Source organism: Erinaceus europaeus, chromosome 9 (assembly GCF_950295315.1).
Source record: "Erinaceus europaeus chromosome 9, mEriEur2.1, whole genome shotgun sequence".
NCBI classification, from domain to species: domain Eukaryota; kingdom Metazoa; phylum Chordata; class Mammalia; order Eulipotyphla; family Erinaceidae; genus Erinaceus; species Erinaceus europaeus.
The window spans coordinates 117,487,644-117,559,732 of NC_080170.1; the positions used below are offsets into that span (position 1 = coordinate 117,487,644).

The 72,089-nt window shown below is 38.9% G+C and overlaps 4 protein-coding genes and 1 long non-coding RNA gene across 6 annotated transcripts in view; 1 reads left to right on the forward strand and 4 right to left on the reverse strand.

Moving 5' to 3' along the window:
- Nucleotides 1–4,065: 4,065 nt before the first annotated feature.
- On the reverse strand, nucleotides 4,066–4,500 carry LOC132540321 (keratin-associated protein 19-1-like). The gene has a single exon (XM_060197122.1). It carries the CDS (start codon nucleotides 4,498–4,500, stop codon nucleotides 4,066–4,068), a length of 435 nt encoding a protein of 144 aa, XP_060053105.1.
- Nucleotides 4,501–20,483: 15,983 nt separating this feature from the next.
- LOC132540260 (uncharacterized) lies at nucleotides 20,484–22,495 on the reverse strand. 2 transcript variants are annotated; one of them, XR_009551467.1, is made up of 3 exons: nucleotides 22,381–22,495; nucleotides 21,375–21,585; nucleotides 20,484–20,558 (listed from the first exon to the last, which is right to left on the reverse strand). It is a non-coding gene; the product is annotated as an uncharacterized LOC132540260 (long non-coding RNA). The 2 variants fall into 2 exon arrangements; XR_009551468.1 differs by having other exon boundaries at nucleotides 22,395–22,490.
- A 22,940-nt stretch (nucleotides 22,496–45,435) lies between these two features.
- Nucleotides 45,436–45,822, forward strand: LOC103122992 (NHP2-like protein 1). Its single transcript, XM_060197032.1, has one exon. It carries the CDS (start codon nucleotides 45,436–45,438, stop codon nucleotides 45,820–45,822), a length of 387 nt encoding a protein of 128 aa, XP_060053015.1.
- A 4,777-nt stretch (nucleotides 45,823–50,599) lies between these two features.
- On the reverse strand, nucleotides 50,600–51,167 carry LOC103122993 (keratin-associated protein 19-5-like). Its single transcript, XM_007533607.2, has one exon. It carries the CDS (start codon nucleotides 51,111–51,113, stop codon nucleotides 50,880–50,882), a length of 234 nt encoding a protein of 77 aa, XP_007533669.1. The 5' UTR covers nucleotides 51,114–51,167; the 3' UTR covers nucleotides 50,600–50,879.
- Nucleotides 51,168–71,557: 20,390 nt separating this feature from the next.
- The window catches only part of LOC103122994 (keratin-associated protein 19-3-like), a 577-nt gene continuing 45 nt past the window's right edge, over nucleotides 71,558–72,089 (reverse strand). The window contains exon 1 of the mRNA XM_007533608.2: nucleotides 71,558–72,089. This exon is cut by the window's right edge and continues 45 nt beyond it. Within this exon, the coding sequence (XP_007533670.1) occupies nucleotides 71,823–72,068 (246 nt within the window). The 5' untranslated portion in view covers nucleotides 72,069–72,089 and the 3' untranslated portion in view covers nucleotides 71,558–71,822.

A 72,089-nucleotide genomic window follows, 5' to 3' on the forward strand; every position in this document is an offset into this window, starting at 1 on the left:
TTGAAAAGAAGGTGTATTCCAGTTTTTTGGGGTGAAGGAATCTGAAAATGTCCAAGAGGTCTAGTCTGTCAATCTCTTCATTCAATTCTCTTGTATCTTTGTTGGTTCTCTCCATTGTTGATCTGTCTAAGTGTGAGAGTAGGGTATTGTAGTCTCCCACTATTATTGTATTACTATTGATGTATTTTTGAAATTCTTTCAGTAAGTGCTTGATGTATTTAGATGGTTCCTCATTGGGTGCATAGATGTTAATAATTGTTAAGTCTTCTTGGCTGATTGATCCTCTAATAATTATGTAATGTCCTTGCCTATCTTTTATTACTTTATTTAATTTAAAATCTATCGTGTCTGAGATGAGAATGGCTGTTCCTGCCCTTTTTTGTGGTCTGTGAGCCTGTATGATAGTTTTCCATCCTTTCACTTTAAGTTTGTGTTTATCTTGTTGTGACAGATGGGATTCTGGCAAGCAGCATGTGGTTGGGTTGTGTTTTCTGATCCATCCCCCCACTCTGTGCCTTTTGAGGTGTGAGTTTAATCCATTGACATTTATTGATATTATGGTTTTAGTGTATTGTAGTGCCATTGTTCAAAATAAATTTTTGTTTGCTATGATATATTGCAAGTATTATAGTGATGTTCTTGTTTATAAGAGGTCTTTTAGAACCTCTTTCAGGGCAGGTTTGGTGATGGTTGCTTCCTTTAACTATTGTTTGTCTAAGAAAGTTTTGATCCCACCATCTAGTTTGAATGCAAGCCTAGCAGGATATATTATCCTTGGTTGAAACCGTTTTTCATTCAGGGCTCAATAGATATCTTGCCATTCCCTTCTGGCTTTTACAGTTTGAGTGGAGAAGTCGGCAGATAATCTTATGGATTTTCCCCTGTATGTGACTTTTAATTTCTCTCTTGCAGCCTTTAGGATCCTTTCTTTATCCTTACTCCTTCTCATTGTGACTATGATGTGTCTTGATATCTTCAGGTCTGGGTTGATTCTGTTTAGAACTCTCTGGGCCTCTTGAATCTTGATGTCCTTTCTGTTATTCAGGTCTGGGAAGTTTTCTTCTATTATTTCCTCTAGAATGTTTCCTTCCCCTTCCTCTCTTTCTTCCTCTGGCAGGCCAATTATACGAATATTATTTCTTTTGAGATCATCCTATATGTCTCTGTTGTTGTTTTCAGTGTCTCTCAATCTCTTTTTGAGCTCTTTCACCTCTTTCTTAGTTTTCTAACTCATCCTCTATCTGACTAATTCTGTTTTCTGCTTCTGTTAGTTTGCTTTCCCTTGCCTCAGCTTCTTTCTTCATTACAGTTATTTCAGCTTTCAGTTCTCTAATTGCTTCAAGATAATCAGTATTTTCCTTGGGGGTCTCAACTGTTGTTTCCCTAATACTGCCATTCCTTTCCTCCAATGTTGTTTTCATTTCTGTGATTAATAAGTTTATTATTGCTTGCATACTTTTCTTATCTATGGTTACTTCTGGTTGATTTGTGGTTTATTCTGGGCTCTTCATTGGAGTAGCAGTTTTATTTGTTTTTGATCTACCCATTTTTTTGATTTATGTGTTTCTTATTTTTATGCTCTGTTGTTCCTCAGTTGTTTTGTCTTGAGTACAAGTAACACTATACTAAATACCTTTATGACAATTGCACTCACCAACCTCAGGAATTACAGTAGCAACTGAAGCAAGCATTGAAGCATTTTAATCACTACCAGTTAGCCAAACAATGTCTCCATTCCGTGAAAAAATAGCAACCAAGTCCAAGTGAAGAAGAAAGAGTAAAGAAAGAAGGGATAGCAAGAATTGGCAGTTATGCAAATCTACTATCCACTGTAAATTCTAGGGGTAACAAGAGGAGAAAGGGAAGTAGAGCAGAGATACACACATAGAGAGTCCACTCTGAGTCAGATTTCTTCCCCAAAATAATTCACAAACTCAGAAAGGCAAAGAAGAAGGAAGGAAGAAGTGTATGACAAGACAAAAAAAGAGATAGAGAGAGAGAGAGAAAAGATAAAAGATAAGAAAAAGAGCTTTAATTAAAGAGCAGTGAAAGTAAAGTTTTTTTTAATTGATTACTTTATTTTTTATTTTATTTATTTATTTTTTTATTTTTTATTAGCTAGGAGGAGAAAGAAGGGGAGAGTCTGTAGAGGGAGTAGGAGTAATGAGACAAGTTCCTTTCACAATAGATAAGATGCCCACTACCCTAGCAATGAAAGATACCCTAAGAGTTCATTCTGATCAACCTAAAGGCGGGGAAGGTATATCCCTTTATATAATATTAATAATAAAATAGAGCAGGGTAAAACACCCTGTCCCAGATTGCCTCAAGCCTCCTGAGCAGAGGCAGCTGATTATTAATAAAGAACAAAAAAGGAAAAAAACACCCTCAGGACTAGACAAGGATAGCAGGAATAGACAGTTATGCAAATTTACTATCCACTGTATATTCTAGGGGTAGCTAAAGGAGGAAGGGAAGTTGAGCAGAGATACTCACAGAGAGAGTCCACTCTGAGTCAGATTTCTTCCTCTAAATAATTCCCAAACGTGTATCAGTGAATTCAGAAAGCTGTAGGATTAAGGAAGAAAGGATGACAAGAGTGAGAAAAAAAAAAGAAAGAAAAAAAAAAGAAAGAGAGCGAGAGACAAAAAAAGATAAGAAAAAGAACAGTAATAAAAAAGAGTGAAAGGAAAGAGTTTTTTATTTATTTATTTTTTATTATTGAATTAGCTATGGGGGGGAGGGTGGGGAGCTGCTGTGCAGAGGCAGCTGGTTGGCTACTTAGAAAGAAAAAAGGCCAGAGGTTTCAGAAGGGAATAGACTTAGAATGAATGATACTCCTGGGAGGGACAGGATTCTTGGTAAAGAAAGAAGTTCAGCAGGGGTTATTTCAATCTGTCCTGGACCCTTGCATCTCAGGTCTCTAGTCCACTAAGAGGAGAAGGAAAAAGACTGATGGTATGGATCAACCTGTCAGTGCCCCTGTCCAGTAGAGAATCAATTACAGAAGCCAAAACTCATACTTTCAGCACTCCCAAAACAACCTTGATCCATACTCCCAGGGAGGGAGAAGTGATAGGATCAAGATAAGAGGACTCTGCACTCCAGCTCCATCAGCATCCAGAGAGAGAGAAGGAAGAGGAGAGGGACAAACGGAGGTAGTTATAATCTTGGAAGTGGCTGGAGAAGAAGAGAGGACCTAATCAGGAAAAAAAGGGGACAATTACTTATAAATGTGGACAGATAGCTGTAGAGATGATGGTTATTTCATGTCTACAATCTTAAGGGGGGAACTGTGGTGTATTGCAGTGGGGAGCCTGAACTCAGAACACTGGTGGTGGGAGTGTGTGGACTTAAACCCGTAATGATAAGTAATTTTGTAAAATAAAATAAATAAATAAAAAGAAGAAAGTGAGAGAATAAGAGAGATCATAGCACAGACGTTCTCTCCAGTGCTGTCAGTTTCCCACTTTACAAGTTAGGGAGCCCAGATCTGGGTCAGACTTATCCATGACAAAACAGATCTCCTCCAAAGTGTGTTATCTCACTGGCCTCAGTCTTACTATTTTGATAGCATCTGAATTTTTGTTTCCTTTTTGATTTTTTTCTTAATATCAAGATAAAGAAAGAACTTTCAAGATTTCAGTTTAAAAATAGTAGTACCTTATAAAAGAGCGTGATTACTGTAAACACTTAACTAAGACTTATAAACTCTACTTTGGTCGTTGATGTGGTAGAGACGTTTAAGTCAATTTCTTGACTCTTTCTTTGGAAGGTTACAAGAAAATTAATAAAAACTGAAAGGACGGATCACAATTTAAAAAAGAATGAATCAAAAATCAAACCACAGATATTAGTTCACATTAATTTATTGTGGAGAGAACAGTAAGATTTCCCAGGTAGAGGAATGCAAATAGGGGCTATGAAACAGATAAATATGAGAGCTAGACATGAAATGCTTGATATTTAGAGCTTAACTTAGATCCAAGTGTTGTGGTTTATTTAAAATTATGCTGTTTGTTGAATCAGCTCATGGTCTTGGATGTGGAGAACCATGGCAGGATTTTAGTAGAAGTGAGAGAATCCAAATCTTCCATAGCAAGATGGACGACAGCAGCCATATCTGTAGGCTCCAAAGCCTGCACCATAGCCTCCATGACCAGAGCCATTGCCGAAGCCTCCATGACCAGATCCATAGCTGTATCCTACATGACCAGAGCCAGAGCCGTAGCCTTCATGACCAGAGCCAATGCCATAGCCTCTATGACCAGAGCCATACCCGAAGCCTCCGTGACCAGAGTCAGAGCCATAGCCTCCATGACCAGATCCATAACTGTAGCCTCTATGAACAGAGCCATAGCCGAACCCTCCAAAGCCACTGCCACAGCCCAGTCTGCTGAAATGGCCAAAGCCACCGCTGTAGCCAAAGCCCAGGCCTCCGAAGCTGCCAGAGCCCGAGCCCGAGCCCAGGCCTCCATAGTAGCTGCCGTAGTAGCTCATGGTGTGAGTAGTGGAGATTGGTCGTTCAAGTGAAGAACTTGCGTTTGAGTTACAGCCTATGTTGAGAGGTGCTTATATACCCCGGGCACAGCATGTGGTAAGTCCTATATACCTTCCTTTCATGCCATTTGAATTACGCCTTCACATAACTCATTCAGTCTTTGTCCAATGACACCAGCAGAGGATTTTACACTCATAAAATGGTTCAGATAGCAATGTTGTCTCATTAGGGTGGACTTCACAAGTTATTGAATCACTTTACCAAGTTACTATGCAACAAGCTTTGAAAAATGAGCAATTTTCTTTGCAATTACACCCCAATAAATCAGACAGAATTTGTAGTTTTTCTATAACTTTAAAGGAGAAATGCAGCTTCTTCAAGTATATATATATAATTATAATCAGCAAGTCCCATGGATGAGTAGGGTACATTTCCACACAGTTCTTACCACCAGTTTTGTATCCAATCCCCCCCATTGGTGGGTTTATACCCATGGATGCATAGACCAAAGACCTTTATGAGGTACATAAGGTGGAAGTTCTGGCTTCTGCAATTGTTTCTACCCTGGACATGGATGCTGGGAAAAACAGAAACAGGCTGGGAATATGGATTCACCTGCCAAGTATAGATTTTTGTATTCAAGCTTACCAAGCAATTGTGACAGTTGTGTTATATATTTCTCTGGGCTTCAGTATCCCTGGAGTCAAATTGCTCATAAATGAGATCACGAATCAGTAATCAAACTTTTATTCCTGTAGAGAGCCATTTCCCAATCTGAGAAGTTATTATTGTTAGCTTTGCAATAACCCTGCCAGCTCCGTATTCTTAGGCTATTGACTTAGATTTCTCAACTTTGGTTACTCCAAGTGAAAAAAGACATAATTTTGTTTCACCAAACTAAATAAAACTATTCTCATGGAAAAACAGTATTTCATTATTGGTTTACACATGGTAGTGCTCATTTGAAGTGCCACCAAAATACGATTTACATTTGGGGGGGAATTATAGTTATACTAAGTTCAGCAATATAAGGCATTGGCTAGGATATATAGTTTCAAGTCATGTATTCATAAACAATCAGAACCTCTACAGTAAGTTATTTGCTGGTAGAGACAATAATTCTTAAATTACCCTGGTGAGTTGTAGAAAGTACCCATGAGATTATAATATTAAAGAATAATATAACACAAAGCAGAACTTAGACTCGCTTTGATATATTTCACCAAAATAAAAGACTCTAGGGTGGGAGAGAGGTTTCAATTCCTGGAACATGATGGCAGAGGAGGACCTAGAGAGGGTTGAATTATTACATGGAAAACTGAGAAATATTATACACGTACAAACCTCTGTATTTTACTGTTGACTGCAAAGTACTAATCCCCCAATAAAGAAAAAAATATTTTAAAAAATAGAAGAGTACAATGTCAATACCATGGAACCTGTGAGGAACACATGGCACAGATTCACAAGAAAATACTCCTTAGATAATATTTAGAGAGGTATTTTAGCTTATTACTGTTTTTATCACTAAAAGAACTAAATAAGCACTGTTTGGAGTCAAGTAGAAAATTACTTATTCTTCAACTGATTTCAGGTTAGATATGACAATATATAATGTAGATATTTGGTTGAAAATGTAAGCACCAATACTGTCAAACTAAAAACACTGAATAATGTTGGGTCTAGTGTTCAGTGGAAAAATGATTAATTCCATCTATAATATAGTCTGCATGTATCATGAACCTGTCTAGCCATATACATACATATATATATATATGTGCATATGTATAAGATATAATATACGTATTTATGTTCTATTATATTAGTGCTTCCTGGAGGAAGGTTTTTTGTTGTTGTCTTTGGCCTCTAAGATTATCTCGGGGTATCTACACTACAAAGTCATGGCTCCTGGCAGCCATTTTTTTTTTTGGTCTATTTTGTTCGATAAAGCAGAGAGAAATTAAAAGACAAGGGAAAGATAGAGAGAGGGAAAGACACCTGAAAACCTGCTTAAATGCTTATGAAGAGTCTTCACTGCAGGTGAGAAGCTGGGGGCTTGAACCTGGATCCTTGTGTGAGTCTTTCTCCTTAGTACCATGTGGCTTAACTGAGTGTACCACTACACGGCCTGAAGAGTTTATTTCTTCCATTGTCAGTAGAATAAAATCACAAATATTCACTCAGTGGTAACTGAAAGTTATGGTAACTGAAAGTAATCACAAGCACTGTTTTAACTTAAGATGCTTTATTGAATAAAACAAATAAAAAACATAATTCCCATGTAATGAAGACACAAATCAAGGCACCAGGAGACATGGGGCAGAAAGCAGACAGACCAGAAAGTGAACTTCTGTAAAATCATGGTATTAAATGTTTAGCTTCTGGCTTAGTCATGGGTGAACTTGTTTAGTTCAAATGTTGGCTACTTTGGTTAATTAACTCATGTCATCAGGTGCTGGAAACCCAGGGTAGTATTTTAGTAGAAGTTAGAGAATGATGGATGACAACAGCCATATCTGTAGCCTCTGTAGCCTGAGCCATAACCATGACCTCCATAACCAGAGCCAAAGCCGTAGCCTCCAAAGCCATTGCCACAGCCCATTCTGCTGAAGCTGCCACAGCCACAACCATAGCCTGAGCCCAGGCCTCTGAAGCCACCAGAGCCAGAGCCCTGACTTCCATAGTAGTTTCCGTAGTAGCTCATGGTGTTTTAGAGTGTGGTGTTAGTTTACAGTTCAAGCAAAGCACTTGAGTTTGAAAATCCGTCTATGTGGAGGAACGCTTACATACCCTGGACACAGCATGTGATAAATATCTTTTTGTATCATTCACTATGTCATTCACTATCACAGCATGTGATAAATATCTTTTTGTATCATTCACTATGTCACCTTCAAAGTTATAAGCCTTCTTCTGTCTTCTGACCCAGAGATGCCCTCTTACTCATTAAAATACTTAGGCTTATTTAGCTTCAAATGTAGGGCGTTTTTGAACCTATTGCTTTGTTTTTTATGAGAAGAAATGGCTGACTGTTCAAAAAGTGTATATAGCAAACCCCAAGTTGCTTTGTTTATTAGCAGGCATCTTGCATCACTTGTACTTGAAGACACTGATTGGCATAGTTAGTCCTCTGGTCTATCATTTGCCCAGTGGTTAATTCCATTTCCAGAAAAATGCACATGTACTTGTTTTACTTACAAAAGATATTAAATCTATATATTTTTTCCAAAGTCAAACTTACCGAATTGAGCAAAAAGTAACTCTGTTCAGAAGATATAAATATCTGAAATACTGAAAAGAAGGAACAATTGACTTTTAGCAAATCACTAACTTTTGTAATATTTTAGCTGTACACATTAGAATCATAATGTTCTATTGAACAAAAGAGAACAATTAATTTTAGAAACAGAGGGCACAAAATCCATCTCATAAGCACATTTGCCACAGTATTGTAATTTTCATTTTAAATTCTAAGGCTCACCTTCAAACCTGGTTTTGTTCAAGTACCACTGAAATTGCCAACCGTATCAACCTGTTTTTCCATATGTTTGCCCATTTCATTTTTTAAACCTTTCTTCTACTTGTCACTTATACAAGTTACTTATACTTGACCTCTACTTCCATCCTCATCTAAGATTCATTTTTCTTTATCTCAATTCTAAAACCAAAAAGATTTTAAAGTTGACAATATTTTCCTCAACCCCAGATTCTCTTTGCTTATCCTAATAGATCCTTTTTAGTTTCTGTATTCTCTTCATATTCATCGTACTATCATCCTCTTTACTTACGAGGTCCATTCTGTACCGTTTTATTCCCAGAAACTTCCTCACTATTATCTACTAGTAGGTTACTGGCTCAATAGTGTCTCATTTTTAAAAGCATGCAGAAACTTCTAAGAGCTTTTAAAAATAAAAAGTTTTCTCACCTTTGTTGTTACCATTCTAAGCAAACTTTTTCAAACATGGAGAAATAGAGATAGAAGTATAGAGAATGAGGAAAAGATACCACAGCACTGAAGTTTCTTCTTGTGCTATTGAGGGCAGGGTAGAATGTGAGTCAGGAAAGACAAAGCATATGATTGATCCAGGTGAACTATTTTTCTTGTAATATATATATATATATGTATTTAAATTGAGAATATCTTCAATGCTTTTAACGGAAAGCACAATAAAATAGCAGAGATGCAGGAAAGATACTTGCTCGGGTTTCATGGAATTCCTCAGCTAACTGTCCAGCTGGTTAACTAGGTTCAAGTCTGACTGCATACTTGATAGATTTCCATCTAGTACCTGTCTCTTGAAATTACTTAATTTACATGACTTTGAATATGCATGTGCATTTTTGTAAGAGCTCCACTTGTTTTATCAAAGATTAAATATCTCAAGTGAATGTTTTGAATTTTCAGCTGCCATGTAGGAAATTAAAAACTGTTTATAAAACTAATGGACACATTATGTGAGAAAGGACTATAGAAAGTCTGGCTTCAAGGTTGGTGCAAATGCTAGGTTACATTTTAGCCAGATCACATTTTTTAAATCAAAATATGGTTTAATTTTCCATGACCCAACGAGCTGCTCTGCCTCTTTTTTATTAGTTGTGTTTTCTTATCCTAAGAGAGAAATAGTTGATCAACTGAGTTTTTTTTTTTTAATTCTCAGTGAGCTTTATTGAAGACTGGATAATATTGCAAAGTAATTTAAGTATATTGCATTTTTCCTTATTTTATTTTTATTATTACAATAGAGACAGATAAAAATGGGTATGAGAAAGAGAGAGAGAGAACTGCTACACTACTTCATCCCTGATGATGCTTTGCAGGTGGGCACCAGGGGTTCAAACCCATGTCCTCACACATGGTAATTTGTGGACTTTACTGGCTGCCCCATTGCCTGGTACTCTGAGTTTAAATTGATGTTATTATTTTATTTTTATTTTATCAAAACACTGTTCAGCTGTGGCTTATGGTGGCATGGCAGTGCCAGGGGTTGGCCTAGGCCTTGAAAGGCTTTCTGATCTTGAGAAGTGAAATTTTAACGATATTCATTCTTCATTTGCCTTGAGGTATAAGGGAATTAGAAACAGATAAGTTGGATATTGTGTACATTAAAGAGAAATGACAACAAACTTGTAAAAGAAAGCATAACATGTAGTTACCGTTTATAACAGAGACAACAAATTCCCATAGATGTGTCTATGAAATCTTAGCTGCTTTTGGAAATATAAAGTACACTTTCCAGTTGATATTCACAATTGCAAATAAACAATGAAAGAAAATCAATATAGTGGAGGAAACCAAGAGTCCTACCTGACTGTTTTCTGATCTTGATCTGACAAATTATGTATAAGTCTAGTAAGCATCTACTACTTGAAGCTTCCTTTTCTATTTAGAGAAGTGCCTACCATACACTTTCTGTGGCGTGAGTTAAACTCTTCTTTTTGTTATTGACTTTTTTACTATTAAACTACACAAACTCTAACAATAACATTAAAAAAATCATCTAACTGTATTGCCTGACTACAACATTAAATTTTAAAAGATGATCCATAGTGTTAAATCTTTTATATTATATTATTATATTTATATATATTCTATATATAGATATATAGTGAAATATGTTATATATTTATATAAAATATATATAATATATTTATAATATACATATTGTGAAATATCAACAAGAAGATGCTTACTATTTTAGAGAATGGTTATTGACTAAAATAAAAATTAAATTAATATTTTGGGTATACAAGATATCTCACTCAATAGAGTGCACATTTAAGGTGTAAAAGGACCAAGTTCAAGTTTCAGGCACCAGACACAAGAGAAAGGTTTAGGAGTACAGTGGCTCTGTTGCATTTCTCTCTCTCTCTCTCTCTCTCTCTCTCTCTCTTTCTCTCTTTCTATACATCAGTCTGAATGAAAAGAGGAGAAGTCCACCTAGAGATGTGGGATCACCTATTTAGGAAGCCCTGACAAAATATCACTGGAAATACACAAACAAGCTCTTTCAGATGAACAGTTTTCATGATATAAAGCTGCAGTGATCTACTTATTGCTCACATTTAGGCCTTTTCACTTGCAAAAGACATTGCTTTTTCACAGAAGAAGAGTGCAATGCATTCCATGGAGGGATGTTAACTTAATGTGGGATATGTTTACTATGGGGATCATTAATGGCTCTTATCTCTTAATTCTTATTGTCCTAAACACATTGAATTATTTTCTTTCCCTCTCACCAACATGTCTTTCTTCATTTCCAGGGCAAAGAACTTCATGATTTTATAATTTCATTGATCTCTGGCTGACTTTTATTCATTCAGATAGATGAAGAAAGAGGAACGGTCAACAGACTGGCAGAGTTTCACCAAGTTCCATGGTATTTTAAAATGGTGCCAGGGCTCTAATCTGAGCCTTTTTCTTTTTTAAATTTTTATTTAAAAATGGAAATATTGACAAGACTATAGGATAAGAGGGGTACAATTTCACACAGTTCCCATCCCCGGAACTACCTATCCAATCCTTTCCCTAGAAAGCTTTCCTATTCTTTATCCCTCTGGAAGTATGGAACTAGGATCATTATGGGGTGCAGAAGATGGAAGGTCTGGCTTTTGTAATTGCATCCCCACTGAACATGGTCATTGACAGGTTGATCCATACTTCAGCCTGTCTCTCTCTTTCCCTAGTTGGGACAGTGGCCTGGAGAGGCAGGGCTCCAGGACACATTGGTGGCATCCTCTGCCCAGGGAAGTCAGGTTGGCATCATGGTAGCATCTGGAACATAGTGGCTAAAAAGAATTAAGCTATAAAGCAGAAAAAAAATGTTGACTGATCATGAACCTAAAGGCAATAATATTGCAGTTGAAGATTTGGGGTCTCGTTTTAGAAAAAGCTAGTAGGTCTGTTTTAGGTATGCTCCAAGGGGCCCATGACTTTACTAGTTTTTGCAGGAGCCTGAAATCTAATATGCAGGTGGACCCAGGTTATTTTCTGGGGAAATGGTGAACCTATTTAATGACTTCCCTAAGCTGTAAAGAGACTGATTATCGTGTGAATAGATATGAGTTCAGTTCATCTGCACCAGTTTAAATCCTTTTAATGGAGCATGGAATAAACAGATTACATGCACTGTATACATTGTGAAAAAGAAAATATGCAAGGGTAAGAACTGACTGAGTTAAGTTTATGCCATTCTCATGTTGTAGAAACAAATTCTTTCTCACCACTAAAGAGTTATGATCTTGAAAATTGAGTTTTTTACGCTGTTTATTCTTCATTTGCCTAAAGGTACAGGAAATTAGTAATTGAGAAGTAAGAAATGATAGACAGTAAACTGAAATGACAAAAAAGTGTAAAAGAATGTGTAACATTCAGTAGTTGATACAAAAGAGAAAACTAATCCTCATAAATGCAGCTATACAATTATCACTGTTGATGCAAATATGATGTACGGTTTTCAGTTGGTAGTCACACTTGCAAAGAGACAATAGCAGAGAATCATTGTCATAGGTAATGATGATTAACAAGATTAACAGGATTACAATTCCTTCATACAATTCATACAATTCCTTCCACCAGAGTTCTATATCCCATACTACCCATTGGAAGTTTTCCTATTCTTTATCCCTCTGGGAGTACGGGAAAAAATTCTTTATGGAGTACAGCAAGTGAAAGGTCTGGTTTCTGTAATTGCTTTCCACAGGACATGGGCATTGGCAGGTCGATCCATACCCCCAGCCTATTTCTATCTTTCCCTAGTGGAGTAGGGCTTTGGAAGGTGAGGTTTCAGGGTATATTAGTGATGTCTTCTACCTAGGGAAGTGAGGATGGTGTCATGGTAGTATCTGCAGTTTAGTGGCTGAAAGGCAGTAAAATACAAAGCAAGACAAATTGTTAAATAAGCAGGAGCCTAAAGGAAAGAATAAAGAAGATGGAAGTTACTAAGGGTCTCTCTGTGGGAAAAATGCTAGAAAGTCGATTCCTTTCCTATATGATATTTTGAGGTACCTAATATATTATTGCTAGCACTGGTCCAGCTTTCCCCTGTGCTTTTGTCTCTTTATTAGCAGACTTCACCAGTTCCAGCAAAAGATCTTCATATGGTAGCACTGCCCATTTTTTAAAAATTCTAAATGATGATTTATTTTTATTAATTTTTTAATCAAGACTAGTATGTTGAACTATCAAAAATGTAGTATTTTGGTAAGTAGTTATTGGTTAAAATTACAGTTAAGTTAAGCCTTGGGGTATGAAATCTATCTGAACCAGCACATAAACATTTTATAGGTCACAAGGACCCAGGTACAAGTCTCTAGCATCATAATCAAAGCAAGTTTTATGAGCAGTGCTTTGTTTCCATAACGCTCACCTAAATCTTTTTCTCCCAGTGTCTTTCTGTCTTGGATTGAAGAGTCCACCTCCAAGTAGTGGGTTTACATATTCCTACTGCCCCAGCAAAGACCTACTGGCAATAAATAATCTCTTTCAGATCAATAGTTCTCATTCAGTAAAGTTTTAGAGTGGTCTACTTATTGTTGATATCTAACCAGTTCCTTTCACTTGCACTTGTAAAAGACACTGGTTTTCCAAAAAAGAAGAGTACACTGAGTAACAGAGGAATATCAGCCTAGTGTACTTATGCACTGCCTTAGACTATGAGGAAGGGCACACAGCTCTCCTATTACAACTCTTTTCCCTCATCTTACAACTCATATTGGCAGGGAATAATTGAATTACTTCCCCCATTCTTCCTCCCTCCTGTCCTTCCTTCCTTTTGCCTACTTGCCTACCTGTCTCCCTTCTTCCCTCCTTTCCTTCCTTCCTTCCATTCTTTCCAAGGAAAATAACTTGTATAATTTCACTGCATGGCATGGCAAGACACATGTCCTGCACTATGAGATATTTCTCTGGCCCAAATTGAATTATTAAGACTATGTGTTACTTTTCTCATTAACCAAAACCTATAATGTTTGTAGTATATGTAGTTATGTAAATGTTGAAATACTGTTACTTCCTACCAAAACAAGAATTTCAATGTTAAAAAAAAAGAACAAAGCTGATTAACAATTTTATGCTGCAAATAGTTTGATTACATAACTGGATTATCCCAGGCCAGTTATAAAATTACAATTTTTATGAGATTATCAAATTGAAATGCCAAAACTAGGGGCCAGGTGGTGGCACACCTGGTTAAGCACACATAGTACAGTGCTCAAGGAACCGGGTTCTAGCCCCTGGTCCACACCTGCAGGGGAAAGCTTCATGAGAGGTGAAGCAGAGCTGCTGGTGTCTCCCTGTCTCTTTCCCTCTCTGTATCCTCCTTTCTCAATTTCTCTTTGTCTCTATCCAATAATAAATAAATAGAATTGAACAAAAAAAGAATGAAAGATCATGAGCCACCAGAGAGTTTACCTGGACAACAAGTCTACTTATTTTAAAAAAGATTTTATTTATTTATTCATAAGAAATAATAGGAGGAGAAAGAACCAGACATCACTCATGTCACTTTGCTGCCAGGGATTGAACTCAGAACCTCATGCTTGAGAGTCCAGTGCTTTATCCACCATGCCATCTCCTGGACCACAGGAGTCTACTTTTTAATTTGAGTCCTTCTGTCTCTGTCACTATCTGAAAAAGCCAGCTCAGGAGAGATTTAAAAAAAAAGCACGGTGCCAAAGAGAAAAAGAGAGAAGAGAGAGAGAGAGAGAGAATGGAAAATCAAGCATAGCCCAGAAATTCCTTATGTTTTCTTTCCTTAGATTGTGTGTGTGTGTGTGTTTTGTTTGTTTGTTTTTGAGTCTCTTTGCATAACTATTGTGCTATCTACCCTTTTGTCTTAAAAATTTAAAGGAACAGTTTGGTAAACCATTGTTTTTGCCTTGCCACCTATGGGTTAAATAAGGATACATTTTGAAGGAATAAGTTGCTTGAATATCTTTGGACCCCATTTGGCCATGGAATTGATATTGTATTGATAAGCAGAGTCACATAAGATGTAAAACATGTCAATCTTGATACTAACTACTATGAGGATGCAGTTCAACATTCTTAGAAATGAATGTTTTATATTGTGCTGTGGAATCTAAACATTGGTTAGCAACTATATATACATTGGAATGCATGATGAAATGAAATCTGGATGTACTGCTTCAAATTGGAACAATTTACTGAAGAAATTGAGTCCATATGAAAACATTTGTGTAATTATAAATTTTCTACAAGTTCTTAGTATTTGTAACATTTAAATAAGTATGCCCAGTAGAGTCTTGGTTGGCTAAAATGTTCAAGTTATATTTGTCAAGTCTACTTATGGAACATTATAGTAGGCTTAAAGGAATAGGTTTTAACCTAAGCTAGAGAATACTTATAACTCACAATAATTTAAAAAAATGAAAAGGAACAAAATGTTATCTTTTAAGTCATTTATTAGACAAAGACACACATTTTCTTATATGAATGACAGAGACATATGTCATCATTACCATGATGGCTGAAAAAGTGAGTCATTATGAGGTGATCAACATAGAATGCTTAGGGAGTAGGCGGTAGCGCAGCAGGTTAAGAGCAGGTGGTGCCAAGGGCAAGGATCAGTGTAAGGATCCCAGTTCTAGCCTCCGGCTTCCTACCTGCAAGGGTGTCGCTTCATAGGTGGTGAAGCAGGTCTGCAGGTGCCTATCTTCTTCTTTCCTCTCTGTCTTCCACACCTCTTTCCATTGCTCTCTGTCCTATCTAACAACAGCACAAATAACAACAACAATAAAACAAGGGCAACAAAAGAGAAAATAAATAAATATTAAAAAATAGAATGCTTAGACCTATTGAATATGTATTTTGGTTATGGTCTTTAGAGATAAAAACAAATTCACATAAGCAGCTGAATAATCAATAGAAAACTATTGCTTCATATTTATGGCTACTGACTTTATTGCTTTAATTTTCTTAAAATAATTTTCTTTCATATTATAGAGACAGCAAATCTTAAGTAGAAGCCTTTATTACCAGTCACTTATCACTAGTGTTATCTCATTACATACTTTCTTAAATCTCATTGTATTAATATATTTTCATCAAAGGGCTTTTAAAGAATTGTTGCATTAAATTGATATATGGCCCTGAATAGAATAGACATTTTTATTATTTTAATTATTCCAATCCAGAAACATGGTATATATTTTTATTTCTTTGTATCTGTTTCTATTTCCTTGAATAGTGATTCATCATTTTCAGTACACAAGTCTTTTACTTATCTTATTAGGTTTATTCCTAGATTTCCTTTTATTGTTTTGGCTGCTATAGTGAATGAGACTGACTTCTGGATTTCTTCTTCTTCTGACTCAGTGTTTGCATTCAGGAATGCCACCTACTTTTGTTTATTAATTTTGTAGTCTGCTTGATAATTCCCAGGAGCTTCCTGCTGGATTCTTTAGGTCTTTATATGTATAATGTTATATCATATTCAAATAGTGATATTATATATATATATATATATATATGTATAGTTATATTCAAATAGTTTAGCTTTTTCTCTTCCAATCTCTATCCCTTTAATTCATTTTTTTCTTGTCTAATTACTATTGCAAGAACTTCCAGCACTATAGTGATGCTTGAAGAAATTGTTTTCAGTGAGATAAGCCAAAAAGACAAGGATGAACATGGGATTAGATCACTCATGGACAGAAGTGGAGAAATAAGAACATAAAGGGGGAAAGTAAAAGTCGAACTTAAACTGGCATTGGTGTACTACACTAAAGTACAGGGATCTGGTTGTGTGTGGGATGGGGGCAATTTCAGATCCAGGTGCATGATCATGATAGTGGAGAAGTACTTAATTTGCTCATAGAATATAATTAAAAATCCGCTTCCCCAGAGACCCACCCTACTAGGGAAAGAGAGAGGCAGACTGGGAGTATGGATTGACCAGTCAATGCCCATGTTCAGCAGGGAAGCAATTACAGAAGCCAGACCTTCCACCTTCTGCGACCCACAATGACCCTGGGTCCATGCTCCCAGAGGGATAGAGAATGGGAAAGTGTTGGATAGTATGCCAGCTCCCCCTGGCTTCTGCTTAACCATATGCCTATATAGGGATAGATTTAATCCCATTCTACCTGTTTGTTACTGTTTTCCTGCAACTGTCTAGAGCACTCATCGCGGAAGTATGCCTTAAACTGTAGGTAGAGGGGGTCTGGGAGTGCAGCACGAGCCAGATCTTTCCAATCTTGGGGCGTGTTAAGATGGTGGTCAAAAGTCCTTAAAATGACTTGGTCCATGGAGCGTACATTCCGTCAACCCTGACTGCTTGTCTGAGTGTTTTGAGGTCTTTAGTGGAGTATGGCTGCCACGGCTGAGGGTTTTGTTTAGACAGGGCCACGTTTACCAGGAAGGTGTGGATTTGGTTCGATGACACTTGGGAGAGATCTACGGAAGTGGAAGGTGCCGTGGAAACTGCTGTAGTGGCCACAGGGGAAACTGAACACGTATCTACGGGGATGGAGCTCTTGGGGTGGACTGCAAATGGTTTAAGGTCCTTAAATGCTGAAAAAATATCCTTTAACTCTCGTATCTCAGCCACAAGGTCTCTTAATGAGGACGTATCAGCGGGGGGTGGGGTCAGAGAAGCAGAAGCCTCAGGGGAAGCCAAAACCAGGGCAGTAGGAGGAGGGGCTAGAGAACCAGAAGCCTCAGGGGAAACAGGGGGCGGGGCCAGAGAAGCAGAAGGAACTGAATACGTGTCTGCGGGTGAAGGGGTCATGGAAGCCGCAGAAGGGACTGAGCACATGTCTGCAGGGACAGAAGTTTGGGTGCTGACTGCAAATCGCTTAGGGCGTTTAGGTTGTAAGCACATATCTCTTAACTCTTGTATCTCAGGAGAACTGAACCCTGGGCGGCAGGGGGCGGGGTCGGAGGAGGAGCTTCCGAACACAGGTACGTGTCTGTGGGAACGGAAATTCTGGGTCTATCTGCTGATCGCTGAGGGCGTCTTAAGCACATGTGCTTTAACTCTCATATCTCAGCCTCAAGGTCACTTATCCTCATGGCAGACCACGTTGTACATATCTTGTAAGTGGCGACCACAGTTATAAAAATCCAAGGGATAGCGAAAATTGAACCATCTGTGACAGCGTGAATCTGTCCCAGGGCAGAAGGAGATAATAACTGGGACACCTCCTCATAAAACGAAAAAATTCCCATGATGGAGGGAGACACGGGGCCACAGAGGCGGGCGGATGCCACTTACCTGTGTCTGGGCGGCTTTTCTGGACCTCAGGCTGGGCGTGAGTGCGGGACACATTGGGCGCCAGATGTTGTAGTGCGCGGGCTGCAGAGAAGAGAAAGAGAGGGTCCGGAGCGAAGAGGAAACACAAATCTTTATTCGCGCTGGCACCTCAGAGTTGGGTGTTAGAGAAGCAGTTTGGGCCACGTGGAGGTAGAGAAAATGGCCGCCTCACGCAGTAACCTTTCCTGCATCTGAACACCAGAGTGGAGCGCCGGCAAGAGAGCAAGGTGCGGAAGAAGAAAGGCTTTTATAGGAGTAGCTTTCATGAGAATGGGAGGGGGGAGGAGTAATCAAAGCACTCTGGATATTGCGGGGATATAGACAATGCCCTGAGGGCATAACATGGCGGAACAGGCACTCCGAGAATTTCCCAACTCTCACGGGAACTAGCAGTAGCCTGAGGGGACAACATGACAGATGTGACTGCATTGGCACAATTTCCCAGCATCTCCCCCTTTCCTTTTATCTAATGCCCAGGGCAACAGTGTATAAAGTCTATGAACTACTCAGGGTCAGTCTATGAAAAGCCAGCAACGTGAAGGGAAGGAAGCTGCTGTAAAATTGTCTAAAGTGTCCAAAGTGTATACCAGCAAGTCCAATAGAAGTCTCAGTCCAAAGTAGGCGACTAGGGGGAGAAATGGCAGGGGATGAAATGCTGCATGAGGAAGGTCAGCCTCTGGAATTCTGCTTTTCTGTAGATTGTGAGCTGGAACCGCCAAAACGTGACAGGTCAGAGCAAAAGCAGGAAAGGCAGACAGGCAGTAAAAAGGTTCTGTCCTTGGAGTCTGCGAATCAGATTCTTCAGATTGCGTCAGGTGACATCTAGTGTTTCGGGGGGGGGGGTGCCACTGTAGTCGTGCCATCTAGTGGGTGATGTCAGGGTGTGCAGGGGCCCAGATGTTTTTTTTCTGGGATTCCTGTGGAAGAAACATAAACAATCTGCTTCTCGTGGTTAGCAGGGCATCTGATTTGAATGCTTTGTAGAAAAAGAGGTTTGGTGCCTTGACCAACTGAGTATTGGGGGATGTATCTTCCCTATTCATTTATGATTATATTTTATATAATCCCTGACCGGGAACTTTGGTTTCTTATGACCAGGATCATAGAGCTTGGGAGATGCATGGATATTTCTCCTTGGACTTTCTGGATTCCCTCTCTCATGTTTCCTAAGGAAAAGGACTACATTTTGCTCCGGGCCACAGTTTGGTTCTTTATGACCGTGATGATAGACCTTGGGATATGCATGGGGATTTCCCCTGGGATTTTCTGGACTTCTTCTAGAATGTTTCCCATGGAGAAGGACTACTCTAGTTTGAGGAGCATTCTCCAGTACCCTGGCAGTTCCCAAGTATGGAGACACATGGTTAGTTCTACTCTCCTGATTGGATTCTTTCTTCGATGGGAAGACACTTTTAAAAATGGGTGCCTGAAGCAATCTAGCAGGAACAGTCAGAAGCACCCTAAATGGAATTTCGAGGAGCTTTTTGGCCTAGGACGCCCTCCAGGGACTCTTAATCCTACATGGTAAGATCTTGATAATCTGGTTCAAGTTGCGTTTCATAAGAGAATGATTTGAATGACTAAATTTTTGATTGACATTGACTTAAAAAAAAATGCTGGACGCAGCCATGATTTCTAGAGACATCCAGAAACAATCCAAAAAATTGTTTTTTCCTCCTTTGATTTCTTTTTTTACGTCTTGGCATAAATCTGAAATGTTTAATCCTCAAAACGGTATGAGTTATGGGTGGGGCAGATAGTGCAATGATTATGTTAATTATTCTCATGCCTGAGACTTTTAACCGTGGTTCTTCTGTTTACCTTTCCACATTTTATTGAGTTTAAACTGTTTAAACAACCTTAAAATCATACTAGAAAGGACTTCCAATTATAATGGAGTTATCAATTATAGTAAACTTGTACACTGCTACAAGTTTTTTTTGACAAGTAAGTGAATTTCAGCTGTCAAGTCTTCACATGAAAAAGCATCTACTCAAATGGAATTCCTGGAAATCCATTTGGATCCTGTTCTCTGACATCACCCACAAGATGGAATGACTACAACACACCCCTGGAAACCAATGAGGTGACCTGGCACGACTTGAAGAAACAGATTCACAGACTCCAAAGCTCACTCTCTACAGAAAAGCAGAATTCTGGTGGCCAACATTCCCCATCGAGACAGACTACTACCACTACCACTTCCACTACCACTTCCACTACCACTCTCACTCCCACTACCACTTCCACTTCCTCTACCACTACCACTTCCTCTACCACTACCACTACCACTTCCACTTCCACTACCACTCTCACTCCCACTACCACTACCACTTCCTCTACCACTACCACTACCACTACCACTACCACTTCCACTACCACTTCCACTTACACTGCCACTCTCACTCCCACTACCACTTCCACTTCCTTTACCATTTCCTTTTCTTCTCCTCTTCTCCCTCTTCCTCACCCTCCTCTTTCTCCTTCTTTTTCTCCTCTTCTTCCTCATAGTAAATAATACAATACTTATTTATTAACCAATACAAAGCCTTTACATAAGCAAATTTTTGCATTATTTCAAGTGTATCTTTTACTTTTAATTGTTATCTTTCAAAACCGATAAAGAAGTTATTTCAATTATATGTACTTTATTTTTTAATTTTTATTTATAAAATGGAAAAATGAACAAGACCATAAGATAAGAGGGGTACAATTTCACACAATACCCACCTCCAGAACTATATATCCCATCCCCTCCCTTGGTAGCTTTCCTACTTTTTATCCTTCTGGAAAGGTTTGCCAAAGCCTCTACTGTTTAATTATGAGACAGTTACTCTGTCTATAACATTTTACTCTGGGCCACATTTCGGTTCCCTTTTCATAAGTAGAAGAGAAGACCATAGTGCATATGTAGGCAAAGTCTTCACTTATCTGGGAGTTGTGCAGGTCCAGTCCATGTTGTAGCGCCATATGTTGTTTTTGATGGGTTATGTTGTTTTCACCGGGCTGGCTTCACAGGCAGGTAACAGACGACCGGGGACTCATGGTTGAGCTGTAGGCAGTATCTCTTTATTCATGCAGGATGCAGCACAATCTAAGATGAGCTAAGCTAAACTCAAGGTACCGTAAAACTCACAATGCTGTCTTTATATATACTTGCCAAGTAGGGTGGAAAAAGGATGTGACATAGAGAGGGTGGAGAGAAAAGTGACTGGTGAAAGTCAGAGTGTGACAAGGAGGGGGCAGAGCAGGCGAGAATCCTATCACTGAACCACAAATGCCCTGGAGTGCTTTGTGTAAATGTAAAAGTGATTTATGTAAATAAACCAAAGCTTTGAATGGGATTAAATCTATCCCTATATAGGCATATGGTTAAGCAGAAGCCAGGGGGAGCTGGCATACTATCCAACATCTCCCCCTTTCTTTTTAACTATTTGTCATAGTATCAGGATTGTGGGGTGAACAGAAACCTATATCGTACAGGCATTTTCAAAAGAACTGGCATAAGACATGGGAAACAAAATAGGCGAGCAGCAATAACCAGTGTGATGCCAAGGGGAATGTTTCTTGCCTCATAATTGCCCTCCGGAAGCATGGACCCAGGATCATTAAGGGGTGTAGAAGGTAGAAGGTCTGGCTTCTGCAATTGCTTCCTCACTAAACATAGGATCTGATGGGTCAATCCATACTGCCACCCTGTCTCTCTTTTTCCCTAGTGGGACATAGCTCTGGGAAAATGGAGCTCCAGGAAACATTGGTGGGATCGTCTGCCCTGAAAAGTCAGGTTGGCATCATGGTAGCATCTGGAACCTAGTGGTTGAAAATAGAGTTAAGATATAAAGCAGAACAAATTGTTGAATAATCATGAACCTAAAGGCTAGAATATTTCATATGGATATTTGGGGTCTCTGTTTTAAAGAGAGCTGGTAGGCCTATTGTAGTTATATTCCAGTAAAAAAAAAAAAGTGAAAGGAGAGTTGTTCTTTTTTTTTTTTTAATTGGCTTGGAGGTGGGAGAAGGGTGAGAGTGGATAGAGGAGGTAAGAAAAGTGAGACAAGTTTCTCTCACAGTGAGTGATAATTCTTGTCACCTAGCAATGGAAAGTATACTGAGTTAATTTTGGCCAACCTGAGGGGATATGTAAAGGGATATGCATGTATATATAATAGTATTAGAAACAGAACAGAGTAAAAAGCCCAAGCAGTGGGTCTGCAGCTTGGGCAGCTCCCAGTTAGCATATGCACATTGAGTCTAGACAACTGATTGAGAAAGAAAACACAAAACAAAACAAAAGAAAAAAAACAACTTTCAAGCAGTCTTTCCCAGGCTAGGTGAGGCTTGCTTGATTAGCTAATTGTCACTCCAAATGGGTCTAAGTCCCTTAGGCAGAGGAGAAACAAAAATAGCCTAGAAATTTGGAAGCAGGGTTGGAATGGCACCCCAGTGGGCCCAGAATCTTGGTAAAGAAAGGAGCTCAGGGGAGCCTGCTAGCAGCATCTCACTACCCCCAGTGTCTGGTTATGGGGAGAGAGGGGCTGAGAGAAACAATCAAGAAATTTCCTTTCTTTTTGCTCTAATTTTTAACCCAAATTGAATAATAGTCACCTCCTTGGTCTCACATTTAGGATGCCTCCTTCCTTGTCCTGCTGAAGGCCAGGATTTCTAAGACTTTCTAGCAGTTGTTGTCAGAGCTCAATGGTGCAGCTACTTTCTAGTTGTCATCTTGGCTCCACCCCCTTCTCTGTAGTTATATTCCAAAGGGCCTATGACTATACTAGTTTTTTCCTGAGCCTGACCTCTGACATGCAGGTGAACCCAAATTATTGTCTGGGGAGATGATGTCATGGCTGGTAAAAGGGCTAGAGAGCTGGATCAGGGAAGAGAATAGCTCCTAAATATGGGAAAGGTTTATAAATATTGTTGACTATAAATTCCATCGATTTGATCTGGGGCCCATATTAAGCTTAGGGGCCTCTGTGACCTCTGCTTCCCTATAAGTCTGAGCTCACATTCTGTGGTCACGGATAGGAACATTCCAGGCTGCATCAATTTCAGGACCCATCATCCTTGGGTGATAGATAGAGTATGTTACCCAACTTCTTTTCAGGGAATGGAACACTCTCCACCCTTGTTGAAACACATTGAGGGCAAGGTCCCACAGAGGGGCCCATTATGCTGTTCCTGACTGAGAAGACCAGTGACAGTGGTGAGAGGGATTTGTTAGAGATCTGGGCCCATCATGTCTGTATGGGAAGCCCAGGACTCCCTGACTAGGGCCCCAGGTGATTGTGGGGCCTGGTTATGACTAAAGAGTCATCATTAAAGTATGCCAGTTTCTTGCCCTTATTCATCTTTTGTAGTCCTTACTTTGTCTGACAAGATTAGCTTTGGATTAATTGAGGGATGTGCAATAGGAAACAGGTGACAAGGGCATCTAGGTCTAAGTAGAGACTATTTGATTAGGTACTTTGTGGTGTCTTTTTAGGTCTTTCTGCTTGCTTGCTACATTTGTCAACTCATTGCCAGCTACTGTGCACTTTTGTTTTAAATGTTTTCCCCCAACTTCTGGATACATGTGCATATGCCCTGTCTCATGGGCTCTGGTCTATATCTAGCTTTTGAGGTTTGTTAAGAAGTGTACCACCTGAACTAGAATTAAGGAGTCCTGTGAGCTAGAATAATGAAGTAATGAAGCTTCAGAGTAATGAAGCTCGTGGGTTGACATTCCATGCCTGACGTCTCTGGATACAGTCCAAAGTGAAACATACTGAGGTGGTACTGCTTGCATTGATTGGGTTGGGGTCAGCAGATGCAGTATCAGTTGGTATGAATCAGAGAAGCATGCAGGAAAGTGAGCCCACCCTAGAGGTTTCAGGACTGGGAGAAATATGGGTTTTATAGATAAAGGGGAAGGTTCCTGCTGTCTTGGGATTTAAGAAGGCAACAGATAGATAGTTATTGCAATATCCAAATTATTTGGCAATTGAGTTAAGTTTGAAAATCCCATTGTTAGAATTTGCTGTATCACCTCACCACAATTTATGTCTTTTTATGCTATTTATGCTATGTACATAAAACTATATCTTAAATCTTTCCCCAGAATTTGCTATCAGGTTTGTTTTTTTTAATTACAGTATGGTTGGTTTGAAAGGCAGTATATGTTTAAAATTATCCATTCCACCTCTCTTCAAAAACTGCATGGCCAGGAACCATAAAATACAAATGAGGAAATATAGGTAAGACACAGATTCACAGATATCTTTGGGATTCAAGTTCAACTTCAATAGCAAAAGAATTTTTTAGAAGAGGCGTCACATCCAACTGAAAAACATTTAAACATGTGGATCCAAGTTATTGTCTGTGAAGATGATGTCATGGCTGGAAAAAGGACCAGAAAGCTGGATCAGGGAAGAGTAGTTCTCTAATATGGGAAAAGGGTATAAAGATTATTGACTTTTGATGTGATCTGGGGCCCATATTCAGCTTAGGAGCCTCTGTTACCTCTGCATCCCTTTAGATCTGAGCTCACATTCTGTGGTCATGAGTAGGAAATTCCAGGCTGCCCCAATATCAGGACCCATCTTCCCCAGATGTAGCATACAGTATGTTGTCCAGCCTCTCTTTAGTCATGTCTTCCATATACAATCATTGATAAGGAATACAATTCAAGAGAAAATAATGTTCATTGCAAAAATTGTCAACTTGAATAAGCACTTATAACTGAAATTAAATTTGCTATACCAGTACACTAATTTTATTGGAAGCATGAATAAATGCATTCTCCATGAAATAACTATTTTAGAGCAATATAATTTGATGATGTCTAAAGTCCCACTTATTTGGTGACATTCTAAGTCAGTCTTATTTCAGTTTGGTCTTGAGTGTGTAGTATGATTGCTTTGTTTGTGGTTCAAGGTAGGTTATAAGGAGTGCAGTAAAATACAGAGATTAAGAGGACATGATTCTAATAAAATTTTCTAAAGAAATAAGTGATGAAAGAGATGAAAATAATTAACATCCAGAAACTGTAAGGAAAAGAATGTTTGAAGTGGAAAAGTTCTACTTGTATAAATGAAAATGAATATTTACATGTATATCAATTATCCACTTACATTTGAATGTGAAGGGTCTCATATTTATTTATTATTTATTTATTTATGTATTTATTTATTTCTGAAAGGTCAATGCTTTACCATGCAGTAATTGACATATGCATACCATTTCACTATGTACTAGCTCCCCCAATATTTGCTTCCTCTCTTCCCTCCCCCTCCCAGAGTCCTTTGCTTTGGTGCACTACACTTTGTCCAGCCCATGTTTCACTTTGTGCTCTCCTTCCCTGGTCCCTATGACATTAAGTCTGTTTTTGAATTATGTAGTTCAACATACTGTCCTCAAGTCTCATCCAAGAGGATGTAAAGGAGGCAACCTCATCATTTTCAGCAGCTAAATAGTATTCCATAATGTATACCATGATTGTTTTTCATTTGATGTTGAGCCTCTGGGTTGCTTCAAGGTTCTGGTTATTAGAAATTGTGCTTCTATGAACATGGGTATACACAGATCTTTTTTGATAGGTGTTTCTGTTTCCTTTGGGTAAATACCAAGGACAGAAATTGCTGATTATAGGGTAGGTTCATTCCTAGTGTTCCAATGAGTCTTCCATTTTAAAAGGATTGGTTTGGAAAAATAAGAGTGGAAAGCAAAGAACCAGTTCTTTCATAGAAAGACTGTATCTGGTGCTCATAGCCTAAACCATTCACTAAGTTGTTTTAAATTTTTTATTATCTTTATTTATTCACTGGATAGAGACAGACAACTTCCATGGCCTCCCAGCTATTTCTCTCTAATATAATAGCTTTGTGAGTTGCAAAAATATCTGAAGTGTTTTTTGCTCTTTGGTTAGAGAGCATCACTGCCAGTCAATAGATGGGAATTATTATTCTCTTTGCAGGAATGTGGAAGTTATTTTAGGAAATTCAGGCTGACACATAAAAATGTGATACATTTCTGGATAGACTCTGATTTGAACTGAAGGCCTGTCTTGACACCAGATGTGACACTCTCAAACTCCAACTTTAATATCCTCAAACTCATTCCAAGAAGTAAAGATAATGACTCAATTTCTGGCTTTGGAAAAGAGTTCTGGCTCTTCTAGTGGAAGAGAACAAGGGTCAAAGACAAGGAAAATTCAAGATGATGCAAGAATTGGACAGATTGCAACTAGTAATTCTGTTAGGTTTTATAAAGCACAGCCATAGGCTTTGAAGACTTAATAGTAATAGTCTTTCATTTTAGGTCACTAATGTCCAAGTGAAGCAAGGACATAAAAAAAATATGTATCTGAAGCACTGGCATTTTTAAAGTCACAAGCAGCAAAGATATAATTGGGTGTTTTGTACATTTGTGAAAAGTAGTAAGAATGAGAAATATTGAATGGATCTCCATACATCACAGAATATATTGCAGCCCTCTGAACTTGTGAGGATTGATGCAGAACCACATCATTGAGGCTGCTAACATCACTTCTGATATGTTAGCCACATGCAACCTCCTTATATTTCTCTTCCTTGTTTGGTCAACAGGTTATCAATGGGACTCAATGCCTGCATGACTCTAATGTTCCCTGTGACCGTTCATTCCTCTCCTTCCTTCTTCTCCCCATCACTCTCCTCCATTTTTTCTCTCCCTCTCCTTATTATTATTATTATTATTCCTCCACCAGCTCCCCTTCCTACTTGTTCTTCTCTCTCTGCCTCTCTGATCGTGGCTCAGGGACAGGTAGAGAGGATAGAGAAGAAGAGAGACAGAGAGGATAAAACTATAGCACTGCTCCACTACTGGTGAAACTTGCTTCCTGCAAGTGGGAGCCAAGTACCTGAACTGGTTCCTCACACATGGTGACATGTGTGTTCCTCTGGGTGACCACTCACTTCTTTGCCCACCCACCTACATTTTAAGGACAGTTGCATAGCCATAAGAGCTATAGCCTGCCCATCTCAAAACAAATCACAATGTGGTTGGATTCAGAGGTACTAGGACCAGTGGAACAGGAGGCACCTCACACCATATCTGAACAGGAAATCCCAGGACAAAAAATTTTAAACACACCAAATATAATAGTTCAATCAAAAAGAACAACTAACTATCCCTTCACTTGGGGTCCTAGTTGGAGAATTCTGAGATTCCCAAACAGACATGATGGGCCTAGACCTCAAATAGATCCCTCTCTCCATTATGACTGGTCATCTCAATCAGGAAAAAATCAATAGACCCCTTTTTGGGCCCCCATAGGACCTTGCCTTCAATGTGTATCTACAATGGCAGAGAATGTTCCATCCTCAAATTGGAGGCTGGACAACAAACTCTATCTACCATTTGAGGAAGATTGGTCCTTAAATTGGGGCAGCTTGGAATGTTTCTATCATGACCACAGAATGTGAGCTCAGATCTACAGTGATGCAGAGGTCACAGAGGCTCCTAAACTGAATATGGGCCCCAGATCTCATTAAATCGTTGGGACTTACGATCATCAATATTTATACCTTTCCCAAATGTGGGAGCTACTTTCTTCCCTAATCCACATTCCTAGCCATTTTTCCAGCCATGACATCATATCCCCAGACAATAACTTGGGCCCAACTGCATATCAGATGTCAGATTCAGAAAAATAAATAAATAAACTAGTATAGTCATGGGCCCTTTGGAATATAAAATAGACCTACTATTTATCTACAAAAGAGACCCTCAAATCTTCATCTACAGTATTCTAGCCTTTAGGTTCATGATTAGTCTACAATGTGTTTGGCTTTATATGTTAACTCTTTTTTTGGCCACCAGGTTGCAAATGCTAACATGATGCCAACCAACCTTCCCAGAGCAGATGACTCCACCAATGTGTCCTGAAGTCCTACTTCCCCAGAGCCTCGCCCCATTAGGGAAAGAGAGAAACAGGCTGGGAGTGTGGATCAACCTGTCACTGCCCATGTTCAGCAGGGAAGCAGTTAAAGAAGCCAGACCTTCCACCTTCTGCAACTTATAATGATCCTGGGCCCATGCTGTCAGAGGGATAAAGAATAGGAAGGCTGTCAGGGGAGGGGATGGGACACAGAGCTCTGTTGGTGGGAGATGTGTGGAGCTGTACTGATCTTGTCCTATGTTTTTGTCAGTGTTTCCTTTTTTAAAATAAAATTTTTAAAAATAACCACTAAAACAATGATAGAAGTCCAGAAAAAATTTTCAACAAGCTAGAAACAAATAAGAACAAGGAAAACATAAAAAAAAATTAATTAATGAGGGAGTCGGGCTGTAGTGCAGCGGGTTAAGCGCACGTGGCGCAAAGCACAAGGACCGGCATAAGGATCCCGGTTCGAACCCTGGCTCTCCACCTGCAGGGGAGTCGCTTCACAGGTGGTGAAGCAGGTCTGCAGGTGTCTATCTTTCTCTCCTCCTCTCTATCTTCCCCTCCTCTCTCCATTTCTCTCTGTCCTATCCAACAACGACAACAACAATAATAACTACAACAATAAAACAACAAGGGCAACAAAAGGGAATAAATAAATAAAATAAATATTTTTAAAAAATTAATTAATGATAGTTACTGGAGTGAGGAGATCTTCTCATGGAAATGTTATAAGAAATGGGGAAACAAAAAAAATGAGACTTTGAAGGAAAACACAAGCTATCCCAAGGTAATTAGAGATCTGAAAGCTGAAACCAACAAATTAAGAGCCCATGTGGTGGAACAAGTTAATTTCTTTCAAGCTTTTTTTTAAATTATTTTTTAAATCTTTATTTATTGGATAGAAACAGCCAGAAATTGAGAAGGAAAGAGGAGACAGAGAGACCCCTGCAGCCCTGCTTCCACCACTTGTAAAGTTTTCCCCTTGCAGGTGGGGGCCAGGGGCTCAAAGCCAGTTCCTTGAGCACTGTTACATGTCATTCAACTAGGTGCACCACCACTTGGCCCCAACAAGTTAATATTGTAATAGAACATGGTAATAAAATAGCTGAAATAAAAACTGAAACTGAGGGAAATGATAAAAGAAAAACCGAGGCAGGAAACAGAATTAATAAGATTGAGGATGTATTATAGAAAACTAAAAAAAGAAATAAGAGAACTACAAAAAAGAGAGATTAAGAGACACTAAAAAAAAAAAAAAAAAACAGGGACATATCGAATAACCTCCAAAAAAGTAATATATACATTATTGGCTTTCCAGAGGAAGGGGATGACTTCTATATAATACAATAGAAGAAAAAGTCCCCAGTCTAAAAAGTCAGAAAGATATAAATATTTAAGAACCCACAGAGTCCCAAACAGCATTGACCCAGATCTAAAGACACTAAGAGATGTTATAGTTAAAATGGAAAGGAGAAAGAAAGCATTCTGAAGGCTTCAAGAAAAACAAAGAGTTACATATAGAGTAATACCCATAAGACTATCAGCACATTTCTCCAAAGTCTAAAAGCTAGAAGAAAATGGAAAGATATATACCAAACACTCAGTGAGAAAGGCTTTCAACCAAGATTATTGTATCCTGCTAGACTTTCATTTAGTCTGGGTGGAGGAATTAAAACCTTCTCAGACAAGTTCACGTGGTATTTTGAATTCCTGTAGTGTTCATTGTAATATCTCCCTTTTCATTTACAATTTTTTTAAATTTTGAGACATTTATTTATTTATTTATTTTTTTAGTGAGTCTGGCTAAGGGTTTGTCTTTTTTATCACCTTTTTGAAGAAACAACATTTTGCTTCATTGATCTTTTTATGGTTCTTTCATCTTTGATGTTATTTATTTCTGCCATAATTTTAGTTATCTTAGTCCTTCTAGTTGATTTGGTTTCTTTGTTCCTCTTCTTCTAGGTCTTTAAGGTGTGCAGTGAGGTTGTTCACTTGAGCTTTTCTTGTTTAAAAAAAAAAAGAAATAAAAGAAAACTACAGACCAATATCTCTGACAAACATAGATGCTAAAATACTGAACAAAATTCTAGCTAAATGTATACAGAAGAATATTAAAATGTTACCTAGCTCTGTTCTGAAATCCAACCCCTTTTATTTTGCATAAAATTTGTAATGGATTGCTAGGCTTTGGTTCATTTCAAGAGGCTTAAAAATGTTAAGTTGTCGATTACTGCTAGTGCTCTCATTGTTTTTTTGGAGAGCAAATTTTCAGATATTTGTACTGAGTCATTCTGTAAATGCTGTTTGCCTTAACTCTATAGTTTCCAAGGCTTTGATTAATTTCAAGAAGCTTAAAACGTTATTTTGGGAGTCGGCGGTAGTGCAGAGGGTTAAGCACAGGTGTCCTGAAGTGCAAGGACTGTCGTAGGGATCCTGGTTCAAGCCTCCGGCTTGCTCCCCACCTGCAGGGGAGTCACTTCACAGGCAGTGAAGCAGGTCAGCAGGTGTCTGTCTTTCTCTCCCTCTCTGTCTCCTCTCCTCTATCCATTTCTCTCTGTCCTGTCTAATAATGACAACACCATCATCAACAACAATAATAACTACAACATGAAAACAAGGACAACAAAAGGGAAAATAAATAAATATTAAAATACAAACAAACAAACAAAAAAGTTACATCAATAACACCAGGCATCTTTTCTTTTTTTTTTTTATGGAAAGAAGATTTTCAAAGATTTGTACTGAGCCGCTCTACACATGCTATTTGCCTACACCCTTCTTTCAATTTCAATGATGTCTTAAGGTAAAGATGGACTGATGGACTGATCCAACTCCATATGTTTACTCACAGTTTAATAATCTTACTTCTTTTCTTTTTATTGTTGTTGGATAGGACAGAGATAAATGGAGAGAGGAGGGGAAGACAGAGAAGGGGAGAGAAAGATAGACACCTGCAGACCTGCTTCACTGCCTGTGAAGTGACACTCCTGCAGGTGGGGAGCTGGGGGCTCGAACTGGAATAATCTTATTTCTTATGTTATCTGAGTAAATAGCTCCACTTCTCATCAAGCTAAGGCAGAAACCAAGTAGCTGATATTAATGCCTGCTTGTCTCTCTCTCTTTCAAATCATGTTATTGATGATTTATAAGATGGTCATGTGAGTACAGATTCTTAATTCTCCATATGTTTGCATACCAAACTCATAATGAACAGGAATTTACCTCCACAGGAGGGCATGTGTCCTAGAGCCCTCTCAATTCCACCTGCCTTTCCAAGTGTTTTGCTATGGTGCAGTAGACCACAGCTAGTGTAAATTTCACTTTGCATATTCCATTTATTTCTATTTCATTTTCTTTCTTCCTTCTATTATTATTTTTATTTTTACCAAAGCAATACTCAGCTCTGGCTTATGATGGTCCAGGGTATTGAATCTGGGACTACAGAACCTCAGGCACTAGAATCTCGTTACAAAACCATTATGCTATCTACCCTTGCCCCCCTTCCATCATTCGTTCTTTCTTATTGCCACCAAGATTAAGTTCCCATGCCTTTTTCATGTTTTATTTCATTTTGCTTTACTTCATTTATTTTGGATAGGGGCAGACAAAAATCTAGAGGGAATGAGGAAATAGGGAGGGAGGGAGAACCTGAAATGCAGCTTCACCCCTAAGAAAGCTTCACACATCCCCACAGATGGGAAACAGGGTCTTGAAACTGGACCCTCGCTCATGGCATAACTTGCGCTCAACTGGGTGCATCATTGTCTGATACCTTCAGCAGTTTTTCTTTTCTATACAGTTTTTATCAGTCTCTGCAGTTACTATGTGTAGTGTTAGAATTTTAAAAATATTTTTAAAATTTATTTTGCCTTTTTTTGCCCTGGTTTTTTCTTGTTGTAATAGTTATTATTGTTGTTGTCATTGATATCATCGTTGGATAGGACAGGGAGAAATGGAGAGAAGAAGGGAAGACAGAGAGGAGAGAAAGATAAACACCTATAGACCTGTTTCACTGCCTGTGAAGCGACTCCCTTGCAGGTGGAGAGCCAGGGGCTCGAACTGGAATCCTTATGCATGTCCTTATGCTTCACACCACGTGCGGGTAACCCATTATGCTACAGCCCGAATCCCAAAAAAGTTCTTGTTTTACGTAGGTATTACGTAGAAGTTCTTTGAGTCACTTAATGTTTCTTTCCATATATGTATAATGTCTTTAAGATGAATTGTCTTCCTCTGTATCTACTGGGATTTTATTCGTATCAAAGTATAGGTCTGGATCTGCTTCCTCAATGGAATCTAATTTGGCCTTTTTAAATCTCTTTATTGGGGGATTAATGGTTTGCAGTTGACAGTAAAACACAGTAGTTTGTACATGTATAATATTCCCCAGTTTTCCACATAATAATTCAACCCCCACTAGGTCCTCCTCTGCCACCATGATCTAGGACCTGGACCCTCCCCCTACCTCAGAGTCTTTTACTTTGGTGCAATACACCAACAGGTTATTATTATTGTTGGATAATTTCTGGAACCCTCCGTTCCACCCCGGTTCCATGGCTGCCAGTTCTTAGCAACATCGCCCCGCCAGATATTCGTCGGGATGCGGCATCATCTAAGGTCATTTCCCATGTCTACGCTCGACCGGACCTGCCAATATACGCGGATATCTTTGCCCACCCTGTCCAACGCTTGACGTCTTGTCACCCAATCTGGTCCCCTATGCCTACACTGAACTTCTCTGTTCCAGTCTCTTGGAAACAGAGTTGGCAGTCAGCTGAGGTAAAGAACAAACACCTCATCACAGACCCCTGCAAGCGTCAACCCGGCTTTGACCTAGCATGTTATGATTGGGCCCTCCTCAATCGCTATCAAACAGGCCATGGCCGGTACACCGCTATGTTCCATCGCTGGGGAGCCAGAGATGACCCGAACTGCCCCTGTGGCTACAGACAGACTATGACCCACATAGTCAATGACTGCCACCTCTCCCGATTCAAAGGAGGTCTCGAAACTTTACATCAGGCTCATCTGACGCTGTTGACTGGCTACGGAAGAAGGGCAAACGCTAGAAGAAGATTGTTGTTGTTGTTGTTATTATACTCCTTCTTCAGTGGACTATATTTGTAGTCATACTTTTTCTCACTAATACATATGCAGTTACTTATTCTAAACTATATACCCAATGAGAATAAAGCATGTGGAATCAGGAACCTATTTCCACTATTTTTGTATATCTTCCCATTGTGTAGACACACCATATTCTACTACTGCATTCTAGAATGTGACAGTTATCGGAGCTAATGAAATAAACTAAAATCTATTTTCAAGGAGAGCTAAATATTATATCATCCCTGAGGACAGAAAACATATAGCATAATTGTGCTTTTTGGTAAGATTTACTTATTTTATGGAGAGAAAAATAGAGAGAAAGGGAGAATGAGAATAATTCTCATTCAGATTCTCTCTCTCTCTCACACACACACACACCCACACACACACACACACACACAAGTATTAGGCTTGCTTATAAATAATTCACAATTCTGACATCTGTGGTGCCAATGGTCAAACTCAAGGATGAAGCATCTACCTTCTGGGCTCCATTCACTCATCCATCTCCTCAGGATAGAGCTGTCAGTTTTAATATAATAAATGTGAACTTGACTCAGGATGAAAGACTTGAGCCCCTAGGTATTGAAAACAATTTCATCTTTCACAAATAAAATGTTTGAAAGAAACAAGAAATGCTGAGAAAATTGAGAAATGATGTCCAGACAGGAGTGGTGTAAATTATTTCAGAATAATTATGATGTAGTACCTTTCTCAGTTAATAATTACCCCATCAAGTTATAAATCTTTTGGATGATAGGATAAAGTCTGCCACAACCTGACAGCAAAGCTTCCAGGATATTCTTACTGAGTGCAGAATTGTAATTATATATATTTTTTTATTGCCACCAGGGTTATCACTGGGGCTTGGTGGTAGCACTACAATTCCACCACTCCAGGTGGCTATTATTTCCTTTTTTTCTATTTTATTCCATAGGACAGAGAAAAATTGAGAGAGGGAGATAAAAAATTGAGAGAAGGGAGAGAGAAAGAAAGGCACATGCAGACTTGTTTCACTGCTTGTGTGTGAGGAGTGGGGGCTTCAGCCCACGCCCTTACAAGGGTCCTTCTGCATAGTACTATGTGCATTTAGTTGGGTGAGCCATCATTGGACCCCCCCAGAATTGTAATTCTTATAGATAAATATAGTGAGAATGTATATGATTTTTATTTAATACAGTCATCAAAGGACCAGAAAGATGACAGACCTGTTTCAGAGGTAAATATGAAAATCAGATATTAAATAGGTTTTAATAAAAGATATTAATAAAATGTTGAGATAGTTCAGTTGAGAAAAAGAAAACATTGATTTGCAAAGAGGCAATAAATAATCATGTCTGCATCTTTTTATTGGTTTGAAAATTTTGTACTTCCTCAGTTTTATAGCTGAATAATTTGGGGCCCAGTTTGGTAAAATAACTCAATGGATAGTGTGCTATTCTGCTGTTTATTCAGCCCAGCTTGAAGCCCTTGGTCTAGTACACTGAAGGAAATGGTGTGCTATCTCTCTCTCTCTGCCTGCCAAAAAAAAGTAAAACATACACACACACACACACACACACACAAACACACACACACATACACACACTGGAACCAAATCAAGTATGCAAATACAGTTTTCTTTTCTAATGGGTCAGTTACTATCATTAGAATAAAATCAGAGATGGTATATAAGACATTGAGTGCAAGTTTTCTTTTCTAATGTGCTGATTTATACCCCCCCCCCAGTTGAGAATAGCTATTTTAAAGTGTGGAAATGAGCTTACTAGGAAAATAGGAGAATGGGATAGATTTTTCTAGGCAGGACTGAAAGTCTAATAATTAATCCATCTTTAAAAGCAGTACCTTTACCACAATACAATTATGCAAGGTTGTACTTCTTTAAATCAAATTCCCTGCAGATGAGTATTCATGGAGTAGGCAGAGGATTGCATTTAGGCAGGATTTCAGGTTTCAAAGAACTGATACTTCTAGAAGAATCAGAGAAGGCTTGAAGGATGTAATAAAGGCATGGAAGCTATATAGTGGCTCCTAAGCTCTATATCGAAGAAGAGACAACTAGGGAAATGTGTTTAGAAATTCAATGAGGAGGGAGTTGGGCGGTAGTGCAGCGGGTTAAGCACACATGGCACAAAGTGCAAGGACCTGAGTAAGGATCTCGGTTGGAGCCTCTGCCACCCCACATGCAGGGGAGTCACTTCAGGTCTGCAGGTGTCTATCTCCCCCTCTCTGTAATTCCCTCCTCTCTCCATTTCTCTCTGTCCTATCCAACAACAAAGACATCAATTACAACAATAAAACAAGGGCAACAAAAGGGAATAAATAAATAAAATATTAAAAAATAAATTTAAAAAAAATTCAATGAGGTCCGTAGTATATGGTCATAAAAGGGGAGAATCTGGGGTCATCTTATGCTATCACAGTTAGACATGGTATCCAACTGTCTGGGTACTTTTGAGGGTCATGTACATACTAGCATGAGATTCCCTCGCTGTTCACCAGTGGATACACTGAAAAGTGAAGCAATCGATGCCTCTCCACTCTTTGCTCATTCTGATGTCATATCCAAAGTTTAGCCAAACAAAGAAGGACGAGACATTGGACCTAATTTCAGAAACCTATTGAATTACAAATGCAAGACCTAACGGTCTTCTTTAGCTCTAGTTTAAATAAGTGACTGTTCACTAACTGTGAGATAAAGTACCTTTTGGTCTCTCGCTATTAATTTTAATTGGACACACTGTAAAGCTGTTGAAAAAGAGCTGAAGAAATATGCTATTTCTAATCTATCTCTAGCAGTATAATTTAAGTCTTGATTCATTCAGAGATCTCCATTTCCTTATGCATTGCAATCCATGATCTTGTTAAACTCAATAAATTATGAAGTTTTGTTTGTTTTTTTTTTTTTTTTAGAGATTTTCTACAATTTCTAATTCTGGCAAATAGCCCTAGTGATAACCCTGGAGAAAAAATTTAAAAGAGAAAGAAAGAAAAAAGAAACCATTGAGTCTCTTATTTTCGAGAATCATCAGAGGGGGCAGGAGATAGCTCACTCAGTAGGATCTGTACTTTTCCTTGCTGTATTTGAACCCTGGTACCACTTAGGAACACTATCACACAAGGGTAAATGTAATGCTGATGCCATGGGGTCCACTTGTGTCTTGTATCTTCTAGCTGTGTTGTCTGCTAGTGAGCGGATGGATGATAGTCTCCATGTCTGCTATCTCTTGTCATTCCTAGCATTTCCATTTTATTCTTGTATTTTCTATTTCCATACTAAAACTGCCTATCTCACCTTGATTTTTTGTCATCTTTTCCATTCCACACCTTGGCATATTATTATTCCTCCTTGTTTTGTATGTCCTGACAATTCCAATAGATTTGTCTGATCTATATTGCTATATTGTTGATATCACTGTGATCCTTTTTAAGATCTTGAGATTTCTGAATTGGGAGATGCCTAGTAGCATCCTGCTAAAAAATGTTTTTTTTTTTTTTTTTTTTTTTTTTTTTTGCACAGGATCAAGATCCTGTGTTGAGTGCATGATTTTCATGGAAGTGAGTATTTGTAACTTTTTCTTCAAGAAAGAATATGCTTAATGGCAGTTTCTTTTACTATGCACTTATCTCCAAACTTGTCATGGTTATTTCACAACAGATTTTATTTATGTATGTATTTATTTATTTATGAGAAAGAAAGAGAAAGAAAACCATGATGCTTCCTTCAATAAGAAGGGACACAGTCTCTAACTTGAGTTGCACACAGGGCAAAGCAGCATACTATCCAAGTAAATTATTTGACTGACCTATACAGTGGGTTTTCATCTCTAATAGTCCAAGAAAACTATTTAAGTTCCTCATCTGTTGGTCATCATTTCTCCTTTGGCTAATTCTGCTTCTAAGATCCCTTCTGTTTCTATCCATATTGGTCATCACACCAAGTTCCCTTGCATTGTTTGATGCTGTGGTCTATTTACATAATCACTGTTTTGCCTGAGACCTGCCCTGCCTGCCAGGCATTGGTTTAATCCCCACTGGTTAGATGGAAGCTTGCTACTTTCGTGCTCTTTCTTTCTCTCCACCCCCTATCCTACCCACTTCCTTTTCCGACCTGACACTCCTGCTTCAGAAGATATAAAGGCAGATCAATAAAGGCAGCGATTGCATTGTGTTTCTGCTCCGAGTCCCAGAGTCTCTCTCCCGAGATGCTAGCCTGGCACGAATTCCTGATTCCCCTCCTGTGTTGCTGAGTAAGCAGCAGCCTAGTCTGGCTCCAGCCGAGTTCTCTCCAACCAGAGAGCACAGGCCTGAGAAGAAACACCCTCAGGCTAGCCAAGCACTCATCTATCAAACTAAAATTCTACCTCTTAGGTTTAAAAGCAAACATTTTAAAATGAACATTTAATTAGTTTCTACTGCATTTCCCTACATTGGAATTCATTATTTTCATGTTGCTGTGGAGTTCTGTGAAGTGTTGTTATTTGTGGAGTCCCTGCCATAATAAAGACATGGAATAGGAGACCGGGTAGTGACATACCTGGTTGAGTGCGCATGTTACAGTATTGAAAGACCCAGATTTGAGCCTCTGATCCCCGCCTGCAGGGGAAAAGCTTTGCTAGCAGTGAAGCAGGGCTGCAGGTGTCTGTCAGTGTCTCTCTTCTTCTCTATCTCCCTCCCCCCCTTACCCTCTTGATTTCTGGCTGTCTCTATCCAGTAAATAAAGATAATAAAAAATGGGAGTCAGATGATAGCACTGCAGGTTAAGTGCACATGGCACAAACCACAAGGAATGGCATAAAGATCCGGGTTTGAGCCCCCGGCTCCCCACCTGCAGGGGAGTTGCTTCACAGGTGGTGAAGCAGGTCTGCAGGTGTCTGTCTTTCTCTCCCCCTCTCTGTCTTCCCCTCCTCTCTCCATTTCTCTCTCTCCTATCTAACAATGACGACATTAGTAACAACAACAATAATAACTACAACAACAATAAAAAACAACAAGGACAATAAAAGAGAAAATAAATAAATATTTTAAAAAGATAATAAAAATTATAGATAAAAAGATGTGGAACAATTCATCACCCCAACTGTTTCTGTGCTATCACATTACACAGTGCCTTCATCTGTCATAACTCTGGCAATTCCGAGTCTGTGTAGTGCCACTATTTTGACCTTTATAAGGAGATAAGTTGAATCATACCATGTACAAGTCCTTGAGTCTGGGTTTCTTTTCTCATTTAGAAAATTTGTCCCCATTATATACATCAATGGCCATTTGCTTTTGATTCCCATGCCATGCATATGACATTTTATCCAATCATCATCTGAAAGATGTGTAGTTACAGTCCTGATCTGTCACAAATAGAACTTCTGTGAACATTTGTATACTTAAATATTTTAGCAATCTTTAAACATCCCATTTAATCTCATTAGAGGAAAATGGTTTCAACTCTAAAAGTAATTCTCCAATTATGATTGCAAGGGGAAAAAAAATTACAAGCTACATATGTGTTTAGCACTCCGAAGGGAAACTTATTTGGGAATATGTAAATCAGTATGTACTTATAAATCCACTGATATTATAAGCCTACAGTAGAATACTGCATGCCAAGTGGTATTCTTACCTGCAGCAGAAAAAAGAAGAGACTTCATTATATGCCTTTCAATGCGATCTTGCAAATTTTGTAAACTGCACATGTATTTTCTCTTCTGAGGAAGTCACTGTTTCTGCCTGATACCTACTTAAGTGGGTGGGTTCCTCTCTATTTTAGTTCCATTATCAGACATAGAGATAGATATTCCTTTTCACACATGAGGCAGATTCTGGCCTGTTTTCACAAAATTAAGCAAAAAATAATATTTAAGGCATTGTGAATGGTGGTAATAGCACCCTGGGCATTAAAGTAAGGCAGACAGAATATATCTGTATTCTCTTCATTATGGGAACTCACAGGACATCAACATATTTCCTGAGAAATAATGTTTACAAAAGCTGTATCTGTAATCAAAATCACCACTGTCTTATATGTGGTTTGCTGGATCCTTAAATTTTACAGTAAGCATTTAAAAATACCATATTCATCACAATCCATTCTTTCAATGGAAACTTTTAATCTAACTATTTTATTTACATGTTTGGCAGAAGCAGTTAAATCCAGACAGTCATAAGAGGATTGGTGGTCAACAATGACAAGCTCCAGGTTTCTCAGCTGGCTGTTATATTCACAGTCAGAGCCCAAGAAACCACAAAAGTAGTGCATTTCAACTGCAGTGAAAAATAAAAGGAATTTGTTGAAATTAATTTATATTGGAGTCTATGTTACTGAGTCTTATTGAGGAAATAAAGTGCATAGTAGTTATGTATTGGTAAATATATATGTATATGTATGAAGTCTCACTTTTATACTCTCATTTAAATATCACAACTCTAATCAGAAGCTGAGACGGATATTGAACACAATTTGGAAAGACAAAAATAAAAACATATTTTGATTAACTTTTTCAAACTCACTGAGTTTAAGCATATTGTAGCCAATCACCCTGGGTCCATACTCCCAGAGGGATAAAGAATAGAAAAGCTATGGGGGAGGAGAGGGTATATAGAGTTTTGGTGTTGGGAACTGTGTGGAGTTGTACCCCTTTTATCCTATGGTTTTGTCAACGTTTCCTTTTTTATAAATAAAATTTTTTTAAAAAGAATATTGTAGGGGAGTCAGGTGTAGCACAGCGGGTTAAGCACAGGTGGCGCAAAGCGCAAGGACTGGAGTAAGGATCCCGGTTCGAGTACCCGGCTCCTCACCTGAGGGAGCGTCGCTTCACAGGCTGTGAAGCAGGTCTGCAGGTGTCTCTCTTTCTCTCCCCGTCTCTGTTTTTCCCTCCTCTCTCCATTTCTTTCTGTCCTATCCAACAACAATGACAGCAATAACAACAACAATGATAAACAACAAGAGCAGCAAAAGGGAAAATAAATAAATATTAAAAAAAATAATATTGTATCAAAAACTCATGCTCAAGTCTGCTTGAAGGCAACCCTTTATAAGTATATGTTGAGCTATTTTTTTTCTCAGGGAGTACATGACACATACTCTTGAAGACTATTATTTTTTTACCTCCGGGGTTATCACCAGGGCTCTGCGCCATCACTAATCTTGGCGAACATTTCTTTCCATTTAGGTAGTAGGATAGGTGGAAACAGAGAGGTTGGGGAGGTAGGAGAAAGACAGACACCTGCAGACAAGCTTCACTGTTTGTCATGTGGGGAGCCAGGTGCTCTAACCTGGGTCCTTGTGCCAGTCTTTGTGCTTTTTACTATGGGCGCTTAGCCAGGTACGCCACTGCCCAGTCCCCTCACTTGAAGACTTGATGTAAGAATAATTATGACATAATATTGTTTTAACATGTTGACAGTGAACATTCAAACTGATTACAATAGTAGAGATCCTGCCAAATGAATTTTCTTTCTCATATCCAATGCTAGTTAGCAATTATTAGATAGTTCTGTAAACCAGTGAGAATCCGAAAATAAACTTCAAAATGGATGAGAGTCATTTTATTCAAAGACACCATTATAGAATAATCTATTGCAAGGTGTATTTCTACCTTTATATCCCAGATGCAGTTAGTAATTTCAAGTGAAGTTCTAAGTGTCAGAAGATAAGAATTGTGTCCGGTACACAAAGCAATTTATATGTGTAACTGCCTATATGGTAACCTTCATATCCTTTTAAAAGTGAGCCAGCATCAAATTAAACTTCCAGATAAAAAAAATATGTATATAAATTCATAGAGCCATTCTTCTCATATGTAAGGGAAACTACAAAGTTGTTTTTAAAAACATTCTATTAATTTCCTTCCAGATTAACTTATGTTATTCAATACCAATCTATAACTATGATGTGAAACTGACAGTTATTTATTTAGAATAGTCTTTTACATACACATGTTTAAAATAGGTTTCATAAGATTAAGGAGCTTCATTATAGGAAGAACTTTCCAATTATTAATCATATTATCCTGGCAAAGTCTTTTTAAAATTCTATGTCATTCACACAGTTTATATTATCACATAATATAGAATTATATAAATAGTATGAATTTGCCTGGGGGGTTATGCAAAACCATAACTTCTCTTTATAAAAATAGTGCAAATGTAACAACCTTTTAATATCCTTCATAGTAAATCAGTAATTTATAATGTAAAATATTGCATTGACTGATATTTTAGCAAAACCCAGGAAAACAAATTACAAAATTAATGACAACACTTACAAGCTAGCATGTCTTCAATAAAGGAAGACAACTCAAATTATTTAAAAATAAATTTGCAGGGGCTAAGTGGTGGTGCACCGGGTTAAGCACACATAGCGAGAAGCACAAGGACCCACCAAAGGATCATGGTAGTCCCCTCACACACACCTGCAAGAGGAAAGCTTCACAAGCATTGAAGCAGGTGCAGGTTTCTATCTTTATCTCCCCCCCTCTCTCTCCCCTGCCCTCTCAATTTCTCTCTGTCTTATCAAAAAAGAAAAAAAATTAAAGATGGTCACAGGAACAGTAGATTCGTAATGCAGGCACTGAGCCCCAGTGATAACCCTGGAGGCCAAAATAAACACATACATAAATATATAAATAAAATAGTTTTAAAAAAAGAATGCATGAATGATATTTAACATTTGTCAGGTAAAATAAGAGGATTTCTGTAAAAATATTTATTCATTTGCTTCTATATTTCTCTAGGGAACAATAAAAGAATGCTATTTTTTTTATACCTAAAACTTTTAAAATTGGGAAGGCAGAGCCAAGATAACATCTTGGAGACAATACCTGGCATGAGCTCTGCAAGGAAGCTGCTTTCAACCTGGGAATCTTGGTGAGGGTAGGATTTGGGGGCCAGTGGTGGAGAAAAAGTGAAAGGGAAGGTCAGGATGGAACCAAGGAAGAGTCATATAATCCACCCTTGGGCTGGCAAACAGAGGCAGGAAAGGACAAAGGAAACAGGGATTCAGTCAGGAGTCTTGGCTTTGCTATTTCTCTGCACTCTCCCTGCCCCAAAACCAACCCCTATACCAGCTTCTCCTGGAAAGCCTCCTATGGAGCTAATTTCTTTATCAAGTTTCCTGGCTCAGCAGAAGTGTCATCCAAAGGAGAAGGAATATCTCCCCAAGTAAAGGCTTTTTCCCCCCTTTTTGAACGGGGCTTGAACACTGTCTGAGTGGCAGAATACCTGACCAATCAGGGCTTTGGGCTTACCAGGGTTAGATAGCCTGTCTTTCTTCCATCTACCTTTTGAGTTTGTTTGATAGTTGCTAGTTGTAATTGTTTGGTTTTTGCTTGACTAATTTGGAGTGGTTTAATCTGCAGACTGACTGTTTGGGTATTTTATTTTATTTTGGTATTAATTGCACTTGTCTATTTTCGCTCCTCTCCATGTTGACCAGAATTAGCTATCGTTGCTTTCTCCATTAATAAGTGACTGGGTGCACTATCCATTGTGAGAGGAACTTGCTTTTCTCCACTTTTCTTTTTCCTTCCTCCTAGCTGATCCAAAAAATCTCTTTCCTTTCACTTTTTTTTTTTCTTTCTGTATTCATTGTCACTCTTTTGTGATCTATCTTGTGGAAGAAGTCTGGCTCAGAGTGAACTTGTGTGTATGTATGTGTGTGTGTGTGTTTTCTCCTTTTGTTTCTCTTCCCACTATCTCTATAATTTATAGTTGACAGTTGATTTTGATAGTTGTCTTTTCTTGCTTCATCTTTTTTATTTTTACTTTGTCTTGTCTGTTTTTGTTTTTGAAGTGGAGTTGTTGCTTGGCTAACTGCTTTTGGTCGAAATGCATTAATCTTTTCTTTGGTTGCTATTGTACTTTCTGAGGTATGTAACTTCATTTGTGAAAAGACTTTAGTTTAGTGTAGCTTGTACTCACACACAACAACAATTGAAACAACAGGACAGAAAAATACAAACCACACCAATAAAAAAAAAAGGTTAAATCAAGAACAAATAAAACTGCTACAACAATGAATCAGGACAGGAGCCCAGAAGAAAGTCCAATTAAGTCAGAAGCAACTATAAATAAGGAAAGTATCCAAACAGTAATTGGCCTATTAAACACAGAAATGAGGACAGCTATTGAGGAAAAGGCTATCAGAAATAGAGAAACTACAGGTGAGACATTCAAGGAAATGCTACCTACCTCAAGATAATTAAGAGAAATGAAAGCTGAAATAGCTGAGCTAAGAGGCCAAATAGCTGAACAAGCTAGTAATGTAACTGAGGAATGTAAAAAAAAAAATAGCTGAACTGAAAAGGAAGCTGAGGGAATGGAAAGCAGACTCACAGAAGCAGAAAACAGAATTAGCCAGACAGTGGATGAGTTAGAGAAAACTAAGAAGGAGGTAAAAGAGCTAAAAAAGTGATTGAGAGACACTGAAAACAACAACAGAGACATATGGGATGATCTCAAAATAAGTAACATTCACATAATTGGCCAACCAGAGGAAAAAAGAGAGGAAGGAGAAGTAAACAACCTAGAGGAAATAATAGAAGAAAACTTCTCAGACCTAAACAACAGAAAGGACATTAAGATCCAAGATGCCCAAAGAGTCCCAAACACAATCAACCCAGACCACGAGACACCAAGACACATCATAGTTATAATGAAAAGAAGTAAGAATAAAGAAAGGATCCTAAAGGCTACAAGAGAAAAACAAAAAGTCACATACAGGGGAAAACCATAAGTCTTTCAGCAGACATCTCCTCTCAAACTCTAAAAGCCAGAAGAGAATGTCAAGATATCTACTGAGCCCTCAATGATAAAGGGTCTTAACTAATGATGTTACATTCTCTGAAGGGAGGTTGGACAACATACTCTAACTACTACCCAAGAAAGATGGGTATTGAAATTAGTGCAGCATGGGATGCTCCTAGCTGTGACCACAGAATGTGAGCTCAGACCTAGAGGGATGCAGAGGGCCCCAGATCATACTACAATCTTTATATACTTTCCCCATATTTGGGAGCTACTCTCTTCCCTGATCCAGCTTTCTAGTCATTTTTCCAACTATGACACCATCTCCCCAGACAATAACCTGCGTCCAGCTGCATATTAGATGTTAGGCTCAAGCAAAAACTAGTAAAGTCAGGACTCCTTGGAATATACCTAAAATAGACCTACTAGCTTTTCCCAAAATAGAGACCCCCAAATATTCATCTGCAATATTCTTGTCTTTAGATTCATGATTAGTCAACAATTGATTCTGTTTTATATATTTTTTAAACATTTTATTTATTTTTGTTGCCCTTGTTTTATTGTTGTAGTTAATATTATTGTTGTTTTTATTGATGTCATTGTTGTTGGATAGGACAGAGAGAAATGGAGAGAGGAGGGGAAGACAGAGACGGGGAGAGAAAGACACTTGCAGATGTGCTTTACTGCCGATGAAGTGACTCCCCTGCAGGTGGGGAGTCAGGGGCTCAACAGGGATCCTTATGCAGGTCCTTACGCTTTATATCTTAACTCTTTTTAGTCACCAGGTTCCAGTTAATACCATGATGTCAAACTGACTTACCTGGGGAGATGACCCCACCATGTGTCTTGGAGCCCTGCCTCTCAGAGCCCTGCTCCATTAGGGAAAGAGAGAGACAGGCTGGGAATACAGGTCAACCTGTCAATGCCCATATTCAGTGGGGAAACTATTATAAAATCCAGACCTTCCACCTTCTGCACCCCATAATGACCCTGGCTAATACTCCCAGAGTGATTTCTTCTAGCGTTTGCCCTTCTTCCATAGCCAGTCAACAGCGTCAGGTTGAGCCTGATGTCTGCTTGTTGCTGAAAGTGACTGGGATCCATGTGGATTCAGTCGGCTAGGAAGGATTGTCAGTTTCCCCAATAAATGGGTACTCACGGGATGCATCACGAGAAGGTCGATCCAATGCATCCCGCCCAGCCCAGAGTGATAAAGAATAGGAAAGCTATCAAGGGAGGGGGATTGGATACAGAGTTCTGGGTGTGGGAGTTGCATGGAATGTACCCCCTCTTATCCTATAGTATTGTCAATATTTCTATTTTATAAGTAAAATTTTTAAAAAAACTTAAAATTTGTTCTGTGAATATTTTAAGAAAATCTAAGCTTTTAATATACAAAATGGTAGATTCTGTAGGGAAAGTGGATAAGTGGAAAGTGGATAAATGTTGATAAGAAGGGATACCTATCATCCTGTACATAAAAATTAAAAGTGAAAGATTACTATAATAAATATCTTATGGAAGGATATTTCTGCTATAATTCATCACACAAACAAGCGTGTACCTAGCAACATAGTGTTCCAAGGACTTGCATAGGTTCCACAAAGACAAAGTCATAACAGGAAACTTACCTCTGCCCCTGTTTATTTACAGTGGTAGCTGACTGAGTCTTTATAGCGGGTTATAGCACAGAGTTTTACACTTGCTTGTTTTAATTGTACAGTTTTTGAAATATTTTAAGTAGCATTAGCATGAGAGTGAGGTAAAAAAAAAAGTGTTCAAAATCTGGCTGCACACGGTCATTTCGACTCCGTTTTCAGTGTGGCTTTCATTAAGAGCCTGTCTCCTGCTCTGAGGGCTGGCGGCTGTGCTATCTTGGAGACTGGTGAGAGTGCTGGGCTGCTGCCATGACTGATGCTGATGTAAATCCGAAGGCCTATCACCTCGCAGATGCCCACCTTACCAGGAAACTACTGGACCTTGTTCTGCAGTCACGCAACTACAAGCAGCTTCAGAAAGGAGCCAATGAGGCCACTAAAACTCTCAACAGAGGCATCTCTGAGTTCACTGTGACAGCTGCAGATGCTGAGCCCCTGGAAATTATCCTGCACCTCCCCCTGCTGTGTGAAAACAAGAACTTGCCCTTTGTGTTTATGAGCTCCAAGAGGCTTCTAGGAGGAGCCTGTGGGGTCTCCGGGCCTGCCATTGCTTGTTCTGTAACCATCAAAGAAGGCTTCCAGCTGAAGCAGCAGGTCCAGTCCATTCAGCAGTCCACTGAAAGGCTCTTAGTCTAACCAGTGACCTCAGCCATACTTTCCCTCTGACTCTCCCCTCCTGCCAAAATTGTGTATTATATCATCTGTTAGCCTGTATTATTTCCATCTTTCTATTATTATAAAATATTGTCACACAGAAAAAATGTTCAAAAGCTATTATTGTGACTTTTCACTTATTTCTTTTTTCAATTTTTTATTATCTTTATTTATTGGACAGTGACAGAGAGAAATCGAGAGGGTAGGGGAAGATAGAGAGGGAGAGAAACAGACACCTGCATCACTGCTTCACCACTCACAAAGCTTTCCCCTTGCAGGTGGAGATTAGGTCCTTGTGCATTGTAACGTGTACACTCAACCAGGTGTGCCACCACCCGGACCCTTCACTTATTTCTTATTGAAAGACAAAGACATGTAAGGGATTGTTCCGACGCCACATAGTGCATCTCTTGTTATTTATGTGAGGACATGTGGAGGAATTCTAAAGTAGGTTTTGGGGTATGGCTGCATCTGCCTAAGAAATGAGTGATCATCTATGGAGGAAAACACAATCTAGAGATGTAATCTTGTTGCTGATAAAGACTGGGAGAAAGACTTTGATGTGCATCGTTTATTTGAACAGATAGTAAAAAAATATAAACCGATTCTCTGAAATCAATTTGGAAGCTGCCTAAGGCTACAGGCCCTGCTTTTGTTGATGAGGTTGTTGGGTTGTACGCATTACCAGAAGGTATGAATTAAAACTTCTCTCTAAGGCAGGCTGCAAGTATGGATCAACCAGTCAACGCCCATGTTCAGCGGGGAAGCAATTACAGAAGCCAGACCTTCCATCTTCTGCATCCCACAATGATCTTGGGTCCATACTCCCAGAAGGATAAAGAATAAGAAAGCTGTCAGGGAAGGGGATGGGATACGGAGATCTGGTGGTGGGAACTGTGTGGAGTTGTACCCCTTTTATCCCATGGTTTGGTTAATGTCTTCTTTTTAAAATAAATTTTAAAAATTAAAAAATAAATAAAATTACATACTGTCTTATTGTTGAAAAGAAAACTTCTCTCTAATAGGCAGCTATTAATAACCTTCTAATTGTCAGTTAAAACATAACCCATGCAAAAAGTCACCATTTTTTCTTCACAAATCTCAATTAGAGATGTTTTAAAATGTGGAATAAGTGTTAATGCTGGAATGTAAAATTCATAGGCTGAGTCCTGTTTCTAGTCTATTGACTACTAATGAGATCATCTAAAAATAACATTAAACATAAAACATGGATTACTATTATGGGCTAAACTATTCTCTTAACACCCGTTCCCCACAAACAAGCCAACAAAAAGTCCTAATCTACGTGTAGACGTGTCCCTTCATTGGAAATGGGCTTGTTGCAAATTTAATTATGTTGAGATGAGACCCAAAATATATCATTTGATGGATTCATCTTCAGCACAAGTATTCAGTATGACTAGTGCTCAGGCAAGAAGAGGGACATTTAGACACAGAGAGATCTCCCTACAGGGAGAGAACCATGTGGCAAGTAAGGCAGAGATTGCATTTAAGCAGTGGCAAATCAAAGAATCTTAAGGTTAGACAAAGCGACAAGACTGATTTCTCCCACAAGTGTCTGAAGAAGCAAGACACTGCTGATACCTTTATCTAGACTTTTTTTCACCAAATCTGCAAGGCAATGAATTTCTCTCATTTTACACCATATAATCCATGACACTTTGTTGAAACAGCCCTAGGGAATTAATATAATTACCCACAATGTTGTAACACTATGAATGAACGTTTATGGGAGCAGTGAGATTATCATCTTATGAGGGAAGTTGCCCACTTTGTTATATGCACTGTCCAGGTTACTTGTCTCCAAATTTCATAGTTTCCACATATTCTACTTCCTTCTTAGAGTTTTTGAATACTTATCTCTCTCTTTCTCTCTCTCTCTCTCCCTCTCATAGGACAGAGAGAAGAGGACAGGGAGATAGAGGGAGAGAAAGACAACTGCAGACCTGCTTCACTTCTTGTAAAGCTGAACTCCTGTATGTGTGAAGCAGAGGTCTTTTTTCTTGGTAACATGTGCACTTAACTTTGTATGCCACTGCCCATGTCTCTTTATATACTAACTCTTTATTTAAATGTATTTGTTATTTATTGGATAGAGAGAGAGAGAGAGAGAGAGAGATCAAGAAGGAAGGAGGAGAGAAAGAGAGAGAGAGAGACAGATAGACACTGGCAGTCCCACTTCACCACTTAATGAACTTTTCCCCCTGCAGGTGGAGACTGCGGGCTTGAACCTGGGCCCTTGTGCATGTGCGCTTAACCAAGTGTGCCACCACCCACCCCCTATATTCTAACTCTTATGCGCCCCCCCCACACACACCACTTTGAAATTATTTGGCATATATTAGAGCAGAAATGTTAATTATCTTCCCTTCTCACTAATTAGTTTTTTTTTAACAAATATTTTAAAACTCATGCAATATACTGGGTCTGGTTCTAGAGATCTGTTTATTGCATATTTACAGCACCTTAGCTGCAATGACACAACAAGAATTTCCTCTTTAATTTTTCTTTAACGTAGTTACCTTCAACAAAGTACCTTCAGAGAAACAAAAATCAATAAGATTAACATCTCTCTGTTCTCTTTATTCTACGTGACTGATGTGAAGTAAAGAAGCACCCTATTTGAAAGAATCCAGGAGGATCATTCATTTTAATTCAATTTATTTTAGTTTATATTTATGTGCAACTAAGAAATTAACCAAGAGCCTCCTGAATGTACAATAACACTACATAGGTTCCCTCGCCCATGTTTTTGTTTATTTAACATATTTTATTAATGATTTAATAGTGATAGATGAGATTATAAGATAGTAGGAGTGCAATTCCTCAACACACCAAAAGCCAGTGCACCCTCCACTCCACCCCTCATTCCTCCAGCATTAGCCAGGATGGCTCTCCCAAGGTCACAGACATGGGATGACAGTATCTCTCTATTTTTTTCAAGTTTATGTGTTTCTTCTCTCTATATTCCACATATAAAGGAAATTACCCAGTAGGTGTCCATCACTTCATTACTTTCTTGACTAAGCATAATCACTGCTGGTTTCATTCATTTTGTCCCAAAGAACACAATATGTTCTTCTAAGCTACTGAGTAGCACTTCAGTGAGTATATGTCCCATGACTTTTTTGCTTATTGTTTTCATTGTTAAAGGCCTTTTTTTTCCTTCTTACATCTCAGTATTCCTCACAGGTGTTTGTTTGTTTCAGTTTTTTTCTCATTTATATTTCTAGTTTTTTTAAATAATTTTTATTTATAAAATGGAAACACTGACAAGACAATAGGATAAAGGGGGGTACAATTCTACGCAATTCCCACCACCAGAACTCCATATCCCATCCCCTCCCCGATAGCTTTCCTATTTTTTAACCCTCTGGGAGTATGGACCCATAATCATTATGGGGTGCAGAAGGTGGAAGGTCTGGCTTCTGTAACTGCTTCCCTACTGAACATGGGCATTGACAGGCCAATCCATATTCCCAGCCTGTCTCTCTCTTTCCCTAGTGGGGCAGAGCTCTGAGTAAGTGGGGCTCCAGGATACATTGATGGGGTCATCTGCCCAGGGAAGTTCGGGTTTACTCAGGAAAATGAAAAGGCACACACCAGGGAGGCATAATATGGGCCTTTCAGGCAAACATGGATGCTGTCATGTAGAAGATTATACATAAATGCCTATTATGATTTACTTTTAATCCTCAATTTCACTTCCATCCTAAGCCATACTATACCTATTATAACTTTTAGATGTGCTTTCTTTTTTCTCTTCTGTCTCAGGAAGGCCCAATTTTCTATTCTTTAATTTTTATAAATGAGAGAGAGACAGAGAGAAAGAGAGAGATGGGGGGGGAAGAAACACACATACAAAACACACACACACAAACACACAAAAAACACACACACACACACCACAGAATCTCTCCATCATCCATTCCTGGAACTTCCTTAGTGCTATTTATTCGTGGTATTGCTATGTGGTATGAGGGCTCAGACCTAGAATTTTAGACACTGTGAGTTTGTATTCTACTAGATGAACTGGTTTTCCTACTTTCTAGGACATTCATTTTCAAATCAAAGTGCTTCCTTATTTTTAAATTCTAATTGACTTTCATTCTGCTTTGGCTCTCTGGTAATTGGAAGCTTTCCAACTGGCTTCATCAAGAAAAGTCAGCTTTCCAAGTATAAAGAAGGTATAGTTTTGTTTTGTTTTTTTTCCCTCCAGAGAAGAATAAAAAGAGGGGGAGGTGGCAGGGAGAGAGATTGAAAAGAAGAAAGAATGGGAGGAGAAAAGAAGGAAGGAAGGAAGGATGGATGGAAGGAAGGATGGATGGATAGATAGAAGGAAAGAAGGAAAAGGAGAGGGAGAAAAAAAAAGGAAAACACTAAGGATTGTGGAAATAGCTCAGTCTGTATACCAGACGGCCCACCCATAGGTCCCTTGTTCAATCCCTGGCACCACCGTAAACCAGAGGTAAGCATTGCTCTGGTCCTCTCTATCTCTCATTATGCTTCATTTTTTCTATCTCATAATAAATTAATAATTTAAAAATAAATGGTTTCTAGACGCCAGAGAATTCAAGATGGTGATGAAGAAAGTAGGTTCACATTTAATAAAAATGTGATACTAAGGCATCTTAAAAGGTCATCATGAAAAGAATATTTTCTAAAGCAAAATAATCAGTTTATACAGTAACTATAAAATTAATAAACACCAGTACACACAGAAAACACAGTATTCACATTGTCATTGCGAGAAAAGGGTTTTATTGAAAATTGACCACATTTACCACATTTATGTGGACAATTTTGACTCAATCTATAGAAGTCCTGATCCCTACATAGAATAAAGTATGGCAGTTGATCAATTTCAGGGTTTCATTGAGGCCAGTCTTTTTCATTATGTAGGTCAGCAGATGATCAGAACATCAAGTAGGCCTTGATACAGAGAGAAAGACTCGGAAACAACTAACAATGGCGTAATATTAGGATTCTATCTTCTAAAGCATTAATTTGCTTCTGCTTCAGTAGAAACCAGAGAATCCCCATCCTCCATAGCAAGAGGGACGACTGTAGCCATAGCCATAGTTTCCGTAGCCTGAGCGATATCCAAAGCCTCCATAACCTGAGCCAGAGCCCAGAGTGCCACAGTTACCCCATCCGCAGCCATAGCCACAGCCCAGGCCGCCAAAGCCATCATAGCCGAAGCCACCATAGCCGTAGCCCAGGCCTCCGTAGTAGTTGCCGTAGTAGCTCATGGTGTCAGGAATTGGAAGTGATGTCTGTATGAAGGTGTTTTTCAAGTGTGAATGCCTCTCTCTGCCAGGGGACTCTTATATACCTCCCAGAAGGGTGTGTCGCACAAAACTTACTAGCATAATCTTCATTCCATGGCCTCAAAGGCATGAAAGCCAATCTTTAATCTTCCAATTTAAGACTCTTTGAACAGATTTCAACCAAATAGTTTTGAGTCTATGTTGACAGTGATTGTAGTATCTTCAAAGACAGGGCTTGAGTGGACTGACATCTATAAAACCACCTTGCCAGGCATCATAGCTCCCCACTGCTATTCAAAATGGTGGGCACATTCTTTATGGAATAAAATCAACAACATGGGGAAATATCCCATATTTTCAAATAGGATAAAAATATATTACTGATACTTTTACAAAATTCCAAATTATATTTCTTTCCCTGTTTATTTTATGCCATTGATATTTTGAATTTTTTAATATTTTTATTGGTGGATTAATGATTTATAATAGGCAAAGTTGTTGGTACATGTGAAAAATTTCTCTATTTTCTGCAAAACACTCTCATCTCCAGCCTAGATCTTCCCCCATCATCATGGGCCAGGACATGAAAGACCCCCAACCTTAGTCCTTTGTTCTGGTGTAAAACAACAAACCTAGTCCAAGTATTTCTCCTATCTTATTTATCAGCCTCACCTAACATGATTCCTTCAAGCTCCATCCAAGATAAGATGAGGAAGGTAAATTCACCATTATTAATAGCTGAGTAGTATTCCATTGTGTATATAGACCACAACTTACTCAGTCACTCATCTGTTGTTGGACTCCTAGGTAACATTCAGGTTTTGGCTACTACAAATTGTGCTGCTATGAACATAGGTATGCATAGATCTTTTTTAGATGTGTGCGTTTGGTTTAGGCTATAACCCTAAGAGAGGAATTGCTGGATCATAAGGTAGGTCCATTTCTAACCTTCTGGGAGTTTTCCAGACTGCTCTCCATAAGGGTTGGACCAATTTGCATTCCCACCAACTATGCTCCTCTTACCTTCACAGCCTCTGATGTTGGCATTCTCACAGGAATGACATGCTATCTCATTTTCTTTATTTGAATTTCTCTGAAAAAGAACAAAACTGAGACATCAAACTTTCAGATCTCGAACTATATTATAGGGCCATAATAATCAAAACTACCTAATATTGGAACAAAAATAGACATAGTGACCATTGGAATAGAATTGAGAGCCCAGAAATAAGCACCCACCCCTACTGATATATAATTTTTTGAAAGGGGATCTTAAAGTATTAAATGGAAAAGAAGAAAGTCTCTTGTTGAAATATGCATAAGGATAAAACTGAAACACTACATTCTACCACACACAAAAGTAGATTCCAAATGGATTAATGACTTAGATAACAACTTAGAGGAAAATTTGGGAGAACTCTTTTCTATCTAAATTCGATAGACATTTTAAACAATACAAATATAATTACAAGGAATACTAAATCAAAAACAAACCAATGGAGTTAGATCAAATTGAAAAGTTTCTGCACAGCAAAAGAAAACACTATCTAAACAAAGAAATTACTTACAGAATGGGAGAAGTTTATGTGCCATACATCAAACAAAACATATATGATCTCATCAAAACAACATCACAAATACTAACTACCCCATCCAAAAGTGAGGACAGTATATGAACAGAATACTGACCAAAAGAGAAATCCAAAATGCTGACAGACAAGTAAAAAAAATGTTTTCTTATTATAATTGAATTACTTAAGCGCTTGACCATCACAATACAGATACTTTTATTTTTCCCCCAAAGAACTGCCAGAGAATTTGGCAATGTCTTTTCATTTAATTTACAAGACTTATGGTAATGTTGGTAATTTATCTTTCTGAAAGCTGACCTTCAGCTTACAAAGTCATCAATAAGAGACAAATGATGACAATTTCTTCTTAACACAAGTCCTGCTTTGAGTCTTTTAGGACATGTAAGTTAAATGTATGTTTAATTATCATTGCAAGGTATCTATCTGATATTTGTTGGATTTATTTGAGCTAAAGGAAATAGAAACTACTGGAAAAGATATATTGTAATTAAGCATAGTGAGACATTGAAATATGCACTGCTAGGTGTCCACAGGTATGAGCAAAACTTAGAGAAAAAATTTATACTAAAAGTATTAATGAGACAAGGACCTGGATTATTTAATGACTACTATTAATTAGGGATATAAACAACATACAAGTTTCATTGCTGATGGTCAACCAGACCATTTTTACATTCAAACCACAACATGTGAATGTAAATTGTACAACTATTTCAGATATGCAATGAATGTTAATTGTTCTTTAAATGGTGGAAGAGTCTATACTTAAAACCTGTCTCTATCCAAGATATTTATGTCCGCATCCTGAAGGAATTTTGACCTTTTGAGTTTCTAATGTGAAATGTCCTAAAAAGATACCAATTGTATCATTTCCATCAGGAACATTAGACAGATTAACACAATGGGGAAACATATGTATGATGTCATCATACATATTTCAAATCTATTTGAAATACTAGAAAAGTAATCATCAGATATGTTAAAAAGTATTAAAATGTTTATTTAAAATATGGCACAGTATATTTTGTTATGAATTCTGCCCTTGGTTTTATTCTTGTTTCTTTAATTTGATTTTTTTATTTTTTAGTTTTAAAAAGGAAACATTGACTAAACCATAGGATAAAAGGGGTACAACTCCACACAATTCCCACCACTGTAACTCTGTATCCCATCACTTCCCCTGATAGCTTTCCTATTCTTTAACTCTCTGGGAGTATGGACCGAAGTTCATTGTGGAATGCAGAAGGTGGAAGGTCTGGCTTCTCTAATTGCTTCCCCACTGAACATGAGCATTGACTGGTCGATCTATACTACCAGTCTGTCTCTCTCTTTCCCTAGTGGGGAAGGGCTCTGGGGAAGCAGAGCTCCAGGATACATTGGTGGGGTTTTCTATTCGGGGAAGTCTGGTCGGCATCATGCTAGCATGTGGAACTTGGTGGTTAAAAAGAGAATTAACATACAAAGCCAAAGAAATTGTTGACCAGTCATGGACCTAAAGGCTGATGAAGAGTTGGGGGAGGGGTCTCCATTTTGTAGATAGCTAGTAGGCATATTTTAGTTATATTCCAAAGGGCCTGTGGCTATACTAGTGTTTTGTTTGTTTGTTTGCTTGTTTTTTGCCAGAGCCTGAAATCTGATATATAGGTGTATCCTAATTATTGTCTGGAGAGATGATGTCATGGCTGGCAGCACCAGAAAGCTGTATCAGGGAAGAGAGTAGATCCCCAATATGGTGTATAAGTATTGTTGACTCTAAACCCCATCGATTTGATGTGATCTGGGGACCATATTAAGCTTAGGAGCCTGTGTGACCTATGCATCCCTGTAGATCTGAGATTACATTCTGTGGCCATAAGTAGGGAAGTTCCAAGCTTCCCCAATATCAGGACCCATTTTCCTCAGGTGTAGCATAGATGCCTCCTATCCATGCCCAGCTTCCCTTCAGAGGATGGAACATTCTCTACCATTGTTTATCCAAGTTGAGGGCAAGGTATTATGGGGGCCCACAAAAGGGTCTATTGTGCTGTTCTTGATAGAAATGACTGGTAGGGGGTCAGGCAGTAGAGCAGTGGGTTAAGCAAACATGGTGCCAAGAGCAAGAACATAAGAATCCCGGTTAGAGCCACCGGCTCCCCACCTGCAGGGGAGTCACTTCACAAGCAGTGAAGCAGGTCTGCAGTGTCTGTCTTTCCTCCTCTCTGTCTTCCCCTCCTCTCTCCATTTCTCTCTGTCTTATCCAACAAGGAATGACATCAACAATAATAATAATAACCGCAACAAGACTTCAATAACAAGGGCAACAAAAGGGGGAAAAATGTCTTCCATGAGCAGTGGATTCATGGTGCAGGCACTGAGTCCCAGCAATAAGGCTGGAGGGAAAAAAAATGAAATGACTGGTGACAATGGGGAGAGGGATTTATTCGAGGTCTAGGCCCGTTATGTCTGTTTGGGAATCAAAGGACTCCGCGATTAGGGCCCCAGCTGATGGCACAATATATTTTTGAACAGCTATGTATTCTTTCTGAATAAGGTAGACCCTCAAAAATCTTTTGCTGAATTATGTATTTATACTAGTTTGAAAATATTTTCATGTATATCTTCCTCCCATATGATCAATTCTTTTGAGTTTTTTTATTTATTTTCCCTTTTGTTGCCCTTATTTTGTTTTTTTATTGTTGTTGTTGTTGTTATTGATATCGCCATTGTTATATAGGGCAGAGAGAAATGGACAGATGAGGGGAAGACAGAAAGGAGGAAAGATAGATACCTGCAGACCTGCTTCACTGCCTGTGAAGTGACTCCCCTACAAGTGGGGAGCCAGGGGCTCAAACTGGAATCCTTACACTGGTCCTTGCTGCGTTGTACCATGTGCACTTAACCCGCTGCAATACCACCCGACTTCATTCTTTTGAGTTTGTTAAAACTATTGTTTTCTTTATTTTTAAATACCACTTAAGTTAAAAAATATACAACTTGATTATACCTGAATGCTACTGAAAAACAGGAATGGAATCAATAATCAGTGCCTTGGCTTTTTTTTTTTTTTAAGAACTCTCTATTATTCTTTTTTTTCTTTTTTAAACACTTATTTATTTATTCCATTTTGTTGCCCTTGTTGTTTTTTTATTGTTGTAGTTATTGTCATCGTTGTTGGATAGGACAGAGAAATGGAGAGAAGAGGGGAAGACAGAGAAGGGGAGAGAAAGGTAGACACCTGCAGACCTGCTTCACCACCTGTAAAGCAACTCCCCTACAGGTGGGGAGCTGGGGCTCGATCCGGGATCTTTATGCCGGTCCTTGTGTTTTGTGCCACCTGTACTTAACCTGCTGCGCTACAGCCCGACTCCCCAGAACTCTCTATTATTCTTTAAATAAATTCCTAGTCAATACTTTTTGTAGAGTCACAACATTCTGTATATCAAATACCTTTTAAAAAGTAGCTATTCAGCACTTTTCTCAAAGGGTACCATAAAACATGAGAGATATATGCTGAGCTCTGAGCTCAAAATACATACAATGATGTACTCATCATGAATACCAGTAATCCACAGTCACGAACTGTAATAGTCACTGACAAGTCTGTCATGCAAATAAATATCATTTCAGGTGCAAATTATTTTTCTTATGAAAATGGATAACAAAGTCTCAAAAACTAACACACAAGTATTAATTTAAAATGAGGGACTGGGATGTGGTGCATCTAGTAGTGTGGTAACTGGCATTCACATAGGTAATTAGGTACAAGGACCCTGATTCAAATCCCCTGGCCCCACATGCTGGGAGGAAGCTTCCAGAATAGTGATATCTCTCTCTTTCTCTCTCTCTCTCTCTCTCTATATATATATATATATATATATACATATATATATTTATATATATGTGTGTGTGTGTTCCCTTCTTTCTCCACCTATCTTTGTCTCTATCAAATAAAAGAGATAAAAAGTATTTAAAAAATTAAACAAGTGGATGCTGGAAGTAGTAGATTTGTTATTCAGGCTGGAACCCGGATATAACCCTGCTGGTAATAAAAAAGAAAACAAACAATTTTTTTAAAGAGACAAGTAAAACATTAGAGGTTTTTTTGTTTATTATACTCAATGTAATTTGTTCAATTTAACACTAGAAGAAAATAACCAGCAGTGACATGAAGTCTAGTTGAAAATGCCAAGTCCTTTACCAGTCTTATTTTCATTTTTATGCTATGTACAATTCTTAAGACTACATATTTCACAATTATTCTTGAAACCTTGTTTCTTAAAATTAGTGTATATGTTAATGTTGTATGCTTTACATTGGGTTCTAGTTCTCCCCTGCCAAGAGAATTAGATCAGGCCTGGTAATTTCGCGGGCCTGCTTGGCCCCGCCCCAAGGAAACCCGCCAGATTTCCAGAGTTGCAGAGGAAGAGAGAGAGGGTTCCTGAGTTCCAGAGTAAGGGAGAGTGCTTGCGCCGCAATCACCCCGAGAGAGGGTTCCAAAGTGGGAGAGTGTCAGAGTTCCAGATTTTGGAGGGTTCCGGAGTTACAGAGTTAGAGAGAGTTGCAGAGTTCCGGAGTGAGAGAGAGTGCTTGCGCCACCGCAAAGAGACAGCAGAGTTCTGTTTGGTGATTAGTTTGTCTTAGTTTATGAATCGTTGTTCCTGAATAAAGAAATACAGCTTCCCTGCCCAGCCGTTGTCTCCGCATCTCTGTTACGCGCAGTGAAGCTAGCCCGGCAAGAGCTTTACAAAAATTTTAACAACAAATGGCGCCCACGTGGACCTGACCTGCGCATCTCTCAGATAAGTAAAGACAATTTGGCTACCTATGCACTATGGCCTTCTCTTCTGCTTGTGAAGAGATCTCCAAAGGCCTCTGCTCTTTCTTCACGAGACTGTTTTGCTGTTTCTGCAACATTTATCTCTGGACCACTCTGGTTTCCACTCCCTCGGGCGAACTCAGAACAGCCAGCGGGAAGAGCCAGCGGGCAGGAGGCGAGGCACGGAGCTGCCGTTTCCACCTGGTTAAACAGCCAGCCAGCCGGCTGCGCCCAGACAACCTCGCACACCGCGCCCGCAGCCCCACAGCCCCGCAGCCTGCAGGAGGCTGACGCCAGCCCACAGGAGCTCGATGCCGCCATGCAAGAGCCCGATGCCAGCACGCTAGAGCCCGATTCCAACACGCTAGAGCCCGATGCCAACACGCTAGAGCCCGATGCCACCACGCAAGAGCCCGAGGCCAGCCCACAGGAGCCAGCTCTCCACCGCGTGGCGCAGGGCACTGGATGCGTGATCCCTCCACGCTGCTCGGCCACTGCGAGCAGGGCAGCAGACATGGCAGGGCCATGGGGCAGGGCCGTGGCGGCCTATCATGGCCGCCACCCCTGGGCACCTAGGCCCACGCCTTCTACAAAGATGGCCTGCCTGCCCTCTTTCTATGAATTCTGGAACGATCCCGGACCTCCCGGACCCCCGGGCTCCCTGCCGAAACTGGGCACACGAGATCTCCAGCTGCCGGTCCGGTCTGAAGGCAGACAAGCTGGAGTACGCAGAGATTTGTGCAGAGATTGCAACCTGCAATTCCTAGAAGTAAAGCTGCGTGGGAAGCCACCTCCGGATGGTGAACCCCCCCCCAACAACTAAGACAGTACAGATTTAAATTCGTGTTTAAAATGACATGTCTTTGTAACAAAAGTTTCTCTCCTTGTGTATTAATGACCATGCTTATGTGTATGTTTAAAGTTTGGTAAACAGTAACTTTAAGGCTAAATTCTTACTAGTCAAAGTTAAATGAAAAAGGTTTTCAACGTAATTCTCATAAAGATAAAATTAACTTACATTTAAAGTCTAAGGTAAAAATTAGTTAACGAGCAATATATTTTAACTAAGTTGGTCTAAACAAAAGGTTAAATAGACTTGTTGATATGTAAAACTCTCCATTAAATTCTCTATTAGAAATGGTAGATCGCACAATGGCTATGCTAATTATTCTCATGCCTGAGGTTTCCTTTCCTGCCCACAACTAGGGTGTGTCTCCATCTTGAATGGGTGTAACAAAAGGTTAAAAGACGTTGTTGATATGTAAAAGTCTCAAATTCCTTCTCTATTAGAAACGTTGGATCGTGCAGTAGATATGCTAATAACAAGTTTTGTTTCATAGTAAGTAAGTTGCAGCCAGCTGCCTTTGGACTCTAGGCTGTTCCCCGCCCTCATGCAAATGCCCCTCGAGGCAAGTAGCCCCCCAGAGGCAAGAAATGTTTTTTTTTAAGCTGATAAAGTTTAGCCCACAGAGGCAGATATGGCCCCTCAGGCCTTCCCTTAGCAGTGCACTGGTTCTTGTTACTTACATGTTTCTCCATGTTTGTTCCAGTTTCTTTTTAAAAAAAAAATGCCTGTATGATATGTGTTTCTGTTCACCCCACACCCTTGATACTATAGTCATTTAGTTAAAAAGAAAAGGGGGAATTGTTGTATGCTTTACATTGGGTTCTAGTTCTCCTCCGCCAAGAGAATTAGATCAGGCCTGCTAATTTTGCAGGCCCGCTTGGCCCCGCCCCAAGGAAACCTGCCAGAGTTCCAGAGTTGCAGAGGATGAGAGAGAGGGTTCCTGAGTTCCAGAGTAAGGGAGAGTGCTTGCGCCACCGCAAAGAGACAGCGGAGTTCTGTTTGGTGATTAGTTTGTCTTAGTTTATGAATCGTTGTTCCTGAATAAAGAAATACAGCTTCCCTGCCCAGCCGTTGTCTCCGTGTCTCTGTTACCCACCATGAAGCTAGCCTGGCAAGAGCTTTACAAAAATTTTAACAACATGTTAAGATTTCTGATGGTGGAAATTGTGTGTAGTTGTACCCCTCTTATCCTGTGGTTTTTGTCAGTGCTTCCTTCTATAAATAATTTTTTTAATTATTTTAAAAAACGCACCAAGAGCTAACATCCATTTTGATCTCCACTGAGGCCAGATACCTTATGTAATCATAGTGACCTGGAAAATAATAAATAACCTGAAGTGATCAGAGACCTGCTGCAGGCATTCAGTACTCAGCAGAGAATGAGAACTTTCCAGCCAAAGTCTAAACCTTCCTGCAAAAGAAATTGTCCTTAAATAGAGGAATAATAGAGCTAAAGGATTCTGACTATAGCATTTTAGGGGTGCAAAGGAGTGATACCATGGTTCATTCTTGCCTACAAAGCATATTTGAATCAGTTGGTGGGATGGGCATTATAGATTGATTGATTCATCTAACTTTTATTTCCAAACAATTTTCTTTTCCTATCTACAATAGCATCTTAGAAAATGGACTGTTGGGGGTCGGGCGGTGGCGCAGTGGGTTAAGCGCATGTGGTGCAAAGCACAGGGACCAGCGTAAGGATCCTGGTTCGAGCCCCCGGCTCCCCACCTGCAGGGGAGTCGCTTCACAGGTGGTGAAGCAGGTCTGCAGGTGTCTATCTTTCTCTCCCCTTCTCTGTCTTCCCCTCCTCTCTCCATTTCTCTCTGTCCTATCCAACAACTAATTGCGTCAACAAGGGCAATAATAATAACCACAACAAAGCTACAACAAGGGCAACAAAGGGGGAAAAATGGCCTCCAGGAGCAGTGGATTCATGGTGCAGGCACGGAGCCCAGCAATAACCCTGGAGGAGGAAAAGGAAAAAAAAAAAAAGAAAATGGACTGTGTATTTTTGGACTATCAACTCTATGCAAGGTTATTAAACTTTTCTTTGGAAGTGAAAAAAAAATGCAAGCCAAGTATCTTCAACTAACCTTCTAAGAAGAAAAGGAAGTTAGTATTGTCTAAGATGTGGTACACTGTCAAGAACATTAAAAGCACAAAGACATGAGTTTAAACTTTGGATTTATGTGTGCCAGAGTGATGCTTTGGTTGTCTCTTTCCTGTCTTTCTCCCCCCAGCCCATTAAAAAATAAATGTTTTCATAATGGCAGTAAAACTAGATAACTTAATAACATGTAAATTGAAGGGTATCATTTGAATTATTCAAATTTCATTAGCGGTTGAATAATTGTTTATGAGACTTGAATGGCAACATTATTGAGAACTCATTTTAAATAAATTCCTAGGGGTTCCCAGAAGATGGTGGACTGAGAAGCTGCTGGTGGCTTGAGCTCTGACCACATCTTCTGGAAAGAGTAGGATTTTCTGCCTTTAGTAGGCCAGTCAATAAGGGGTCCTAGCTGTGACACCAAGGAGGTGACTATAACTTAATTTGGGTTAAGAAATAGAGTAGAAAAAAAGGGGAAATTTTTTTTTCCTTTTAATTATTAAGCACACCTGCTCCCCCCCAACCACCCATAACCAGTCCCTGGGGACCAGCTCTTAGCAGGCTCCCCTGCTGAGCTTCTGTCTTTACCAACTTCCTATCCCACCAGGGAGTATCATTCATTCTAAGTCTATACCTTTCTGAAATCTCTGGCCTTTTTTCTTTCTAAGTATCCAACCCCTCCCACCTCACCCCGCATAGCTAATTAAATAATTAAAAATAAATAAATAAAATAAAACTCCTTTCACTGCAATTTTATGACTGTTCTTTTTCTTATCTTTTCCATTTTTCTCTCTCTCTCTTTCTTTTTTTTTTCTTTTTCTCATTCTTGTCATCCTTTCTTCCTTAATCCTACAGCTTCCAAAGCCACAGGCCCCAGGCCCCACACCTCCAAACAGTGTGCTTTTTTGAATTCACTGATACACATTTGGGAATTATTTTGGGGAAGAATTCTGACTCAGTGTGGACTCTCACTGCGAGTGTCTCTGATCAACTTCCCTTCCTCCTTTAGCCACCCCTATAATATACACTGGATAGTAGTTTTACATAACTATCTATTTCAGCTATCCTTGTCTAGTCCTGAGTTGTTGGTTTTATTCTCATTCTTAACAATCAGCTGCCTCTGATCACGAGGTATGAGGTAATCTGGGACAGGATTTTTTTTTTACCCTGCTCTATTTTATTATTAATATCATATAAAGGCATATATCTTCCCCCCTTTGGGTTGATCAGAATTAACTCTTAGGGTATCTTTCATTGCTAGAGTAGTGGGCATCTTATCTATTGCGGGAGGAACTTGTCTCCTTACTCCTATCTCCTCTACAGATTCGCCCCTCCCTCCTCCTCCTAGCTAATTAAAAATATTAAATTAAATTAAATTAAAAATAAAGTAATCAAAAAAAGAAACCTTTTCTTTCACTGCTCTTTAATTATAGCTCTTTTTCTTATCTTTTCCCTTTTCTCTCACTTGTCTCTTTTTTCTTGATCTTTTTTTTTTTAATCTTGTCATACACTTCTTCCTTCCTTCTTCTTTGCCTTTCTGAATTTGTGAATTATTTTGGAGAAAAAATCTGACTCAGAGTGGACTCTCTATGTGTGTATCTCTGCTCTAGTTCCCTTTCCCCTCTTGTTACCCCTAGAATATACAGTGGATAGTAGACTTACATAACTGTCTATTCTTGCTATCCCTTCTTTTTTTTTCTCTTTCTTCTTCACTGGGATTTGGTTACTATTTTTTCACGGACCGGAGAAATTGTTTGGCTAACTGGTAGTGATTAAACTGCTTCAACACTTGCCTCAGTTGCTACTGTAATTCCTGAGGTCGGTGAGTGCAATTGTCATAAAGGTATTTAGTACAGTGTTGCTTGTACTCAAGACACAAGAGTTGAGGAACAATGGAGCATAAAAAAAGAAACACATAACTCAAAAAATGGGTAGATCAAAAACAAATAAAACTGCTACTCCAATGAATGAAGACAAGAGTCCAGAAGAAACTACATATCAGCCAGAAGTAACCATAGATAAGAAAATTATACAAGCAATAATAAACTTATTAATCACAGAAATAAAAACAACATTGGAGGAAACGAATGGGAGTATTAGGGAAACAACAGTTGAGACCCCCAAGGAAAATACTGATTATCTTGAGGCAATTAGAGAACTGAAAGCTGAAATAGCTGTAATGAAGAAAGAAGCTGAGGCAAGGGAAAACAGACTAACAGAAGCATAAAACAGAATTAGTCAGACAGAGGATGAGTTAAAGAAAACTAAGAAAGAGGTGAAAGAGCTCAAAAAGAGATTGAGAGACACTGAAAACAACAAGAGAGACATATGGGATGATCTCAAAAGAAGTAACATTCACATAATTGGCCTGCCAGAGGAAGAAAGAGAGGAAGGGAAAGCAAACATTCTAGAGGAAATAATAGAAGAAAACTTCCCAGACCTGAAAACAGAAAGGACATCAAGATTCAAGAGGCCCAGAGAGTACCAAACAGAATCAACCCAGACCTGAAGACACCAAGACACATCATAGTCACAATGAGAAGAAGTAAGGATAAAGAAAGGATCCTAAAGGCTGAAAGAGAGAAACAAAAAGTCACATACAAGGGAAAACCCATAAGATTATCTGCAGACTTCTCCACTCAAACTCTAAAAGCCGGAAGAGAATGGCAAGATATCTATTGAGCCCTGAATGAAAAAGGGTTTCAACCAAGGATAATATATCCTGCTAGGCTTGCATTCAAACTAGATGGAGGGATCAAAACCTTCTTAGACAAACAACAGTTAAAGGAGGCAACCATCACCAAACCGGCCCAGAAAGAGGTTCTAAAAGACCTCTTATAAACAAGAACATCACTATAATACTGGCAATAAATCAGAGCAAACAAAAAAAAATTTTTTTTTGAACAATGGCACTACAATACATTATATCCGTAATATCAATAAATGTCAATGGCTTAAGCTCACCCATCAAAAGGCACAGAGTGGAGGGATGGATCATAAAATATAATCCAACCATATGCTGCTTGCAAGAATCCCATCTGTCACAACAAGATAAACACAGACTGAAAGTGATAGGATGGAAAACTATCATACAGGCTAACGGACCACAAAAAAGGGCAGGAACAGCCATTCTCATCTCAGACATAATATATTTTAAATTAAATGAAGTAATAAAAGATAGGTAAGGACATTACATAATGATTAGAGGATCAATCAGCCAAAAGACTTAACAGTCATTAACATCTATGCACCCAATGAGGGACCATCTAAATATGTCAAGCACTTACTAAAAGAATTTCAAAAATACATCAATAGTAATATAATAATAGTGGGAGACTTTAATACCACACTCTTACAATTAGACAGATCAACAAAGCAGAGAACCAACAAAGATACAAGAGAATTGAATGAAGAGATTGACAGATATTCCTCTTGGATATTTTCAGAGTCCTTCACCCAAAAAACTGGAATACACCTTCTTTTCAAATCCACATAACACTTACTCAAGGATAGACCACGTGTTAGGCCACAAAGACAGCATCAATAAATTCAAGAACATTGAAATCATCCCAAGTATCTTCTCAGACCACAGTGGAGTAAAATTAACATTTAACAACAAACAGACAATTATTAGAAGTCACAGAATTTGGAAACTAAATAACATACTCCTTAAGAACCACTGGGTCAGAGATTCACTCAAGCAGGAAATTCAAATGTTCCTGGAAACAAATGAAAATGAAGACACAACCTATCAAAATATTTGGGACACAGCTAAAGCAGTACTGAGAGGGAAACTTATAGCTATACAATCATATATTAAACACCAAGAAGAAGCTCAAATGAATGACCTTACTGCACACCTCAAGGACTTAGAGGAAGAGGAACAAAGGAACCCTAAAGCATCCATAAGGACAGAAATCACTAAAGTTAGAGCAGAAATAAACAACGTCGAATATAAAAGAACCATACAAAAGATCAATGAAGCCAAATGTTGGTTCTTTGAAAGATTAAACAAAATTGACAAACCCCTAGCCAGACTCACCAAACAAAAAAGAGAGAAGACTCAAATTAATAGAATTGTAAATGATGGAGGAGATATCACAACTGACACCACAGAAATCCAGAGAATCCTGCAAAATTTCTATAAAGAACTATACTCCACCAAGCTAGAGAATCTGGAAGAAATGGAACAATTCCTAGAAGCATATGCCCTTCCAAAACTGAACCAAGAAGAACTACAAAATCTAACTGCACAAATCACAGAAAAAGAAATTGAAACCATTATTAAGAATCTCCCCAACTACAAAAGTCCTGGACCAGATGGCTTCACAAATGAATTATACAAAACTTTCAGGAAACACTTAGTACCCATACTTCTTAAGCTTTTCCATAAGATTGAAGAAACAGGAATACTCCCTTCCACCTTCTATGGAGCCAACATCACCCTGATACCAAAAGCTGATAGGGACAGAACAAAAAAGGAAAACTACAGACCAATATTTCTGATGAACATAGATGCCAAATATTAAACAAGATCTTGGCCAACCAGGTATAGTAACATATCAAGAAGATTGTTCATCACGACCAAGTGGGATTCATCCTAGGAATGCAAGGCTGGTTCAGCATCCGTAAGTCAATCAATGTCATTCACCACATCAATAAAAGCAAAGCCAAAAACCACATGATTATCTCAATAGATGCAGAGAAAGCCTTTGACAAAATCCAACACCCATTCATGCTCAAAACTCTACAAAAAATGGGAATAGTTGGGAAATTCCTCAATATAGTGGAGTCTATATATAGCAAACCTACAGCCAACATCATACTCAATGGACAGAAGCTGAAAGCATTCCCCCTCAGATCGGGGACTAGACAGGGTTGTCCACTGTCACCGTTACTCTTCAACATAGTATTGAAAGTTCTTGCCATAGCAATCAGGCAAGAGAAAGAAATCAAAGGAATACAGATTGGAAGGGATGAAGTCAAGCTCTCACTATTTGCAGATGATATGATAGTATACATAGAAAAGCCTAAAGAATCCAGCAGAAAACTAATGGACGTTATTAGGCAATATAGCAAGGTATCAGTATACAAAATCAATGTACAAAAATCAGTGGCATTTCTTTATGCAAACACTAAACCTGAAGAAGAAGACATCCAGAAATCACTCCCATTTACTGTTTTAGCAAAATCAATCAAATACCTAGGAATAAAGTTGACCAAAGAAGTGAAAGACTTATATACTGAAAACTATGAGTCACTACTGAAGGAAATAGAAACTGATACCAAGAAATGGAAAGATATCCCATGCTCATGGATTGGAAGAATAAATATCATCAAAATGAATATTCTCCCCAGAGCCATATACAAATTTAATGCAATACCCATCAAAGTTCCACCAAGCTTCTTTAAGATAATAGAACAAACACTACAGTCATTTATCTGGAACCTGTAAACACCTAGAATTGCCAAAACCATCTTGAGGAATAGAAACAGAAATGGTGACATCACACTCCCAGGCCTTAAACTACATTATAAAACCATCATCATCAAAACAGCATGGTACTGAAACAAAAATAGGCACACTGACCAGTTGAACAGAATTGAAAGCCGAGAAATAAATCCCCACACCTATGGACATCTAATATTTGATAAGGGGGCCCCAAAGTATTAAATGGAAGAAGGAGGCTCTCTTCAATAAATAGTGCTGGGAAAACTGGGTTGTAACATGCAGAAGAATGAAATTGAACCACTTTATCTCACCAGAAACAAAAATCAACTCCAAATGGATCAAACACCTGGATGTCAGACCAGAAACAATCAAATACTTAGAGGAAAACATTGGTAAAACAGTTTCCCTCCTACACCTCAAGGACATCCTTGATGAATCAAACCCAACTACAAGGAAGACTAAAGCAGAAACAAACCAATGGGACTACATCAAATTGAAAAGCACATCCAAATAAACTATTAAACAAACAAAGAGACCTCTCACAGAATGGGAGAAGATCTTCACATGCCAGACATCAGACAAGAAACTAATCACCAAAATATATAAAGAGCTCAGCAAACTTAGCACCAAAAAAGCAAATGACCCCATCCAAAAATGGGCAGAGGATATGAACAAAACATTCACCTCAGAGGAGACCCAAAAGGCTAACAAACATATGAAAAACTGCTCTAGGTCACTGATTGACAGAGAAATGCAAATTAAGACAACACTAAGATACCACCTCACTCCTGTAAGAATGGAATACATCAAAAAGGACAGCAGCAACAAATGCTGGAAGGTTGTGGGCACAGAGGAACCCTTTTGCATTGCTGGTGGGAATGTAAATTGGTACAGCCTCTGTGGAGAGCAGTCTGGAAAACTCTCAGAAGGCTAGACATGGACCTTCCAAATGATCCAGTAATTCCTCTCCTTGGGTTATACCCCAAGGACTCCATAATACACAACCAAAAAGAGATGTGTACTCCTATGTTCATAGCAGCACAATTCATAAAAGCTAAAACCTGGAAGCAACCCAGGAGCCCAACACCAGATGAGTGGCTGAGAAAGCTGTGGTATATATACACAATGGAATACTATGCAGCTATCAAGAACAATGAACCCACCTTCTCTGACCCATCTTGGACAGAGCTAGAAGGAATTATGTTAAGTGAGCTAAGTCAGAAATTTAAACATGAGTATGGGATGATGCCACTCATCAAGAGAAGTTGAGTAAGAAGATCTGAAAGGGAAACTAAAAGCAGGACGTGACCAAATTGTAAGTAGGGCACCAAAGTAATAACCCTGAGGTGAGGGGTAGACATGCAGCTTACTGGGCCAGTGGGGGGTGGGAGTGGGTGGGAGGGATGGGTAACAGTCTTTTGGTGGTGGGAAAGGTGTTTATGTACATTCCTAGTAAAATATAGTCATATAAATCACTCTTAATAGGAGAGGGGGAAAATGTCTCGAAGTTTTTCAAACATATACTGAATCTTTTCAATATATAGGCTGTGTAATTGATATGCAGACTCTCTCAAAAGCCTAGACCAAGTAGATCAGAAGCAACCAATAGCACAGCTATATATAAGATACTGGGTACTGTACAGCAAACCCTAAAAAAAGGACTTTTCAAAGTTAACCCAATTACCAAATAATGTGATGATAACATTAACTATCGATTGTCTTTTTGAACCCTAAGACAGCAGGAACCTCACATCTCCACTATAGAGCCTCTACTTCCCCCAGTCCTGGAACCCTTGGATAGGGCCCACTTTCCCATATGCCTCTCCCAATCCATATCAAATAATATTGCATCGCTAATCACAACCTAACCAACACAACGATTGCCACCTCAACATGCTTCACCTCAGACTGTGTCCAGAGACTTCACGTGTTAAATGACAACCCTTCAGCTTCATTACTCGGGTGAGACCTTTCCTTTCATAGTATACTCTAATTCCATCTCAGGTGGTTCACTTTCTAACAAAGTCCCAAAACCTAGATATACACCAGTTTCTGTGAGAGAGAGCATATGTTCACACATATCCGTAAACTACTGCAAAATATATACCTGAAAGCAGAAGTACACAAGAGTTTGCAGTGAGTACCCCCCTAACACTTCCTCTCCACTATTACAACCTTTGGGTCCATGATTCTTCAACAATTTGTTTGGCTTTGTATGTTAACTCTCTTTTCAGTCACCAGATTCCAGATGTCATCAGGATGCCAGCCAGGCTTCCCTGGATTGATGACCCCACCAATGTGTCCTGGAGCTCAGCTTCCCCAGAGACACACCCTACTAGGGAAAGAGAGAGGCTGACTGGGAGTATGGACCGACCAGTCAACGCCCATGTTCAGCGGGGAAGCAATTACAGAAGCCAGACCTTCTACCTTCTGCAACCCACAATGACCCTGGGTCCATGCTCCCAGAGGGATAGAGAATGGAAAAGCTATCAGGGGAGGGGGTGGGGTATGGAGATTGGGTGGTGGGAATTGTGTGGAATTTTACCCCTCCTACCCTTTGGTTTTGTTAATTAATCCTTTCTTAAATTAAAAAATTAATAATAAATAAATAAAAATAAATAAATAAATAAATAAATAAATAAATTCCTAAGGAACTATCCAGAAAAATATGCTACCAATTCAGAATATTTCATCTTTAATGCAATTGTCACAGGGTCCCCCTAGATCTTTATTGATCTTTATCTTTGAGTACAAAAGTCCCTGTAGTAACTTTTCAAACACATCATTAATGGGAAAGAAAACAAAAAGTCATGTTCTTTACCTCTATGACAGGAAAGTGATTAATCCTTGGGTACCATCTAAAACTGTTATTTTCCAAGGTGATTTTTGACTAATTAAAATTCTGGGGCCCCAAATCAAACCTATTAATAATAAATAGCCCAAGAGTATACCCCAAGAAACTAATTGGTAAAAACATTTCAAGTGATGATAATTCAGAGAGTCTTCAGACTCACTTCTGAAAAATAATACCCTTTGAAAAGCAACGCCTTGACTGGACAGGTAGAAAACCAGAGATTCAATTAAGTAAATTAGCTTTTCAAGTAGATTAGAATTATCTTGGGTTGTCAGAAAAGTTATGCCACACTTCTGAATAGAAAAATATGTCATCATTCTTCTGACAATTCAACATACACAAACATAAAAGGAAGTGACAAATACATATATTTTGAGATAACTTTGACCCAATTTGCTAATATTTGTGTATGCATAATGTATATAGACATATATGTATACTTTTATAAAATTGGTCCAGCACAAGACTTTGCTTATATTATTCTTTGTTTTTGCATATTCATATAAATTATATTTTTATCACCATAAATGTGTTAGCCCATCATAATTTCAATACATGCCATATTCAGTGGATGAAGTTTTTAATTAGTTATTGTTTTTAAATTCATAAAATGATAGCGTACATAAATATTTCATAAAAGTAATATTGTGCATCAACACCACTGACAACAAATGAAAGGGAAAGTCTGTGAATTTAGACAAATATTCTGTCCATCTTATTCCCTCATGACAGAGAACAGTGTCTTGCACATGAAGATATGCTGTGAACCTTTATCTAACCATCTTCCTATTTTAATCCCTTCAGTGGGCAAATTATCATTTACAATATTGTTGTCACTTGTGTATAGCTCCTTCATTCCTTCTTTCCTTCTTCCTTCCTTCCTTCCTTCCTTCCTTCCTTCCTTCCTTCCTTCTTTCTTTCTTTTTTCAACAGGGCTATCTTTGGGATTTGGTGGCTGTACTATAAATCCACTTCTTCTTCTAGCGTTTGCCCTTCTTCTGTAGCCAGTCAACAGCATCAGGTTGAGCCTGATGTCTGCTTGTTGCTGGCTTTGAAAGTGACTGGGATCCATGTGGATTCAGTCAGCTAGGAAGGATCGTCAGTTTCCCCAATAAACGGGTACTCACGGGATGCACCACGAGAAGGTCGATCCAATGCATCCCATAAATCCACTGATCCTGGTGGTCACTTTTTCCCTTTTTTTCTTTGATAGGACATGGAGAAATTGAATGGGGAGGGGGAGAGAGACATGGAAACACCTACAATACCTGCTTCACTGCTCGTAATGTGTCCTCTTGAAGGTGGGGTATAGGGGCTCGAACCTGCATCCTTAGTCCTTGTGCATGGTAATATGTGTGCTTACTCAGGTTTCACTGGCCCCTGTGTACAGTTTGTTATTTCCCCACGATAGGTGTCAACATCCCATGCTTTCCACCAAGATTTCATATTAACCTTACAACACTAGATCCCTACCTTCTTTTCACTCCTACTCATCACCTCTTTTAAAATATTTATTTATTTATTTTAGCTTCTTTTAATTTTTTAGTGTTTATTTATTCCCTTTTGTTGTCCTTATTGTATTATTGTTGTTGTTGTTGATGTCATTGTTGGATAGGACAGAGAGAAATGGAGAGAAGAGGGGAAGACAGAGAGGGGGAGAGAAAGATAGACACCTGCAGACCTGCTTCACCGCCTGTGAAGCAACTCCCCTGCAGGTGGGGAAACAGGGGCTTGAACCAGGATCCTTATGCAGATTCTTGCACTTTGTGCCACGTGCGCTTAACCCGCTGCGCTAAACCCAGCTCCCTCATCACCTCCTTGTATAGACCACTGATTTACTGTGATATACCACAGGTAATTAAAATTTCATTCTGCATTTTCCATTCCTTTGCTTCTTGTGTACAGTTTATGAGTGAGGTTATAAGAAATATGGTCTTGGGAGTCAGGCGGTCGTGCAGCAGGTTAAGCACAGGTGGTGCAAAGAGCAAGGATCAGAGTAAGGATCCGGGTTGGAGCCCCGGCTCCACAAGTGGTGAAGCAGGTCTGCAGGTGCCTATCTTTCTCTTCTCCTTTCTGTCTTCCCCTCCTCTCTCCATTTCTCTCAGTCCTATTCAACTACAACGTCAGCAATAATAACAACAATATTAACTACAACAATAAAACAACAAAGGAAACAAATGGGAATAAATAAATATTTTTTAAAAAAGAAACGTGGTCTTGGTCTTTCTCCTGACTTATTTCACTAAGTAAGAATTCTGCAAGTTTCATACAAGTTGTAGCAAAGAGATGCTATCCTTTCGTGAAGCTCTGTAGTATGCAAATGAATGCATATACCAACATTTTCTGAACTATTCATTTGTCATTGGACATTTGTTTTGTTTCTCAATTTTTGGTTATTACAGATTGCACTGCCATGAACATAGATGTGCATGGATCTCTTCAGATAAGTGTATTTGTGCTGTTGGAGACACATCAAAGGGAGGAATGGCCAGGTCATATGGCAAATCTCTTTTAATTTTTTGGAGGAATCTCCAGATTTTTCCACAAGGATGGGACCAGTCTGAATTCCCACCAACAGTGTAGACATAGCCCCTTTTCTTTACACCCTTTTCAGTGCTTGTTGCTGTGTTCTTTATATTGAATGACATTCTCACAGGAGAATCACCTCCACATTTTAAATCTAGACATTGTAGAATCAAAGCTCCTTATCCATAGAAAGAACTCCCATGTGTCCATTATAAATCTTCTCTAATAAATTAATAGCCACACTCATTACTGCCAGGTAAGTACTTTATTGAGAAAACATTTGCAAATACAGAGTAGACATAGTCATGATAGACGCTTCCGACACAATAATAATGGGTCAGGTTCTAATTAAATAGGAATTTTCCAAATGATTTCAGTTCAAAGAATGACTAGTTCCTTTCTGGGGCATGAAGTCGGTAAGTGATGGTTATTTTCTCTGCATCCAAGAAGAGTGTTCCCAATTCTAAAGTCAAGAGCATGGAAGATAAAGAAAGAGCCTTCAGATTCTCAAGTATTCAGTAGAATCTTGAGAATCCATAGCCTCCGTAACAAGATGGACGACAGCAGCCATATCCGTATCTTCCGAAGCCTGAACCGTAGCCGTAGCCTCCATAACCAGAGCCATAGCCGTAGCCTCCAAAGCCACTGCCCCAGCCCAGTCTGCCGAAGCTGCCACAGCCACAGCCGTAGCCAGAGCCCAGGCCTCCGAAGCTGCCATAGCCGTAGCCCAGGCCTCCATAGTAGCTGCCGTAGTAGCTCATGGTGTTGGGAAGCGTGAGTTT

What these genes read in the sequence shown, in the direction of transcription:
- LOC103122992 (XM_060197032.1), top strand. Translation starts at nt 45,436, where the DNA reads ATGACTGATGCTGATGTAAATCCGAAGGCCTATCACCTCGCAGATGCC.
- LOC132540321 (XM_060197122.1), bottom strand. Translation starts at nt 4,500, where the DNA reads ATGAGCTACTACGGCAGCTACTATGGAGGCCTGGGCTCGGGCTCGGGC.
- LOC103122993 (XM_007533607.2), bottom strand. Translation starts at nt 51,113, where the DNA reads ATGAGCTACTACGGCAACTACTACGGAGGCCTGGGCTACGGCTATGGT.